The 72,089-nt window shown below is 37.9% G+C and overlaps 2 protein-coding genes and 2 pseudogenes across 2 annotated transcripts; all 4 read right to left on the bottom strand.

Moving 5' to 3' along the window:
- Positions 1–23,095: 23,095 nt before the first annotated feature.
- Positions 23,096–29,278, bottom strand: LOC142631585 (11-beta-hydroxysteroid dehydrogenase-like 6). Its single transcript, XM_075805782.1, has 6 exons — positions 29,055–29,278; positions 28,104–28,296; positions 27,701–27,777; positions 27,264–27,395; positions 27,047–27,175; positions 23,096–23,350 (listed from the first exon to the last, which is right to left on the bottom strand). Exons 3-6 carry the CDS (start codon positions 27,701–27,703, stop codon positions 23,147–23,149), a joined length of 468 nt encoding a protein of 155 aa, XP_075661897.1. The 5' UTR covers positions 27,704–27,777; positions 28,104–28,296; positions 29,055–29,278; the 3' UTR covers positions 23,096–23,146.
- Positions 29,279–31,900: 2,622 nt separating this feature from the next.
- On the bottom strand, positions 31,901–53,616 carry LOC142631581 (11-beta-hydroxysteroid dehydrogenase-like 4A; annotated as a pseudogene).
- A 996-nt stretch (positions 53,617–54,612) lies between these two features.
- Positions 54,613–57,242, bottom strand: LOC142631584 (11-beta-hydroxysteroid dehydrogenase A-like). The gene is made up of 6 exons (XM_075805781.1): positions 56,939–57,242; positions 56,493–56,685; positions 56,202–56,278; positions 55,914–56,045; positions 55,695–55,823; positions 54,613–54,967 (listed from the first exon to the last, which is right to left on the bottom strand). The coding sequence occupies exons 1-6, from the start codon at positions 57,119–57,121 to the stop codon at positions 54,758–54,760; spliced, it is 924 nt and encodes a 307-aa protein (XP_075661896.1). The 5' UTR covers positions 57,122–57,242; the 3' UTR covers positions 54,613–54,757.
- Positions 57,243–68,249: 11,007 nt separating this feature from the next.
- LOC142633073 (11-beta-hydroxysteroid dehydrogenase A-like) overlaps positions 68,250–72,089 on the bottom strand; it is a 5,298-nt pseudogene continuing 1,458 nt past the window's right edge.

The raw sequence follows: 72,089 nt of genomic DNA, 5'->3' as shown, positions 1-72,089 counted from the left end.
GTCTTTGGGCTTTTATAGTGGTGTAGAATCGATCTCCGTTTCTTGCGTACCAAGGCGTTTCCTTATAGGGAAGATCCTCCTTAATGAGCGTATATTATGGAATCTTTTCCTAGTTAGAATTCCTCTCATATTAGGATTCTTTAAAGTTAATCGTGAGATGCAAGTCAATTCCATTTAGGAATCCTTGGAGCTTAATCAAAACAGACGGATGCCACGTGGCCCTTACATCCGTCCACTGTGTGTCCATGCACCTTGGACCCGTCCACTCTTCGGCCAATCAGTCCAAGGTCGTCATGTTTGTTCAGGAGTATCCGTCATTGATCTTTTTACCCTCTTCAGCTGCCCCCTCACTTCTTGGGTCCGTCACCTACCTTGCACTGATCCATGGAGTGATGGCTTAATTCTGACTTTGAGAAGTGTGTAACGACATGACAAGCTAGCCTAGGGTTATTAATGCTGTAGGGGCACATGGCTGGCTTTGAGTGGTAGTTTGCTTGAACCAAAGCGTCTTCTCGTCTTCTGAGCCGTTCTTCTATATATATATTGCTCGCTCCTTTCATTTTTGCCTTTTGAGAATATTTTTATTGATCAAAGCGTTTCCATCCACTCTTCTCTGACAGTTGCCTAGGGAACCGTCAACCAACTCTCCTCCCAATACGGAGGATGAGGTGCAAGATGAGGACGGGTCAGGGTATGACTCAAATGATGACCTAGACGGCATAGACCTTCCCATCCAGTCCGTCATAAGTCCTGATGGGTTTAGGGAATTCATCATGCTCCCTTTGTGGATGGTGAATGACTTCGTCTCTACCATCAAGCCACCACACTTCAATACACCTAGGGAGAAGTACCAGATACCTGACAACATATCTATTCATCTACCTTTCAAGTCAGAGAAGTGCTATTGCAAGGGTCTTGAAGACGTTGGGGTGTACGAGCAGATTCTGAAAGCTGGGCTTCGCTTTCCGATGAGTGCTCTTCACCGTCGTCTTCTACAATATCTGGGACTGTCTATCTCCCAGATTTCTTCGAACGCTTGGAGGGTTTTTCTAGGTGTAGAAGTCTTGTACGGGGTGATGTCAAATGGTGCGCGACGGTTGACAGTGGAAGAATTTTTCCATTGTTACCGTCCTTCTGAGATTGCCCAGTCGAAGGGGATGCATAGTTTTCTCCCACGGAGCCCGGTACTTAGGTTAGTGTGCGAGACCTCAGACTCTAACAGGAACTGGAAGGGTCGTTATTTTTTTCTCCGTAGGGATAACTAGATGGGTCGTCCAAGTGACCTTAAGTATATGCCCGTCGATACGACATGGGGTATAATGCCCCTGTTTGGTATGTGTTCATCCTTATTAGGTTTTGTCCTTATATTTTTGATTAGTGGTTCTAACTGTCTCTTTTTCAACTCGCAACCGTCCACAGGTTACCACTGAGCAATTCGGTTTCCTGGAGAAAATTTTTAAGACCACTAGGCTGTCAAAGAGGACTCGGATAAAGCTTGTCACTTTGGATACCCTTTGTTGGTATTGTGACGGTCCAGAACCCACCATCGCTGCCCGTTGATACGACACAAGAACACGCAGACGTAAGTCCTTAGCTTGTTATGCTTGTATTATTATTTACCATCATTTTTACCCGTCCACTTTTTGCAGAAATGGAAGATGCCAGGAGAAGGGCAGTCATCAAGCAGCCATCAAGCAGTAGGCCGCTGCTAAGAAAAAGCAAGGTGGTGATCTTCCCCCCAAGACGGGTTCATCCCATCCGTCCATAAAAAGGCCCCCGTCGGAAAAACCTGACCGTCAGAGTAAGAAACAACCCCCTACCTAACCCAAGCTTGGGGGGCAACTTCAATCCGCTGGATCCTTGACCGGCAGCCAACCCCGTCACCACTTTTAAGCGTTTGATGGTTAATCCAGACCCCGTCAAGGAGAAACCTCCCGTCTTACTTTGAGAGGATTCCCATTATGCCCTCCAACAAATCACGTCCATCATCAAGGATGAAGACTATGAGGATCTGGGTAATCATGCTACTGAAGCGATGGGGAAGACGACACTATTCAACCTTACCTAGGTTTCTATATGTCATCCATCGTTCCGCCGTGCTTTCATCAGCTCATTCTTATTATTTTGTTTTTGGCGTAGGGGGTCCTGATGGCGAAGGGATTGATTGACTGTTGTCTTTCTCACGAGAAAACGCTGGAACACATCTGTGCAAAGGCTAGTGAAACGAAGGAAGAGCTGGCGGAACTGAAAGCCTGGAAGCTCCGTTATGAAGACAAATTAAAGTTATCAGAGCAGGTTCGTGGTGAATTAGAGAAGCAGGTAGAGTCGATGAAAGAAGCCTTGGTGGAAAAAGATGATAGCCTCCGTCATGCAAAAGCTGACACTGTTAGAGAGTACCGGGACTTTGACGCTCTTCTAAGTGAGTTGGGTACCTCTTTTGCTGATGTCTTTGACGACTGCATCCATCAGGTTAAGGCTTCTTTTCCTGACCTGAATCTCTCTCACACCACCATAGATCTTGAGGGTTAGAATTCAGCTCGCCCTGTTGACACCGAGGGGACAGACAAGCTTTTTGGTGAAGACCAAAGTGATAGCGAAGCCCAAAAGGTTGATGCGAAGGGATCTGTCGAAGATGATGCCCGTCGACCCTTAACTTAGGAGCCTGATGGCAAGGAGAACACCATTGTAGTCCCGGAGTAGTACATACCCTGTTTTTTTTTTTTTTTTTTTAAGTTTCAAAAATGTATGGGAGAACAACATATTTAACCGTTATCTTTTGTAGACATTTATCATATGTATATATATTTTTAAATGAATTTTGCCCTTCTTATACTGATCCGTCTATTCAAATTCATTCTTCGTACAATTATGGATGACATATAAACTTTATATATCTCTTCCTCTTAGGATGATCCGTCCAACTTGGTGAAGGAATCTCTTGCTTTTTAGGATAATCCGTCCAAATCTTGGACTTGGTGAATAAACTACCCTTCTTAGAATGACCCATTCGGTTTAAATGAATCACCCTTCTTAAGATGATCCACCCAGTATACAGACTTGTGAATTTTATCCTTCAGAGGATAATCCGTCCATTCTATGGACTTGGGAAATTTCATCCTTCCCAGGATTATCCATCCATTTTATGGACTTAGTAAATTCATCCTTCATGGGATGATCCGTCCATTTGATGGACCGAGGAATTTCATCCTTCCTAGGATTATCCGTCCATTTGATAGACTTAGTAAATTCATCCTTCATGAGATGATCCGTCCATTTGATGGACCGAGGAATTTCATCCTTCCTAGGATTATCCGTCCATTTTATGGACTTAGTAAATTCATCCTTCATGGGATGATCTGTCCATTTGATGGACCGGGGAATTTCATCCTGCCTAGGATTATCCGTCCATTTTATGGACTTAGTAAATTCATCCTTCATGGGATGATCCGTCCATTTGATGGACTTGGTGAATTTCATCCTTCATAGGATGATCTGTCCATTCTATGGACTTAGTAAATCGATCCATTTGATGGACTTGGTGAATTTCAGTGGAAAACATTCAATGCGCCCTGAATAAACTCTTATATTATGATGGATAAGTAGAATATTGTTCATGAAAAACAAGAAAATTGCCCTTTGGGCATTAGGAGTACTGTAGAAAATAAAAACTAAAACTGTTGAAAAAATAATCTGGAAATGAGTGTGATGTCATCGTCTATTGGTGATACTTCTTCAGGTGCTTTGTGTTTCATGGGTGATTCAACTTTTGCCCTTCCAGTGTCTCCAGGTAGTACGTTCCCTTCCTATGCCATGAGGTGATCCTGTATGGTCCTTCCCAATTAGGTCCTAGCTTTCCCTAGGAGGCATCTTTTGTAGCGCTGGTTACTTTTCTTAAGATAAGATCTCCAACCTGGAAGTCCCTGTGCCTGACCTTAGAGTTATAATGCTTCGCCATGAGGTTCTGGTATCGTGCTAATCTTTGTTCGGCCGTTGCTCTGACTTCGTCCACCAGATCAAGCTGTATGCACATGGCTTCATCATTCTTGCTCTCGTTGTAGTTCCCAACCCGGTAGCTCGTGAACCCTACTTCTGCTGGGATGACTGCCTCGCTACCATATGCTATATTCCAGTCAAAACGGTGTCTCCTATGTTGGTGTCCTTGCTGTTGTCTTGTATGCCCATAAAACACTTAGTAATTCATCCGACCATATGCCCTTTGCCCTCTCGAGCCGAGTCTTGATGATTTTGAGCAAGGATCGGTTCGTGACTTCAACCTGTCCGTTGGCTTGTGGGTGGGTGGGTGACGAGTAGTGGTTCTATACCCTTGGGTGTTAGATATCATGTGTCGTTGTCGAACTACTTTTCGTTGTCTAAGATGAGCACCCTTGGTATACTGTATCGGCAAACAATATTCCTCCATACGAAACTTTAGATATTCCTCTCCATGATAGTGGCCAAAGCCTCTGCTTCCATCTATTTAGTGAAATAGTCAATACCAACTACTAGGAACTTAAGTTGCCTTACCGCTGTTGGGAAGGGGCCTATGATATCTAACCCCCATTGAGCGAACGGCCATGGGGCCGTCATAGAGGTGAGCTCTTCTGTTGGTTGCCTTATAAGATTGCCAAACCGCTGGCCTTTGTCGCAGGTTCTGACGTATGCGTTGACATCCTTTTAAATTATTGGCCAGTAATATCCTGCTCGGAGTAGCTTGTGCACCAAGGACCTCGATCCAAAGTGATTTTTGCAGATTCCTTCATGGACCTCCCTTATAACATAGTCTGATTCTTCAGAGACGAGGCACCTTAGGTAGGGTCGGGAGAAACCCCTCTTGTATAGGATGTCTCTAATCAAGATGAATCGGGCCGCTTTAACCATCAACTTTCTTGCGGCCTCCTTGTTGTCTAGTAGCTCGCCATTCTTTAGGTAGGCCGTTATTAGGGTCATCCAACAACGTTCATTGCTTACCTCCTGCACGCCAGTAATGTCTGTTAGTGATGAGAGTTGAACGAAGGATAATACCTCGGCGAGGACGATCATAGGTTCTGCTGAAGCTGCTTTTGCAAGTCGGTTGGCACCTTGGTTCTCCTTCCTTGAGATTTGAACTAATTTCATTTGGAGGTTACTAGTTCGACCCTTCACTTTCTCGAGATACCTCTTCATTCTTTCATTTTTGCACTCATAACTGCCATTAACTTGACTGGTTACGATTTGAGAATCGGAGTATACGACCACACTCTTAGCTCCAGCTGCTATTGCGAGGTCCAGTCCTACTATCAAGGCTTCGTACTCTGCTTCGTTATTGGTTGTGGAAAAGTCCAGATAGATCATGCACTCGATCTTATCTCCTCCAGGGTGTGGAGTACCACGTAGGCACCACCTACATGTCTATTGAAGGATCCGTCTGTGTGGATACTCCATATGGGAACTTCTTCTGCCCCCTTGTCTTCCATGAGGGTGAACTCAAGGATGAAGTCAGCTACTACCTGTCCCTTCACAGTAGTTCGTGGTTGGTATCGTATGTCGAACTCACTTAGCTCGATCGCCCATAATGCCATCCGTCCTGCGGCTTCGAGGCTATTCATAGCTTTTCGCAGCGGCTTATCTGTCAAGACAGTTATGGTATGTGCTTGGAAGTAGGGCTTGAGCTTTCGCATCGCGATTACTAGTGCGAAAGCTAGCTTTTCCATCTGAGGGTACCTTTCTTCTGCTCCTCTGAGCGCTTAAATTATAAAATATATAGGCCTTTGCACCTTATCTTCTTCTCTAACAAGAGCCGCACTAACAGCCGTTAGCGAGACGGCCAAGTATAGAAACAACTCTTCCCCAGGCTTAGACGAGCTGAGTAATGGCGGAGAAGAGAGGTACGCCTTCAAATTTTCAAACGCCTGCTGGCATTTGTCTGTCCATTCAAAAGATCTCCTCAATGTACGGAAGAAAGGGAGGCATTTATTCGTCGCCCTTGATACGAACCTATTTAGGGCTGCTATTTTGCCATTCAAGCTTTGTACTTCTTTTACCGTCTTTGGTGGAGCCAATTCCATGATCGCCTTTACTTTCTTCGGGCTTACCTTGATCCCCCTTTGGGATACGATAAATCCCAAAAACTTACCTGCCTTTACCCTGAACACGCATTTGTTCGGATTTAATTTCATGTTGGAAGACCGAAGAGTGTCGAAGGTCTCTTAGAAGTCGCTTAAATGGTCGGACTCCTGGACGCTTTTCACCAGCATGTCGTCTACGTAAACTTGCACATTTCTTCCAATCCGGTGTGCGAACATCCTGTTCATCAATCTCTTATACGTGGCTCTTGCATTTTTGCTACCGTCTGCTGTTCTTCTATGTTCATGGTTTATAGGTGGTTGTCCATCTCCATCATAGCTATGTAGCATTCACGCGCGGCCACCTGATTTTCGCGCAACTCTCCTACTCTATACTCGGTAGGAAATTTGACCACCAAATGGTAGGTCGAGGTCACGACATTCCATGAATTGAGAGTGGCTCGTCCGAGGATGGCATTGTAAGCCGATGAGCAATCGACCACGAGGAATGCCACGTCTTTGGTGATTTGCTGTGGGTAATCACCCACCATCACAGACAATGTGACAGTACCAAGAGAGTAGGCCCTTGTCCCTCCAAAGCCGACAAGTGGGGTGTTCGTCGGAACCAGTCGCTCTCTACCAATCCCCATCTGTTGGAATGCGGGGTAGTAGAGGATATCAGCCGAGCTTCCGTTGTCAACCAAAACTTGGTGCATGTTGTAATCTCCAGCTCGTATATTGATGACAAGTGCATCATCATGCGGGTGGTGAAGACAACGTGCATCCTCCTCCAAAAACTCGACGATTGGGTTATCAATCTGTGTCATCTTTAGTATAGAACCCGTCGGCTGGACACTCAAAACCATCCTTAGATATGTTTTACGGGCCTTTTTGGACGACCCCGCAGTCGCTGTGCCCCCAACAATCATTCTTATGTCTCTTATAGGTGGTCGGGGGTGCTTGTTTTCCCGTCTGGGAATTTGGTCTTATGGTGGATCTGTCTTCTCTTTGCTGACGAACCTTTGCAGCTTTCCTTGTCTGATAAGAGCTTCAATCTATTGCTTCAAGTCGTAGCAGTCCGCTGTATCGTGGCTGTGATCATGATGGAAACGGCAATATTTGTCCCTTGACCTTTTGTTTGGGTCTCCTTTCAGCTTGTTGGGAAAGGTTAGGGCTCCTTCATCCTTAATTTGCATCAGCACTTGGTCAATCGGGGCAGTCAGCGGGATGAAGCTTGTGAACTTTCCCGTAGGTGGTTTGGAGCATCTGTCTTCCCGTCATTCTCCAGTCTTGGCCATTTTTCGTCCTTTATCTGACCGCAAATTTTCCTGTCTTTCCCTTTTTCTGGGCTTCTCTTCTTGGGCCAGTAATGCGAGTTCCGTGTTCATGTATTTGGTCGCCCTGTAAAGCACCTCTGACATGGTTTTTGGGTCATTCTTGTATAAATAAAATAGGAACTTACCCTTCTGTAACCCATTGGTGAATGCTGCCACGAGTATTTTGTCATTTTCTTTGTCGATTAAGAGAGCCTCCTTGTTAAAACAAGCTATGTAAATCTTAGGGTCTCATCTTCCTGTTGGCTAATGTTCATTAAGCACGGGGTAGACTTCTTGTATCTGTGACCCCTGATGAAGTGTGAGGCAAATTGGGCGCTTAACTCCTTGAAAGTGCCAATGGAGTTGGGCGTCAGTATGCTAAACTAGATCCTTGCAGGTCCCTTTAGCATGGTAGGGAAGGCCCTACACATAATCTTGTTCGGCACTCCTTGAAGATGCATTAAGGTTTTTAAGGATTCCAAGTGGTCTAAGGGGTCCTTAGATCCCTCGTAACTCTCTACTTGCGGCATGCGAAATTTCGGGGGAAGAGGGAATGAACTGACGGACGCCGTGAAAGGAGAATCGGTTCTCTGGACCAGGTCATCAAGATCGCTGGATACCCATCCTCTGAGGGCGTTCATCATAAAATCCATCCGCTTTTTCATCATATGCATCTCAGTGACTATGTGAAGTGGGACGGCTTCAGAGACAGATGGCCAGCTTGTGTCCTACTGTTTCGGCTTGCTTGGAGTGATGCTACCCTCAGGCCCTTCCTGGTTTCTCCTCTCAGCGCTTGTCCCTTCTTGGTCTTCCTCCTGTGTATTAAGGCTTGCATTCTTTTGCCACAATTATTCCTCCAAATCATGATTCTGCTTGGTTAGGCGTTCTACTGCCGCCGCGAGCATTTGGACTTGTCTATCCAAGGCCATGGTGTGCGGTTCGTTGCCCTGATTATTGTTGGTTGTTGCCATTGAACGAGTGAGTACCATGCTACTTTTGTTCGGGAAGCAGCACGTATGGCTTATTCCAAGTTTAACTTCCCACAGACGACGCCAACTGATGATGACAAAAACCACCAATTAGTCACATGGTCCCCGCATGCTCGAAACAACACCTACACTACATAAGAAAGAGATGGCCTAATAGAGAGCACCGGTGTGGTGCCGGCCAAAAACCCTCCGAAGATCAAATTAGAATATTACTCAACTCTAGAATGCTAGAGCTGGGATGAATTATGTGTACCTTGCTTTCTGAGGGTCTTTAGGCTTTTATAGTGGTGTAGAACCGATCTTCGTTTCTTGCGTACCAAGGCGTTTTCTTATAGGGAAGATCTTCCTTAATGAGTGTATATTACAGAATCTTTTCCTAGTTAGAATTCCTCTCATATTAGGATTCTTTAAAGTTAATCCTGAGATGCAAGTTAATTCCATTTAGGAATCCTTGGAGCTTAATCAAAACAGATGGATACCATATGGCCCTTACATCCGTCCACTGTGTGTCCGTGGACCTTGGACCCGTCCACTCTTAGGCCAATCGGTCCAAGGTCGTCATGTTTGTTTAGGAGTATCCGTCATCAATCTTTTTACCCTCTTCAAAACCAATCAATAAAAGAAAATGCTAGCTAGAGTGAGCTAGCAATGAGATTTCTTACCAATGAGATTTCTTACATTGTAGAAGCTTAGTCTTGGCATAGCTATGCTTGCTCCTGTTGAAGCCATTACAATAATCTTCCCTTTGCTTCTTCTTAAATGTGGAACTGCATAATGGGTTCCATACACTGAACCCCAGAAATTTACGTCCTAAATTACATAAAGGGGGAGTCTGTTAATGCATAATGTAAGTACAAAACTTGAAAAATTAACAACAAAAAAAGATGGGGTAAATTCTTGAAGACATCGAGTTCATAGTGGTGAACATGTTAACGCTAGGAGAAGACATTTGTAAATTTATGACAATTTTTCCTTAATGTAAAATTAGTGGTCTTAATTTTTCATTCCATTTTAATCATTAATTGGCAAATCAAACAAATTAATTTTAATAATTTCCAAATGGTAGTTCTTTAAACCTTTAGACTCCAATCAACTGTCACAGATCATTATTAACATATGGTGCTATTCAATATTCTAGCACATTCTACATCATGCTTCCATGCCCCCACAAGACAATATAATAATATTAATAATATATTGGTTCCAAATCATTCGATCACAACCCACAACTCGCACTTGACCAAAACACGTGTCTGGAGATAAACCAAACAAACAGTGAAACAAAGAAAATATATTCACAATCACATTCCCAAGGTCTTAAATAAAATCACACCACACCAAAAAATGAGAGAGATCCATGAGTCCATACCTTAGCCAAATCAACTTGTGTTAGAGAGGTGGAGATGCGCCAAGCCAAAGTAGCAGACGAACCAAACCATGTAGCTGGTTAGGATTGGTGTGTGGAAGCATTTAAGAATGAGAGCTAGAGAGTGACATGGAGGGGGAAAAGTTTTAATGGGTAAAATTGGAGATTTGTGATTTCTGTTTTGTTATTTCAAATTTGTGATTATATTGTGTATACTTTTTGGTTTAGATAGGAATTTTGTTTTATCTTAAGGTTATTTGTGTTATTGGGTTTGTTTAGACTGGAATTATGTTCTATTTTGTTTTTAATTTTGGTCTATCTAGAGGTTGTTCTTATTATTCTTGGGACAATTGGGTTTATTTTGATCAGAGGTTTTTTTTGTTATTCATGGGGCAATCGGACAAAGTAGATAGTTTTTATTTTTGGGTCTATTGGGTCAATTTGGAAATATTTTTGGAGGAGGGGGGCCAAAAGTAATATTTTGGGGTACATTTTAATTTTTTTTAGAATATGTACCTACTAAGCATAATTTTTGAAAAATCTGGGGGGCCCATCACCCCCCCCCCCCCCCCCCCCCCAGCCCTTACTTAGTTCTGCCTCTAGTAACAAGTTGTTATTGGTGGGTAAAAAAGTAATGTCAATGGTGGACCCGAATTATAACCAATAACAATATGCCACTCAAGATTTGTTATGCAAATATTGTGGGCATAGCATTACTCAATGATTTATGACAAAAAAAAAAGTTGCAAGATAAAACTAAAACTAGTGTAACAAAAAAAAAAAAAAAAACCTAAATATATGATATATGAGAAAAGTTAATGGATGCTCTAAAAGTATTGACTTAACAATATTATTAGAAACTTTTAATTTTAAAAGAAAAATGTAAAGGATTTTTTCGACGTCATTTTATATTTTCTCATAAAAATTGTATTAAATTTTTTCTAAAATATTTATTAACAAATTTCCTAAAGTCATTCATTAACTGGACCTTATATATATGTAAGTGCACAATTGCACCTGGACCCGAAGACAATCACGGGCTCAGGCCCAATGAGCCTTAAACAATAAGATTTGTAGAGTGTGGGCTTAAAACCTAGGTTAGAAGTACTGGGAGCTTGATAACAAGCTTTTATAAACAAGTACAGGTAAATAACGAACGATAATTGCAAATGGATATCCTCGGACTCGAGCCGAGGACTACTTCTTTATTATTTCTCTTTCTTCCTTAAAGATTACAATTTCTTAATTTCTTTCTTTGTTACCGACCCCCCTCCTCTCTGGCCTCCATCCCCTTTAAATACTTCCTTTTGTCACACTTTTTGGACAGTGACTAGAAGTTTCAGCCCTACTGTTCAGGGGTCACTTCCCCATTAATGCGGCCAGGGAGGTAGGTGCAGTGCCTTTAATGCGGAGGTGGCAGCCTTTGCCCTTGATATTTTCTTTAACACTGGTGCATCTAGAAGGTTCAGGGTATCCCCCTTTAACCATTAGTCTTTCCAAAGTTGTGTCTTGACCTTCATAATGAAATCTTGAGTTCTCTTGGGTCGGTCCGAGGAGGAATTCACCCTCGGTTGTATCCTCGGAACCTCGGCATATGGGCCGATTCGTAGAGTTTAATTCTGGAGCAGGTCGGCCCTTCATGCTACAGTCCAAAGGCCCATATGCCCATTTGGGTCCTTTTACTCCCCACAATATATTTTCCCTTTTCTGAGATAGTTAGAAATATAATAAAATAATATGTTACTAACTTTGTAACTTGAACCCTCCCAATTGAACCCTCTAAGTACTTGTGAATGGTGCCAATTGAACTATATACAGGTCTCTTGGCTTAATGGATAAATTAATACATCTACAATATAAAGATTAGGGGCTATCATTATTTAGTTTTATGTTACACTGCTTTTATTAATTTCAAACATAAATGCGTGTGGGCTATCATTTTTTTTTGTGCGCCCCAAACGTTTTTAGAGTTTTGGGTAGCGTCGACGCTCTAAACGAGCAAATGGGTCTGAACCTCACCTGGCATGATGTTGTCTTCATGTACGAATGCCACAAACTCACTGGAGTAGGTTACTACATCAAATCCCGCTCCAGCGTAGTTAGGTTGATCTCCTGTTTGCCCAAGTCCAATAAAGGCATGAAGGATGACTACCTCATCGTCTCTGGCAATTGGCATGACGGCCCCCACTGCCCTGTTGAGTGGGGAGATCCAAGTGCGACACCTTAGGATTTAACTTCCCCTAACTTCCTAAATCATCTAGGAATATGTATTGGCATTTACTTGAGCGTCTGACTTTGATTTATTGTATGTTCTACGTATCTGACCGTATTCTCTTATTTTGATGTTTCTCTCTGCAGATAAGCAAAACGTGCGCCCGCGCTTAAGCCACTGCAACATTGCGGACTTGAACAGAGTGCTACGCTCCGAGGTGTTTGTAAGCAGAGACCTACAACTTAGAGCGGCCCATTTGATTTTGGGGTACGATCCCGTCTCCTCGGACTTCCAGGAGATCGAGAACGCCATAATTGCGGGTGACCGAAGGCGTAGGAGAATTAACGTAGCCAGACCCCACTTTTTGGCCGACCACGACATCCCTGACGCCCCACATACAGTGTTGTACACACAGCCCATAGCGGCAGTTCCCCTCGCTGTGCACTCTTAGGCCATTGACGTCCCGGAGGAGCGAGTGTCTTCCTCGAACACATTGGACGAGGAGATAGACCAGTTTCGGGTCGAGGACTCCCCACTACCTCGCGGAAACCCTTTTTTTTTCCTCTCCGACGAGGAAGAAGAAGAAGCTGAGGCCTCTGGGATCGCGGGTCTAGTGATAGCGCGTCCAGACGACAGTTCCATTGAAGAAGAGATGGACAAGCTAAAGGATCTTATGACCGATAGAGGCGCCCGAGTGGCAAAGAAGGGGACACGGGGGTCCCAGGTTCCCCCGGTTTTACCACTACCTCCTCCTCCTCCAGCCGACCCTAAGCCTTCAGCCGAAGATCCCAAAAAGAAAAGGAAAGCGGACGTTGAGGGGGCTGGAGGTGAAAAGCAAAAGAAGATGAAGTAGCCCACGTTGGCCCAGCTGCAGAAGTTGGACAAGGGTAAAGGGCGCGCCCGCGCAGTTGAAAGCGGGGAGATCAGAGACGTGGCCGAGGTGCGCCAAGCACCAACTACCTGATCTCCTAACTTGAGACTAGACGGTGCTCCCATTCCCTGCCATTCCAGCATTAGGGCGGTCTAGCAAGGCCACACTCACCACTTAGCCGAGGTGCTGGAGCGCCCCCTTCTGCTGCCCAAGGACATGGAGACCTTGGAGAAGATGGGCCAGCCGCAGCTGTTCCTCTCGTTAAAGAGGGGTTTAGCTCTGGTAAGTTCCACCCTTCACTTGTACCTTATATTCACCTGTAAACACTCTAGCATATTTAACCTCCCAACATTTTTGCAGTCCATCCAAGAAGTTTTCGCAGCTAAGAAATTTGTGGAGGATTCTCGGAAGCGCGCTGGAATGGAGCAAGAACTAAGGCAAGAGGCAGAAAAGTCCTTAAGCCAGGCCCTAGCTGAGAATGGGAAGCTCACATCAAGGTTGGCCGATCTAAAAAGAGAGAGAGATGGTGACAAGGCCAGCCTAAAGACGATGGAGACCCAAGTGGAGGGACAGCGTAAGCTCTTTCGTCAAAAGGATGACGAGCTCGCCCAAGTCCAACAAGCTCGCTCTGACTTGGAAAAGGAGCTTACGCGGGCTAAGGAGGAGGCTCGCGCCCACAAGCACGCACTGGAGGCTGCGAAGAAGGCCAGTTATCAGGAGGGGGTGACTAGAACGCAAGAAGAGCTGACAGAGGCTTTTGCGGCCTTATGCTGAGAGTACTGTCAGCAGGTCTGGGGAGAGGCCATGAATGTAGTAGGGGTTCCTCAAGCTTCCGAGCTGAGGAAGCCCGAGAACATCTGGCTTCCCCTAGACATATAGGAAATTGAAGACCCTCCTGTTGCTGCCTCTCCTGCCCTTCCTCCTGTGGTGGAAGAGCTCGTTCCTGCTCCTACAGAACCTGAAGGTTCCCATAAAGAAAAGGACGAGTGCGGTGGTGCCGAGAAGGAGCAGATCCAAAGCGTGGAGCCCCCCATTCCTTCAACAGACAAAGGGAAACAAGCCTTGTCCACCTTTGAGCTGGAATTGAAGAGTACTGAGGCTGGTAGCAGCTCCCTTCAAGACCCCCCTTCCCTAGTTTAGGGCCTAGTATAGGAATTTTCTGTACTCCCCTTCTTTGTATATAATTAATGAAGAAGATTTTTATTCAACCTTCGTTCATGTTGTCTTTGTTTTACTTTATTCTTTTTGTGCTTGCCATGAGAATTTTCAATAACAAATAGTTAAAGGGAAAACAGAACAAATAAGTATAACTCCACCATGCAAACAATCATGACTTCAAAATAGCCACATAACTTAGCTTAGACATCAAATAATGTCACAATTAGACAACTCACATGACAGTTGAACCTTTGTAATCTGACATATTGCTTTCAGTAGGATATAAGGTCCGAAGACCATTCCTTACAAAAATTTTGCTTAACACTTAAAAATGAAGAATTTGAGATCCAAATTAATGAATGGTGAGATAATGATTTCCACAAAACGGGCGATAAGAATAAGAACAGTGACAAGATATTAAGAACTGTGGCAAGGTTTGTGGTCCGAGGACTATCCTAACCAAGTTTCTGTTTGATTCTTAGGAATAGTAACTTCAAATGTTAATTTCCCCAAAGTAGGAGGTCCGAGGACCCGGCATAACTAAGGTTCTGTTTAACAAATGATAAGATATCAATTTCTACAAGGTTTGTGGTTCGAGGACTACACTTAACCAAGTTTCTGTTTGATTCTTAAGAATAGTAACTTCAAATGTTAATTTCCCCAAAGTAGGAGGTCCGAGGACCCGGCATAACTAAGGTTCTGTTTAACAAATGATAAGATATCAATTTCCACAAGGTTTGTGGTCCGAGGACTACACTTAACCAAGTTTCTGTTTGATTCTTAAGAATAGTAACTTCAAATGTTAATTTTCCCAAAGTAGGAGGTCCGAGGACCCGGCATAACTAAGGTTCTGTTTAACAAATGATAAGATATCAATTTCCACAAGGTTTGTGGTCCGATGACTACACTTAACCAAGTTTCTGTTTGATTCTTAAGAATAGTAACTTCAAATGTTAATTTTCCCAAAGTAGGAGGTCCGAGGACCCGGCATAACTAAGGTTATGTTTAACAAATGATAAGATATCAATTTCCACAAGGTTTGTGGTCCGAGGACTACACTTAACCAAGTTTCTGTTTGATTCTTAAGAATAGTAACTTCAAATGTTAATTTCCCCAAAGTAGGAGGTCCGAGGACCCGGCATAACTAAGGTTCTGTTTAACAAATGATAAGATATCAATTTCCACAAGGCTTGTGGTCCGAGGATTACACTTAACCAAGTTTCTGTTTGATTCTTAAGAATAGTAACTTCAAATGTTAATTTCCCCAAAGTAGGAGGTCCGAGGACCCGACATAACTAAGGTTCTGTTTAACAAATGATAAGATATCAATTTCCACAAGGTTTGTGGTCCGAGGACTACACTTAACCAAGTTTCTGTTTGATTCTTAAGAACAGCAGCTGCAAGCGTTAGAGGTACTCATAACTTTGAAATGTTAACCGACAAAAGCACATTTTATTAATAATAATACCTTCTAAGATTATTTACATTCCATGGGCGTGGTACAATTCTTTCATCTAGGTCAGCTAGTCGATATGACCCTATGCCTGCTACTGAAACAATGCGATAGGGGCCTTCCCAGTTGGGTCCTAGCTTACCCCAAGCTGGGTTCTTAGAAGTGCCTACAACTTTTCTTAGTACAAGATCACCAGGTACAAGTGGCCTTAACTTCACGTGGGCATCATATCCCCGTTTTAGCTTCTGTTGATAATAAGCCATTTGGACCATAGCTGCCTCGCGTCGTTCCTCGAGTAAATCAAGACATTTCTCCAGGAGTCCATTGTTATTCTCCGGGCTAAAAGAGCTCGTCTTTAGGGTGGGAAAACCAGATTCCAGAGGTATCGCCACCTCGGCTCCATAAGTCATAGAGAATGGCGTTTCTCCCGTGGACCTGCGCGGTGTGGTCCGATACGTCCACAGAACATGAGGGAGTTCTTCTACCCATCTGCCTTTTGCATCGTCCAACCTTTTCTTAAGCCCACTGACTATGACCTTGTTAACGGCCTCGGCTTGCCCATTTCCCTGAGGATAAGCTGGGGTGGAGTATCTATTTATGATACCCATGTCACCACAATATTGCCTAAAGGCCTTGCTGTCAAATTGAACGCCATTGTCTGAGATAAGTGTGTGTGGTATAACGAATCTAGTGACAATATTTTTCCATATAAACTTCTTGGAATCAACATCTCTGATATTTGCTAAGGGCTCGGCCTCAACCCATTTAGTGAAATAGTCTGTTCCCACAAGAAGCCATCTTTTGTTTCCTGCAGCTCTCGGAAATGGCTCCACTATATCCAATCCCCATTGGGCAAAGGGCCAAGGACTGGAGAAAGGGTTAAGAACCCCACCAGGTTGATGAATATTAGGGGCGAACCTCTGGCATTGATCACATTTTCTAGCATAGTCCTGAGCCTCTCTCTGCATATTGGGCCACCAATAACCCTGAGTCAGAGCTCTATGGGCTAAGGACCTTCCCCCAGTGTGGCTTCCACAAATCCCCTCATGCAGTTCCTCCAGTAGTGCTTCCGTTGATTCAGGGTGCACACACAACAAGTACGGTCCTGAGAAGGATCGTTTGTACAGCTTCTGGTCCTCGGACAACCAGAAACGTGGCGCCTTTCGACGTATCTTTTCTGCTTCAGATTTGTCCTCAGGAAGGATATCATTCTTAAGAAAAGCTATAACCGGGTCGATCCAACTAGGCCCAGGCCTTATCAGATGAATGTGAACTATGCTGACGACGGTAAGAGTTGGCTCCAACAAATCCTCCACGAGGATAACCCTGGGCAAGTCCTGAGCCGAGGACGTCGCCAACGTAGCCAAAGAATCTGCATGGGTGTTTGCACTCCTAGAAATATGAGCTAAGACGAAGGAGTCAAATTCAGCTTGCTGACGCTTGACCTAGGCTAAATATTCCTGCATTCTGGGGTCTCTAGCCTCCATGGTTCCCATGACTTGGCCGACCACTAACTGAGAGTCCGAGAACACATGGATTTCCTTTCCACCCATCCTACGTACCATCTGCATGCCTACCAAGACTGCTTCATATTTGGCCTCATTGTTAGTAGCCGAGAATGCCAATCTCAAAGATTTTTCGAAGACAATTCCCTCTGGGGACATTAGAACAAGTCCAACACCAGACCCTCTCTGATTAGCAGCCCCATCCACATACACTTTCCAAATCGAAGGCACTGCGGCCGTGATCACTCCAACTGATTTTCCATCCATATGTGCTTCTTTTAGAGTTTCTTCTAACAGTGGTTCAGTAAACTCTGCCACCAAGTCAGCGAGGACCTGGGCCTTCACCGAGGTGCGAGGCTTGTATTTAATGTCAAAAGCCCCTAAAATGGTTCCCCACTTTGCCACCCTACCAGAGTAATCGGCGCTGCGTAGCACCGCCTTGAGAGGCAATTGGGTCAAAACCACTACAGTGTGAGACTGGAAATAATGAGGAAGCTTGCGCGTGGTATGAACTATGGCCAGAAGCGCTTTCTCTAAGAGCAGATAGCGCACCTCGGCCTCACTCAAAGACTTACTAACATAGTAGACCGGTCTTTGCACCCCGCTTTCATTCCTTATAAGGACCAGGCTGACCACGTGGACGGCCACTGCCAAATAAGCAAACAAGACCTCGTCCGCCTCGGGACGAGACAAGATGGATGGCCGAGAAAGATACTGCTTAAGCTGCTGGAAAGCTAACATGCAGTCCTCGGTCCATTGAAATCCTTTCCATTTATTCAACAATTGGAAGAAAGGACGGCATTGGTCAGCTGACCGAGAGATAAACCTATTCAATGCAGCAATCATTCCGGTCAGTTTCTGGATCTCTTTTAGGTTCTGAGGCGGCTGCAAATCCTAAATAGCCTTGACCTGTGCTGGGTTCACCTCTATGCCTCTATGAGTAATCATGTACCCCAAAAACTTCCCGGACCCCACGCCAAAAGAGCACTTTGAGGCGTTAAGGCGCAGTTTGTACTTTCTTAGCACCTAGAAGGTGTCAGTTAGATCTTTGACGTGTGAAGGTACTGTTTTACTCTTCACCACCATATCATCAACATACACCTCAATAGTCTTCCCTAGTTGCTGTTCAAACATTCTGGTCATCATTCTTTGGTAGGTAGCCCCAGCATTCTTTAACCCGAATGGCATGACCTTATAGTGGTAGTTCCCTGTTGGAGTAATGAAAGCGCCTTTCTCTTGATCCTCCAACGCCAATGGAATCTGATGGTAACCCCGGAAAGCATCCAAAAACTCATTCGAGGATGTCCAACAAGGCATCCACCGGTTGATCAATACGCGGCATTGGGAACGAGTCCTTGGGGCAGGCTTTGTTCAAATCTGTGAAGTCCACACATACTCTCCACGTTCCATTCTTCTTTTTAACAACAACCGTATGCGACAACCATTCGGGGTAGAAAACTTCCTTAATAGCCCCAGCCCTCTTGAGTTTGAGCACCTCTTCCTTTACAGCCTCGGAATGTTCTTTGGAAGAACGCCGAGGTGGCTGCCTTCTCGGAACAATGGCAGGGTTGACATTCAAACGATGGCAAATGAAGCTTGGATCTACACCTGGAGCCTCATACGGGTCCCACGCAAAAACATCAATATTGTCCTTCAGAAATTCCAACAACTCCATTTTCTCCTGGTGTGGCATACGTATGCCGACTTGGAAGAACCTCTCTGGATCATCGGCTATTAAAAACTTCTCTAATTCCTCACAATGAGCCTCCTCTCCTGTCATCATTCCAGATGCATCAGGAGCGGTTAACTGCTATAAGTCTTTGGTGATCGAAGCCGAAGACTCGGCTTCTGCCTGGTACAGCACTGCAGCCGACATGCATTGCCTGGCCACCGATTGGCTGCCGAGGATTTCTTCAACACATTCCCCCGAGGGGAACTTAACCTTAACATGCAAGGTAGAGGAGACAGCTCCAAGAGCGTGCAGCCATGGCCTGACGAGGATGGCTGTATATGGAGAGTACACGTCAACCACAATGAAATCCACCTCAACCGTTTCTGAGCCGGATTGAACGGGCAAACGGATCTGTCCCTTCGGCACAACGGCTCTCCCTTCGAAGCTTATAAGTGGCGAGTCATAAGGAGTAAGATCTTCCAGCTTCAATCTTAACCCCTTAAATAGATCAGGGTACATGATATCTGCACCACTGCCCTGATCTATCATCACCCTCCTCACATCATAGTTCCCTATCCTAAGCGTAACTACAAGAGCATCGTCATGGGGTTGGATAGTACCTACTTTATCTTCTTCGAAAAATCCCAAGACGGGCAATTTTAGCTTCAACCTCTTCGACCTGCAGCCCGACTCCTCGGGCTAAGGATGTGAAACTGCCATCACCCTGGTGGGACCCGAGCCGGTCCTGCCAGGTGCAGCAAAAATAACATTAATTGTTCCTAACGCCGGCCGAGATGAATTATTCCTCTGATTGTTTGAGCCAGATTGACTGCCCTGCCCGCTCGGTTGGCACAAGTGTTGCTTCAGTTTTCCTTCACTGACAAGCTGCTCCAAGTGGCTCCAAAGGGTCCGACAATTCTCGGTAGTGTGGCCCACATCCTGATGGTATTGGCAGAAAAGGTTCTGATTCCTCTTCGCAGGGTCTCCTGCCATCTTACCAGGCCATTTGAAGAAGGGTTCCTTACGAACTTTCTCCAGCAGCTGATGTACTGGTTCTCGGAACACAGTGTTCACAGCCTGGGGTGCTGCCGAGCCGGACTGCCCAACGTAATCTCTCCTCGACCTGTTATTGTGGTACCTGTCCGACCTGAAATCCCTTCTCTCCTGCGGGATAAACTTCTCCTTACCCTTTCCTTGCTGTTGGTCTTCCTCCACTCTCTTGTACTCGTCAATACGATCCATGAGGCGACGTACACTGCGGACGGGCTTTTTAGTCTAAGACTTTCTCAGGTCGTGATCAGTAGGAAGGCCTACCTTAAAGGTATTAAGCGCCACCTCATCAAAGTCACCATCTATTTCATTAAACATCTCCCAGTAACGGTCAGAGTATGCTTTCAACGTCTCCCCTTCCCTCATGGTCATGGATAACAGCGAGTCCAATGGCCGAGATACTCTGCTACACATACTGAACCGCGAAGCGAATGCTCTAGTAAGCTCCCCAAACGAACCTATAGACCCCGATCTAAGGCCGTTGAACCACCTCATAGCAACAGGTCCCAAGCTAGAAGGGAAAACTTTACACATCAGGGTCTCGTTGTGAGAGTGCACCGTCATCCTTTGGTTAAAATGACTCACATGCTCCACCGGATCAGTCCGGCCATTGTAGATGGTAAAGGTGGGTTGAGTAAACCTCCTGGGAAGCCTCCCCTTCTCAATCCTCCGTGAAAACGGAGATTTAGAGAGTTGGTGCAGCGCCCGACTCATAGCATCGTTCCTTAAGCCCCTGGAAGGAGCCTTCTTGCGTCTGCGAGCTGGCTGGTCATCCTCCTCACCAGAGGACATTGCACTGGGGGGTGAGCATGATCTTGAGCTGTAGCTACCTCCCCGTTCCTCCTCTGAGGAAGGATTAGATGAGGATGGTGAAGACTTGCGTCTGGCGCGTCGTAACTTTCTCTTCAAACGATTAATCTCCTTCTGCATGGCTTTAGCTCCATCCCCATGGGTGGTGCTGCCCCCACCATGAGTATGGCTAGCCCCGGGGTATTCTGTATGGCCGCTTCCCTCACGATCCCTTCGACGCTCAAGACGCTCGAAAAGATCCTCCAGCTGTGATCCCTGTGACTCTGCATGGTGAGAACCCAAGCCTGCCATAGTATCCCCACTCCTTCTAGACTAGATTTCCCACAGACGGCGCCAATTGTAAGTGCACAATTGCACTTGGACCTGAAGACAATCACGGGCTCAGGCCCAATGAGCCTTAAACAATAAGATTTGTAGAGTGTGGGCTTGAAACCTAGGTTAGAAGTACTGGGAGCTTGATAACAGGCTTTTATAAACAAGTACAGGTAAATAACGAACGATAATTGCAAATGGATATCCTCGGACTCGAGCCGAGGACTACTTCTTTATTATTTCTCTTTCTTCCTTAAAGATTACAATTTCTTAATTTCTTTCTTTGTTACCGACCCCCCTCCTCTCTGGCTTCCATCCCCCTTAAATACTTCCTTTTGTCACACTTTTTGGACAGTGACTAGAAGTTTCAGCCCTACTGTTCAGGGGTCACTTCCCCATTAATGCGGCCAGGGAGGTAGGTGCAGTGCCTTTAATGCAGAGGTGGCAGCCTTTGCCCTTGATATTTTCTTTAACACTGGTGCATCTAGAAGATTCAGGGTGTCCCCCTTTAACCATTAGTCTTTCCAGAGTTGTGCCTTGACCTTCATAATGAAATCTTGAGTTCTCTTGGGTCGGTCCGAGGAGGAATTCACCCTCGGTTGTATCCTCGGAACCTCGGCATATGGGCCGATTCGTAGAGTTTAATTCTGGAGCAGGTCAGCCCTTCATGCTACAGTCCAAAGGCCCATATGCCCATTTGGGTCCTTTTACTCCCCACAATATATTTTCCCTTTTTTGAGATAGTTAGAAATATAATAAAATAATATGTTGCTAACTTTGTAACTTGAACCCTCCCAATTAAACCCTCTAAGTATTTGTGAATGGTGCCAATTGAGCTATATACAGGTCTCTTGGCTTAATGGATAAATTACTACATCTACAATATAAAGATTAGGGGCTATCATTATTTAGTTTTATGTTACACTGCTTTTATTAATTTCAAACATAAATGTGTGTGGGCTATCTTTTTTTTTTGTATGGGCTATCAAATATTAATGACAAAAAGTTTTTGAAAGGAAAAATAAATTTCAACAAAATGATTTCTGTATTATTTTGCCCCCAAAAAGAGGTACTGTATCAGTCTAACTATGAATAAAAGTTGTTTATTCCAAACTCCTTGATTGTGAAGAGGAGCCACATATCAATAACTCATTGATTAATGATAAATTTGGTTATGTATCTCAATTTCTATTTTAAAGTAACGACTTTTATTTATCTGATTCGCATAAAAGTTTGATGAAATGTCTTAAAAAAATAATTGAAAAAAAAGACATGTTACGTACTTCAAGCTCATGCCCAGGTATTTATTTAATATATCAAAGTGATAATTTAATTCTGAACCGAAAATAATCAATAAATCTCTTTATATAGTACACATTTGTTTTCGTTTGCACCAAACAATTTACCAAACCTTTACAATAATCTAGATCATAGCGAGCTCCATTAGTTCTTATGCTTAGAATTTATTGGCTCAAAACTTTGATCTTTGAACTAGTGGTCGTTCTTTTGAGAGCGTGGCCATTTGACTAATTAATATTGCGAGCAGACTCCGCTCTAATACTTCAGGACCAAAGTGGACTGAATAAGATATAATGGACCAAATAGGATTAAAATAGACCGAGTGCATTGAATAGGACCAATATGAACCGAATAGACTGAATGAGACTGAATAAGACCGAATCGAAAAAAATGAACCGAATAAGACCAATATCGACTAAATAGGACCAAAGTGGACGGAATGGACTGAATAAGACCAAACTAAACTGGATAGAACCAAAGTGGACCAAATGAACTGAATATAACCTAAATGGACAAAATAAGACTGAATGGAATGAATAGGACGAAAATGGACTGAATGCACAGAATAGAACCAAAGTGGACAGTATGGACTGAATAAGACTGAGTGGACCTAAGTGGACCGAATAGGACGAATGTGGAGCGAAGTAACCAATATGAAAAAAATGGACCAAATAAGACCTAATGTACCAGGTAGAATCGAAGTGGACCGAATAGGACCAAAGTCCACAACATAAATATAAGAGAAACACGTTTGTAGTGGTAAATTTTGGTTTAAAAATCAAATAAATAAAATAATGACAAATGATGCTGTGAAGCCTTTAAAGTGAGGTAGAAAATATAGATATAGAAAATATATGATATTAAATATTATTTATTAATTCTTATTTATCCATGCAATTCATGCATGATAAATAAATAAATCAAAGTGATATTTTAATTTTGAACCGAAAATAATCAATAAATCTCTTTATATAGTACACTTTGGTTTTCATTTGCATCCAACAATTTACCAAACTTTTCTAATCTAAGATCATAGGGAGCTCCATTAGTTCTTCGGCGTAGAATTTATTGGCTTAATACTTAGATCTTGAACTAGCTGTCCTTTTGAGCGTGTGGCCATTTGACTAATATTGTGTGCAGACACCACTCTAATATTTCAGGACAGAAGACTCTCATCCAAAATCCCCACCCCATCCAAGATGGCACAGTCAAGTACATGTCTCCTCTACAAGTGCTGTCCACAATTGCCTTGGCACACCTTTCTGTTGATTCAATTGGCATCCAAGAAATATTACCCTAACCAGAAATATTACAATTCAGAAATGAGAATAAAAAATCATCTAAATATGTTTTAATAGAATATATGTACATAATGCTAAGTTATGAGTAGAAATTACACATAGTAGTGGCAATTACATGGGAAGGTTCTTTGTTTATAAGAGTCTACAAAGGTTAATTAGTATAGAAGTGATATTAGAGGTATTACAAATTATGATTAAATTTTGTAAGGATGTGATGTAAAACCCATGTTTTAGCTCTCCAATCCCAACATGCCACATTAACTTATCACATATTTAAGGATAAGCACAACCACACTTAATCAATTCTAATATCCATATATAAATCCAACCAAATTGAGAGCTTGTTTAGATGTTATTAGGTGTGGTAGGATGTATTGAATTTTAAGTAAAATGTTGATTATGACAATCTCTTATTGGATGGTGTAAAAGTAAAACATGGGTTTTACACTCCATTTTTATTAAATTTGGGCTCTTACAAATTTTAGTTATTTTACTACATAGAGCTTGCAAACTAATATATCATCAATCACGAAAAAACAATTCAAACATTCATTTATTAGATGGTTGATGCTTGTCAATCACATTTATTGTTACGTTAATTTATAAATTTATGTATTAAAATTTGTAGTAACTTTAGTATTTTCTTTATTAGAATTATCCTTGCTATAATAGTACTATAGTTATTCACATGTCTAGGTGCTCATATTCACATTCTGCATGTTGGAATTATCCTTTCATGGGGTTACTATGCTTGTTGGAATGATCATTTCTCTAATTTGGTGAAAGCCCATGGTTCAACCTGTAAAGTTGAATTTATTCAACTAGGTGGGAATAATGTAAGGGTTGTGTGTGAGAGAGTGTGAATATTTGATCAAGAGTGTGCAACAAGAAGGTGACTCGCGACTGACTTGCAAGTGGTGACTCACTAAAATGAAGCACACGTGTGAAGCATGCAGGAAATTGAAGATTCAAGATAGCTGGATCACTATAGGACAAAAAGTACAGTTTGGCCTAGTTTGGTAACTGGCACCTGGAACTTGTGACTTATTCTAGTCGCGAAGTGACTCGCCAGTGCACCTTGTTTGCTGAAAAATGACCTTTTACATTCCATCTCATACCCTACTATAAATACCTTTATACCCATAAAATGTAAGAAGAGAGAGAGAGTCTCTTGAGAGAATTTTGAGAGAGAAACCCTAGAGAAAAACAAGATTGAGTCATCCACAATCTTCTACACTTGATTCTCCTCTCACCCTCTCCATTGTCATACCTATGAGAGGATTATAAACCAAATCCATACCTCACCAAATTCAGAGTAGTGAGAAGGTTCTTGGTGTTTGGGAAGCTGTTCAAAAAAGAACCAATTTATATTAGTTGATGCAATGGGCTAATTACGGGGTCTGGAAAGCTAGAGAAGACATGGTTTAGCGTAACCTTGTTGGAGTAAGAAGATTGAAGGGTTTAGGTGCATTGGGTAAATCAGGTTTGGAGGGTCTATTTCTATTCATGTATCCCAACTGATTTTCTAGTGGATCACTTACTGCTTGGAGGGCGGTGGAGAGGTTTTTCGCCGAGTTCTTCGGTTTCTCTTTGATAACACGTGCCGGTGTTATCTTGTGTTTGTATCTCTCTTTCCCTTACTCTTAGCTCTTAATTTCTATTGGTTGTGATTAATTAATGGCTTATAGTAGTTTGCTAATTTGGGTATTGCTTATATTTCACATTCCGCACATATATTGTTTGAATATAAGCTTAATTGCTTTGAAAATTTGTGTTTAGAGGTCTAAACATTCACAAGTGTTTCATACACTAGGTGAGTTTTCACGGCCATTATAAAATGAATGATTTAAATTTATGTCATCAAGATTTAAACAAATAGTGAAAGTCTAGAGACAACTATTACCACAATCTCTTCTCAACCAAAATGTGTGTGTATATATATATTACCACAACTTGCTAAAATGGTTGAGCATAAGTTGTGGGGAAAAAATGATAGGTCAATACGAAAGTAATTGTCTACTACTCATACTCGACCATTTCAAATAATTGTGACAAAAAATTGTGTCTATAAAAAAATTGAAACAAATATAAATCATAATTTTATTTGATATATAGAAGGATTTGGTCTATATGAAAATGATGTTTGAGTGGATCAAAATCAATTAAACAACATTTTTTTTTCTTCCTAGATGATTTGACAATTATGGCAATGAGGAAGGAGGCACTTGAACTAGATAATTGCATTGAAAACATAAGGAGGTGTTGGTGGAACTATAATACTTTTAACCAGTCAAACATTGAGTTGAGAATCAAAACTTATTCACATTCCCATGTTTGATTGATTTTGACCCATTTTTTAATTACTAAAATGTTTTACTTATCCCAAAACATTATAAGACAGGCCCATACAAAAACTAGTCTAACATAAAAACTAAATAGTGTTAATGCTAAACCCACACAAAAGCCCGCATTGAATTAAAGAATGTTAAACACACTAAAAAAACTAGCCCATACGCATTTATGTTTGAAATTCTTGAAGGAGTGGAAATTTTAGAGGATGAAATATAGTGTCTTCTTTCATATTTCTAATGTGAAACTTAAAAATATTTCACACACAAAACAAGTTCTACATTGAAAAAAAAAATGATATTAAGAATGTATTTACTTATAAATGAGCCTTTTTTTTTTTTCCTTCTTGTCTTCCATTTTTAGGAGAAAATGTCTATAAAAAATTACACAATAACTAATACGAAATAGGATTTTAAAAAATCACTTTTCTAGTTTCAAACATAAATGTGGCATTTGGTATAGGGTAATATTTTAGGATTTTCAAGAATGATTAAAGATTCGCATGTTTAATTGCAAATCACACTAGAGAATCATATGCTAGGGAATTTGGATTTCTCCTTTAACCCCCCTTCAATAGGAATGTGAAATCTCTTTAAAACAAGTGAGTATCCAGATTCCCAAGTTTAAAAAAAAAAATTGTATTTTTTATAAATTGATAATTTCAACAATTTTTCCTTATCATTTAAGCAATTGATATAAAATATAAAACAAATTATCAATATCTTTTCTTTTGTCTTTATCTCTTCCTGCCAAAACAACATAAACAGGATAGACAACTTTGTTGATATATTCATCTTTTCTTTTTTTAGCCTATAGTTTTAATGAATTTGTCATAATTTATTGTTTATATTTGTTTTTCATTATTTATTTAGAGGAAGATTATAATAATTTTAAAAAAATATACTTATATTGAATTTACAAATCTAAGGATAGAGTAGGAAAAATAAATAATTTAGTTATGATTCCTAGGAATAAACCAAACATTATAATCTCACATTCCTAATAACTTTATTAGATTTCCAATTAAACCAAACATAAGAATAGTTACATTCCTAGACATCCAAATTGCAAGGCATCACATTCTCAAGAATTTGGATGCCAGGAGTAATGTGGATTCTTTCGAACTAAACGCCGTCAAAATGTATTATTTTCAAGAGAATCTTAAGAGAATATAGTCATATAGACCATACAAACTAATTTATATTTAATTATATTATTAAACAATTATTACTTATTTGTTTGGTCCGGATTTAATTAATGGAACATAAACTGGATTGGTGAATGATTTTCAAGCTTCATTTCAATTAATCAATTCTCAAAATACCTTCTCTAAAAGCCTAACCTGTTGTAATAATGGGCGTTGCGTCATTTCTGAGCCAATTAGTCCAGGAGTCACAATAGTTATTCCAATATTTGGACCAATCTCAGTTCTCAATGTCTCAAAAAAGGATATTAGGGCTGCCTTACTTGCCTGAAGACATCACAGATATAAAACCATTCGGTAAAATAAAAATGGTAGAGTGAGCTAGGTAGTAAGGCATACCAAGGAGGTTTCTTACATTGTAGAAGCTATTTCTTGGCATAGCTATACTTGCTGCAGTTGAAGCCATTACAACAATCTTCCCTTTACTTTTTCTTAAGTGTGGAACTGCATAATGGGTGCCATACACTGAACCCCAGAAATTTACGTCCTAAAATACGTAACTTAATTTAGTAAGCTTGATAATATAAGTACAAAAATTAAAAATTAACAACAAAAAAAGGGGTAAATTTTGGAAGACATCGATTTCATAGTGATGAACATCTTAATAGTTAATACTAGGAGAAGACATTTGTGACTAAAAATGTAAATTTAGTAAGGTTGATAATGTAATCCCAAAGGCTTTATAATTTAGATGATTTCTTGTCACTATAGGTTTCATTTTCCATTTCCATGTTACAATTAATGTCACAAAATTGTTACAGAAAGTGGGACAAGACATGTTGGTTTTGTTACCATAATAGAAGCAATGTCTGTTGAATCTTCAAAAAAGTCTACTCTTGATACTCCAGCGTTGTTCACCAAATGATCCACTGCTGGATAAACCGGTCACAAATTGAAATTATACATTCCAAAATATTTTCACGAAGAGTAGTAGGAACATCCTTTTTTTTTTTTCACAACTTATACATTCCAAAATATTTATTGTTTTGGTTCAAAAAATACTTATTGTTCTAGAAAAACTTAGTAAAACAAACAAGTAGTTTTTTTTTTTTTTTCCTAATCTTCAAACAAGTAGTTATAGTGACTTCAAGTCACGATTTCAAATATGCTTAATTTTGGGGGTATGTGTAAAATTGTGTACAACAGTTTATGTGCAACAAATTTAACCTAAGAAAAAAACATATGATATACTCACATCGCCAAAAGTGGTTCACTGTCTCATCAACAAATTGCTTACATTCTTCATCCTTGGAAATATCTGCACATATCACAATAACCTCTGGAGATCCTAGTTCTCATGCTTTATTTGCGACTTTTCGAAGATGGTCCTCTCGTCTTGCAACAAGGGCTAAAATAGCACCTCTCCTAGCATACTCATAAGCAACATGCTACAAACTCACAAAATAATATAGTAAAATTAACTATTGTTTAAGATTATGGTATCCGCTATGATTACAACTACGTTTTTTTTTTTTTTAAATTACAACTACGTTTTTTCAAATGTGCTAATTTTCACATTTTCACAATTCTCTTGTGAATATAAATAAAATGTTGAAATTAAAACATTTAGAAATGAGCAATTCTGACAACCCAAATTATATAAAATCAAAATACAGTATAAGAAGTAGTTAGATATCTACAAAGATTAAGTGTTGTGAGATTTTGATAATTTGCTACAAACCTCGTCAATTCCAGAAGATGCTCTAATGATAAGTACAACTTTTGCAGCCATGTTCTTACTACATATATTTATTTTTAAGGAAAAAAGATAGCCTTAGAGTTTTGTTTGTGTGTGTGGGTTTTTTTTATATTTAATTTGATAGTTAGAAGAGGCAGAAATTTGGACCCAATACGTTTTTGTTGGAAATATTTGGATATGCTAATTGAGCTATTAGACTCTACGTCAATCATGCCAAACCACACCAATTTTTTAGTTTTCTCTTTCTTCTCTCTCGCTCACTCTATCAACAACAATTCTGACAAACATAAATAAAATACTAATTAAAACATTCGAAATAAAACATTATAATCATAATGGGTACCATATCCGAAGATATTGTAGAAGAACCCAAATTATATAATATAAATAGTCCTTGTAAAATACAGTTAGATATCAAAGATTCGATGCTATGGAGTTGATACAAACCTCGCCAATTCCAGAAGATGCTCCAGTGATGAGTACAACATTTTCATACACATTTTCACTATTTATGGATCTTTTCAAAAAAGAAATAAACTGGAGTAAAAGATACGGTGGCATAAAGAAAGTGAAGGCAATGATCATTAAGCGCGGCAGTGCAGTGTTCAAGAACTCGTGTAGCAAATCCATAGCTTTGCTGCAATGAACAGAGAGGGCAATAGAGACAGAGCAAGATAAAAATTGAAGATATGAGGATTTTCTCAACTTTGTTAAGTTAGCTCATGCATTAATTTTTGAGCCAATTAATATTCCCTGACGCCCTAAAAAATTGAGGTACCAAAGGGTAGTGCATGGGGAAGTCCTACGAGATAGAGTAGCCAAAACTTCCTTCATTAAACTCCATAATAATAGGCATCACCGGGTTAGGTTTAATTCTCTTGGTACAGTACGTCATCACTAGATTCATCATCCTCAAGGACCTCAATTCTCTTCCTCTTACTCCAAAGTCCAAATTCCAAAGTCATTTATGGTGGGGAAAGTTGATGAGGCATTTTTTTTTTTTTTACTGTATATATGTTTGCCAAAAGGAGATTGGGTGAATTAGAGCTAGAGAGGATGAATAGAAGTCCGAAACTTTTTTTCGATTATTTGACAGTTGGGAAAGGGTTTGAATATGGACTATTCTGTAAGAAATATTAGAAGTGCCAATTGAACTATAGGCACTTGATATTATCTAATCTTTTTTTATATCATAAATTCTTTGAGAGTATTGCTAACCCTCTTGAACCCCCAAATACTTTATAAATGAGGAGGTGTCAATTGAACCACAGGAAGTCAATGATATAATATTACATCTACGGACTATCATTATAATTATTTAGTTTTATATTATACTAGTTTTATTAATTTCAAACATAAATGTGAGTGGGCTATCATTGTGTGTACGGGGCTCTCAGATACTAATGACTTTTATTTTTTTATGAATTTTAGGAAGGAAAAATAAATTTTAACAGAAGATTTAAGTATTATTTTGCACGAAAAATAAATCTCAATATCTCTATTTTGAATTGATGACTTTTAATTATCTAATTGGCATTGATTTTGATAAAATGTATTTAGGGAATAATTGAAAAGAAAAAGACATGCTTCACTTCATGCAAAAAAATGATTTAATATATCAAAGTGATTGATATTTTAATTCTAAAACAAAAATAACCAATAAATCTCTTTAAATATTACACTTTAGTTTTCATTTGCACCAAAGAATTTACCAAACCTTTCCAATCTAGATCATAGCAAGCTCCATTAGTTCTTATACTTAGAATTTATTGGCTCAAAACTTTGATATTTGAAGTTTGAACTAGTGGTCGTTGTTTTGAGAGCATGGCCAAAGTAGACTGAATAAGACAAAATAGGACTAAAAAGGACCAATCTGGACCTAATAGGACAAATGTGGATAGAATGGACGGAATAGGACCAAATTGGGCAATATGAACCAAATAAGGCAGAATAGGACCAATATGGATCGAATAGGACCGAAGTGAACAGAATGGACCAAATAGGACCATTATAGACTGAATAGGACCAAAGTGAACCAAATAGAACCAAAGTGAACTGAGTGGACCGAATAGGATGAAAGTGGACCGAATAAGACCGAATAAACTAAATAAGACCGAATTAGACCGAATAGAACAAAAGTGGACCGAATAGGACCAAAATAGACTGAATGGATAGAATAAGACCAAAGTGGGAAGAATAAGACCAAATTAACCGAATAGGACAAAAAAAAATTGAATGGACAGAATAGAACCAAAGTGGACCAAGTAGGACCAAATTGGATTGACCCGGACCGTAACTGACCGAATAAGACCGATATATCAAAATGTCCATCTCACCCGCTGACCCACCCGACCCGCTACAGCCCGATCCGATAGCTCCGGTGGTCAGACGCTGGTCCTGAGCTCTAAAACTCAACGCTGGCGGTTCGGTTTCAGTTCCATTCCTTCAAAACCCATTCAACCCGACCCACCCGAAGAGAGAAAGGACCCCCTACGATTTCAAGCTTTCCGATAAGTTTTCCAACACGATTTCACAGATTCCGGAGACCAAAACACCAGATCTAGTAATTCTAGGCACAATTTGGGGGAAAAAGCGTCAGATTTGGCAAAATCTCTACCAGATCCGGCTAGATCGCACTGGATCTTGGACCAAACGGGAGAGATCTCACCAATTTCTAGTTTTTTCAGTACTCTCCTGCGGGTTTCGGCCTCACCTGAAACAGCCACTCACCCCATGGGAAACTGACGAGTAAAACCCGACCCTAATACGGGTCGGTTGCGGGTTCGGCGCCTCCCTACCCGATCTCCGAAGGGTCGGCAGTAGGTTGGGCACAAACCCGACCTACCCGACCCGTGGATAGCCCTACCAATATAGACGGAATAAGACTAAATAAACTGAAGTGGACTGAATAGAACCAATGTTGACAGAATGGACTAAGTAAGACCTAATGGACCGAATAGATCAAAATGGACCGAAGTGAACTGAATAAGCTTGAAGTACACAATCTAAATATAAGAGAAACAAGTTTGTAGTAGTAAATTTTGGATTAAAAATAAAATAAATTAATTAATGATAAATGATGTTGTGAAGCCTTTAAAGTGAGGTAGTAATTATAGATATAGAAAATATATGATATTAAATTTTATATATTAATTCTTATGTAACCATGCAATTCATGCATGATAAATAAATATATCAAATAGTGATATTTTAATTATGAACCGAAAATAATCAATAAATCTCTTTATATAGTACACTTTAGTTCTCAAACCATTCCAATCTAAGATCATATATAGGGAGTTCCATTTGTTGTTCTGCTTATTTATTGGCTCAAAACTTTAATCTTTGAACTACATGTCCTTCTTTTGAGAGTGTGGCCATTTGACTAATATTGCGTGCAGACCCCACTCTAATACTTCAGGGCATAAGACCCTCGTCCAAAATCCCCACCCCATCCAAGATGGCACAGTCAAGTACATGTCTCCTCTGCAAGTGCTGTCCACAATTGCCTTGGCACACCTTTCTGTTGATTCAACTGGCACCCAAGAAATATTACCCTAACCAGAAATCAACAATCAGAAAGGGGAAGGAAAATCCTCTTTGTTTAGAGAGAATAGAAGTATACATAATGGATAAGTTATGAGTAGAAATTACACATACTAGTGGTAATTCCAGGGTACTGTTCTCTTTTTATAAGAGTATGCAAAGGTTAATTAGTGTAGAAGTGACATTAAAACTACTACAAATTTTACTACATTTCAGACTATTTTGTCATCAATTAACAAAAAAAAAAAAAAAAAATCAAATATTGAACAAATATTCATTTATTACAAATTGTTATGCCATCAAATCTAAAAAGCATTGTGGTGGTCACTCCACAAGTATAGATGCTTGTGGGGCGTAGGAGGTAAAAGCCAAGGTTCAAGTCTCTAGGAGGGAGTTTTACACACATATACACTTAGATTAGGCTAGAGTAAAATTTTTATCTTGTATAAAAAAAAATCTAAAAAGCATTATTTTCAAGGGCATCCCAAGAGAACATAAATCATATAAATTTATTTATTTATATTATTAAATTATTATTTCTCATTTGTTTGGGCCTCATTAAATGCAACAAAATTTTTGAGAAACAATATAAACAAGATTGGTAAAGGATTTTCAAGTTTTATTTCAATTATATCTCAATATGCCTCCTCTTAACAACCTACCTCTTGTAGTAATGGGCCTCGCGTCATTTCTGAGCCAATTAGTCCAGGAGTCACAATAGTTATTCCAATATTTGAACCAATCTCAGTTCTCAATGTCTCAAAAAAGGATATTAGGGCTGCCTTGCTTGCCTGAAGACAACACATATTTAAAACCAATCAGTAAAAAAAAAAATGCAGTGAGCTAGCTATATAGTAATAAGGAGGTTTCTTACATTGTAGAAGCTTATTCTTGGCATAGTTATGCTTGCTCCCGTTGAAGCCATTACAACGATCTTCCCTTTGCTTTTTCTTAAGTGCGGAATTGCATAATGGGTTCCATACACTGAACCCCAGAAATTTACGTCCTAAATTACATAAAGTGGGAGTTTGTTAATGTAAGTTTTAACTCTTAACATAAAAAAAGGAGGGTCAATTCTTGAAATAATCGATTTCATGGTGATGAACATCTTAACACAAGGCCAAGAAATTTGCGACTAAATGTAAATTTAGCAAGGTTGATAATGTAAATCCCAAAGGCATGATCACATAGTGAATAATGCAGAAGATGCAACATATATGGTACGGAACACACACACACACACACACACACACACACATATATATATATATATATATATATATATATTTCTTCCAACTTAATATTTTAAAAACATATAAAAGATTAGCATAAAAAACGGAGATGAAAATAACGTAAATAGAAGTACATCTCAACATTTGGGTTACACTTTCAAGCAAAATAATAAATAAAAATACATATTATTTGTAAGTGCACAATTGTGCCTGGACCAAAAAACAAACGTGGGCTCAGACCCAATGAGCCTTAAACAATAAAATTTGTAGAGTATAGATTCGAAATCTAGTTTAGTGGTGTTGGAAGCTTGATAAACAGACTAGAATGTTATAGTATTTGTAAACAATAAACAAATATAACAAAGGAACCTCCTCGGATGTAAGCCGAGGACGATTTATGTATTATCTCTCTTTCTTTTTCAAAGATTACAGTTCTTAGTCCTTGTCTAGCTAACTGACCGACCCCGTATTCTTTACTCTCTTTTCTTCTTAAATACTTCTTTTTCTTCCCTCTTTGTCCACGTGTTACACAAATCTTATCCTTAGATCCTCTCCTCCCCTTTCCACCACCTTCCTAAAGTCTTTAAATAATAGCAAGAAGGTGAATTCTACTGTTCAGGGGTCACTTCCCCATTAATGCGGCCAGGGAGGTAGGTAAAGGGTCTTAAATGTGGAGGTAACAGCCTTTTTCTGAGATATTTCTCTCACACCGTTGCGTCTAGAGGGTACTTGGATCCTCCTCTTAACCAACAGTTTTTCCAGAACTCTGCCTCTAATCTTCCTGGCAAATCCCAAGGTCATCGCGGGTCTGTCGGAGGAGAGATTCGTCCGAGGACGAATCCTTGGACCTTCGCCCTGTGGGCTGACTTGTAGTCTTAAAGGCCTTTAGTCAAAAACGGACCGGCACCTGTCAATAAAGCCCAAGACCCAAATACTTGCTCAGGTCCTTTTACTCCCCACATTATTTATTTCTCATATGATTATAATTTAAATATCTTGATTTTCATTTAATTTAATATATGTGAAATAAAATGTAATCATCCAAATCATAGATTAAGCTTAATAGGTGATGTGAGGACAGGCAAACCGAGTACGTTTATCTAGTTATGGGCCATGCCCAAGGATGAGTAGACACCTAAGGATGGTTAAAGGGTTTGTATAAACCTAAGTCAATAGGCCGAGGAGGAAAGAGGACAGTGACGAAGCGACTGAGGTTCCCGAGGACCTGAGCCACCTCGGGAGAGCCTTAGGGAGTCAACCATTTTTGGAAAGATAAGCTTTAGGGAAAGTAACAGAGCTAAACCAATAACAAAAGAAGTAATATCTGGAAAGAAGACTGTTACCACCACATTTAATGCACTACATCAAATGAACTAACCGCATTTATGAAGAAATGACACCTGATCAGTGCCATTCCAGCTCACAGCTCCTCACAAAGCTTCCAGGAGGTCCTGATGGAACAAGCATCCAAGGGATTTCCTAGAAAATCAACAGGTGGAGGGCTGAGATGTAGATGTGAGGGATTATAAAAGGAAATGGCCACCATAAAAGTGGGGCATGTAATCAGAGAAGGAGGAGAATACTTGTATTCTAGGAAAAACTTGATTAATGTAAGAACATCCCATCTTCAGACTTGACCGAGGAGCAAAATTTCCATCAATTTGTACGTTTAATCATGTTGACTTGGATCCTATTCATTGAGGCCTGCATTTAATTTGCTAAGTAATTTTCTTGTGAGACCTATTCTCTAACAAATTTATTATTTTGAGCTTATTGGGCTGGCACCCACTGTTCTTGATGGGTTGAGGTTCTATTCATAGTCCTTACAGGTGAAAAAAAATAAAGAAGTTAAAAGAAATTGTGAAAACATTACTGTTTCATAAAATATTAAAATAAAGAATTTAAAAGATATATTAGAATTTCAATCTATGACGTTAGCTTTATGATAATTTCTCTTTATTATTAGGCTAAGACACTAATTGATTTTTGATGTAGGCGGAATATAAACCCCAGATTTCTTATTTCATAACAAGCGATTTTATCAGTTGAGCTAATTGAAACCCAACAATTAAATTGAGGTGTTTGTGTTTATGGTAAAATAGAAAAAAAAAATTAACCTATGAATACTTTTAAATATAAAAACTTGTTATAATATTCTGCGTTATGTAATAATTTGTATTAGATTGCATTATATGCGTGTGTATTACACTCAAGGATGTCAAAATATGGATTCTATGTAGGATCGTAGGAGGTAGGTGGAATTGTTGATCTTAAAATCCTACCTATTTTCTAATTTAAAGCAAAAAAACACACTGGCAGTGATTTTATATATTGAATAATCATATAAATTATGAATCCATCTATAAAAAGTAAAGATGTACATCAAATGATGTAATTGTATACCATTCATCACTACGTCTATATTAAAAAAAATAAATATACTTAAGTTTTAACACAATTTATCCAAAATTTCATCAAATGTTTAATTAGCAACCAAGTACCAAAATAACTATCAGCACATATGAAAAATGATTCCCAAATTTTAAGTTCTAGGTTCAAAATCCAAAATAAGTTAGCAATTGGAAACTAGCTAATTACAAATTAGTACTACCACAAAAAACTAAACACATAAATATCGCATAATGACATAACCCAAACAAATAATCAAAACACTAAGCCTAAAAAAAACTCAGTTAATTTCCCATTTTTTCCTCTAACATATAAACAACAAAAACTAATACCTAACACAAGCAACTTTGTAACAATTAGATTTTCTAAATATGGCCAAGTGATACATGAAATAGAACCTTTAAGATGATCAAAGTTCAAATCTCTTCTGCTGGGCCTGCTATGCCAAAAGCGAGGGAAAGTCCATCCCTCTTTTTCCTTTTTTACGTTCCCATGTCCCTCCCCTGTGGCAACATGGGGGCGACAAAAAGGGGATCCTATCAACTTGTTTCCCACAATATATATTCAGTCCTACTGTAATCAAAATTCAAATAGAGCACTCAAAATGATGATAAAATAAAACAAAATTTAGTTTTTAGTGGGATCAATAGGATTCTATACGATCATACGATTCTGGACGATTGTACTTAGGAACCTACCAAATATGTGATCTTGTTATGATTCAAATCGTTTTGGTTAGGTAAGATCATATGATCCTATTGTTTGGATCGCAATTTTGACGACCTTATTTATGTGGTGTGTTGATGTCAAAGTCAAATGTGTATTAGGTCATCCCATATTCAACATACACTGAATCAATTAGGACTGCATAAGATAATACATGAAGCTCTATAGTATATCGTCAAGAGCTTTATAGCTCACCTGACACTTCCTGGTATTTCTAATAATGTAGCTCTCCAAGGTTCAAATCCTCCACCCCTACTATAACTATCTAATTATTGTTGGAAAAAAAACTATTGTTAGAGATGAATTTCTATCACTATAGTTTTCATTTTTCAAATTCCAATTAAGGTCACAACATTGTTACTAAAAATGGATTAAAACATGTTGGCTTTATTACCATAATCGAAGAAACATCAGTAATCTGGTGTAATCTTTGAAAAAGCTACCACTTATTACTCCAGCATTATTCACCAAATGATCCACTGTTGCATAAAGACCACAAAACAGAAATCACAACATATTATTCCAAAATATTTCCACAAAAACTATAGAAAAACAAAAACACATTAAACACTTACATCGCCCAAAGTGGTTCACTGTTTCATCAACAAACTGCTTACATTCTTCAACCTTGGAAACATCTGCACATACCAGAATAACCTCTGGGGATCCTAGTTCTCGGGCTTTATTTGCCACCGTTGGAAGACGATCATCTCTTATGTCAACAAGGGCTAAATGAGCACCTCTCCTAGCATACTCGTAAGCAATATGCTACAAATTCACAAAATAAATTATATATGAAAATGTTGTGGTACTTATATGTTTTTTTTAGCTTATGGTATGCTTTGTGATTACAACCATGTATTTGTTTTTTGAGATAAGAAACTGTTGCATTCCAGGGGCTCTAAATGAGTCGAGCCAAATTGAGTTCTAAAAGTTCAAGCATGTTCATTTAATTTTATTTTGAACACGTTATTATCAAATGAGATTACATGTATAAACTCGATTAATTTTTTTGTCATACAAGCTTGACTTTGTTCATGAGCTATTTGATTAACTTATTATGTTCTCATATATAGAAAATCATAACAAATTTTTTTTAATCCTCTAAAAATCTATGAATTATAACTACTAATGGAAGGTTTATATTATCAATAAACTATAAATTATAAATTATAATTTGATATCATATAAACTTATTTACAAATGTATACAATCCAATCTCAATTCTATATAAGTATTTTTTTTTTAAAAGTTTACATATAAAAATTATAATATTATATATAGTTATATAGTGTCTCATGTACATGATCTTGTTCATAATCACCTTATTATAATTTTGCTTTGTTTGTTTAATACTCAAGTCTAAACTTAGGTTTGAGCTTGAATTGCTTGTTAAACAAATGAACATAAATAAACATTCTGCTGAGTTGAGCTCTTGTTGTTCTTAAATTGTTTGGTTTATTTACTGCCCTAGGTGCCTTAGCCTTTGGTAGAACTATTCCACTCCTTGCCCATTAGACAAACCTGGAAACCTTGAGAATTTATAATGTGGTGGATTAAACTTGGAACATTTGGGTTTATGTCACACCCCTAACCAATGAACCAACAACCTAGATATCCTTGTGAAGGTATAAGTAGGGAGTTAATTTCATAATAGACAATGTCTTGATTTGCCTTAAGGAATAAAATATTTCAGTACCTGTTGAAACTAATATAGCGTTTTGGGGTTACCATTAATATTATGAATATTTAAGTTTTAATAAAAAAAATTGTTTATATGTATAAGTAAATTATACTACTGTATAAATTTAAACCCATATCATAGCCCAGCCCATTACCCCAAGACCGAACAATTTTTCCTTTTAAAATTTTTTTTTTTAAAATTTTTACTTTTATTTTTATTTATTTATAGAACAATTTTCCCTATTTGTTTTCTCCTCTTGTTTTGTCGGCCACACGTTAGTTTATCTGTACCTCTTTTTTTTTTTTCTTTTTTGATTGGAATCTGTACCTCTTTTTTGTTTTCCCTTTTTATCTTTTTTCTTCATTCACATCCCTTCCAGAATATTCTTCTTTCTTCTTTATTTCTTCACACCTACTGATGTGTTTTTTATTGTTAGGGATAAAATAAAAAGAAGTGTTTTAACACAAAACATGCGCAATATACCTCTAAGTTTTAATTAATATAAACAATAACTTATTTGTTTTTATCAATTTTTTAAAATAAAATAATAATAAGTATTTTAACAAAACATGCAATATGCATCAAGTTTTAGTTAATAGAGATAACTACTTATTCTTATCAATTTTTTTAGATAAAATAATAATAAATATTTTAACAAAACATGTAATATGCATAAAAGTTTTAGTTGATAAAAATAACAACTTATTTGTTCTTATCAGTTTCTTTAAATAATGTAACAATAAATGTTTTAGCAAAATATGCAACATGCATTTTAGATAAAATAGCAATAAGTGTTTTTAATAAAACATGCAACATGCGTCTAAGTTTCAGTTGATAGAGACAATAATTTTTTTTTTCTTATCAATTTCTTTAAAGAAAGTAATGATAAGTGTTTTAATAAAACATACAACATTCATTTAAGTTTCAGTTGATAAAGACTCCAACTTATTTGTTCTTGTCAATTTATTCAAATAAAGTAACAATATGTAGCGTTTGGTACGAGGTAATATTTTAAGACTCTCAGAAATGTTTAAAGATTATCATATTTGGTTGCAAATCACGCTAGGAAATCAGATGCCAGGAGAATCTGGATTCCCCTTTAAACCCCTCTCAATAGGAATATGGATTCCCTTTAAAACATATGAGAATCCTAAACTTAAAGGAAATTGTATTTTTTATATATTAACAATTTTAACCATTTTTCCTTATCATTTAAGAAATTATGATAAAATATTAAATAAATCATCAATATCTTTTCTCTTGTCTTTAACTTTTCCTGCCAAAATAATATAAATAGGATAGACAACTATGTTGATATATTCTTTAACAAAGTTATATTTAGGTTTCACGTGTGGAAAAAAAAAAAAAAGTTGTCAAGTTGTTTTGTTATGAATTAAACTCTTTTAAAAATTATTATTAAGAATAAAAACATTTAAGAATTTAAATAGTTATTTTTATATTGTATTTGTCATTTTGAAATGTCAGACTATAATTGTAAGTGCACAATTGCACCTGGCCCCAAGAACAGTTACGGGCTCAGGCCCAACGAGCCTTAAACAATGTAATTTGTAGAGTGTGGGCTTGAAACCCAGGTTAGAAGTGTTTGAGGATTAAATAGCAAGCTAAATATGATAAACACTTAAAAACAACAAAGAATGCTATGAATCAATCTGTTCGGACGTAAGCCGAGAACTGTTCTTATATAATTTCTCTCTCCTTCTTTTTCTCTTTCTTTTAGGTTACAAAAAGGGAGATCCCCTCTTTCTGTTTTAGATTCCCCCTTAAATACTACTCTCTTGAATACCTTTTACACGTGTTGCTTTACCTCCCCTTTAACCTAGATATTTCTTTTCCCAGTGCCTTTGAATAGTAACCAGAAGTTTCTCTTCCACTGTTCAGGTGTCACTTCCCCATCAATGCGGCCAGGGTGGTAGGTGCAGGGTCTTTAATGTGGAGGTAGCAGCCTTTATCTTTGACATTTCTTCAACACCAGTGCTTCTGGGGCATTCTAGGGTTCACCCCTTTTAACCATTGGTCTTAACCGTGTCATTCCCTAATCTTTATTGCGAAACCCCGAGTTCTTCGGTGTCCGTCCGAGGATAAGTTCACCCTCGGCTGGATCCTCGGACCCTCGGCGTATGGGCCGACCCATAGTACCAACAAATTCTAAACCCAGTAGCAGGTCGGCCTTCCTTAACACGGCCCAAAAGGCCCACATTCTCATCAGGATCTTTTCGCCCCCCACAATAGCCCCTCAAAACTCTAATTTTCATCGTCTGAGGAGAAAAATAGGGTTTTGATCCGACGAGAACCTGCTCCACTCACTTTGTTAGTAATGGTACGTGTGGAAATCGTTTCGCATCCCAGAAGATGCCATTTGGCGGTTTTATTTTGAACAACGCGCGTATTTAATACTGCCAGTTACACTTTGTCCCTCACGTTCAACGGTGAGATGGGCATCCAACGGCCCTCGTTACTCCACGAAATTTTAGGCGGGACAAATATAATTTCGAGGCCGCCTTTTCGCACGTCGTGACGCTTCGGGAACCTGCGCCTTCATTTAATTCATCAGGGATCAATCCCATCAAAACACCTACAATCATTCTTTACCAGCAGAAAACCGTGGAAACCCGTACCTCCAACTTTGTAAGTTCTTGCTCTCTCTGTTCTTAACCTTTTCTCCTCGGATATAGTCCTCGGCTGTCTTCGTAAACATTTTTTCCTTTAAAGTTTAGCCTTTCGTTCTCTTATAATGGGTAGGTTTAAGTGTCTAGTTGATTCCGTCGCTGGGATTGAGGGTTTTAGGGCTAAATACCGTATTCCCAGCGATGTAGGACTAAAATATTGCTCGGCAGAAGCCGTGGCCGGTTCTAGGAAAGAGGGAGAGGTTATCATTCCTATGATAGCCTTTATAGAGGGTGGAATGACCCTTCTAATGAAACCCGTAATAAGGGAATACCTTCGCAACCACCGGTTGTGTCCCGATCAATGCCTCCCAAACGTTTTTAGAGTTCTAGGTAGTGTAGATGCTCTCAACGAGCAGATGGGTTTAAACCTCACATGGCACGATGTCGTGTTCCTATATGAGTCCCATAAACTTTCTAAGGTAGGTTATTATATTAAATCTCGGTCCAGCACCGTTAGGCTAATCTCCTGTCTGCCCAAATCAAACAAAGGCATGAAGGACGACTACTTGATCGTGTCTGGGAACTGGCACGACGGCCTCCACTGCCCAGTTGAGTGGGGGGATCCAGGTGCGACGCCGTAGGATTAATCTCCCCACAACACAACTTCTCCTAACACACACAGAAATGCGTATTCATATTTACTTAAATTTGTTAAATATTTGTGTGAATCTGACCAGATTTGTTCGTTTTGACGTCTTTTTTGCAGATAAGCAGCACGTGCGTCCTCGTCTGAGTCATTGTAACATTGCCGATCTAAACCGAGTACTTCGCTCCGAAGTGTTCGTTAGTGAAGACTTACAACTCCGGGCTGCTCACCTCATTCTAGGGTACAATCCCCTTTCCTCGGACTTCCAGGAGATAGAGAGCGCCATAATTGCGGGCGACCGAAGACGAAGGAGGATAAACGTAGCTCGGCCCCACTTTCTGGACGACCGCGAACTCCCGGACGCTCCCAACACCGTTTTGTACAACCGGCCTATAGCAGCAATCCCCCTTGCTGTGCATTCACAAACAACTGTCATCCCAGAAGAGCATGTGTCTTCTTCACACACTCTTGACGACGAGATAGATCAATTCCATCTCGAAGACACCGAGAGATCTCGCGGGAACCAGTTTGTGGTACTTTCCGACGAGGAGGAAGAAGCCACCGAGGCCTCTAGAATTGCAGGGTTTGTAGTTGCCCTTCCTGAGGACGAATTTGAAGAAGACATGGGAAGAATGGAGGGTCTCCTCACGAATAGGGCCGCTAAGGTTGCAGAAAAAAAGAAAACGGGGACGTCCCAAGTTCCCCCAGCTTTACCTCCTCCTCCTCCTCCAGCTGAGCCAAAACTGCCAGCCGAGGATCCCAAGAAGAAGAGGAAGGGGGATAATGAGGGGACGATTAATAAAGACCCCAAGAAACCACGCCAACAACTCCCATCGGCCCAGCAGCAGAAGCTGGACAAGGGCAAGGGTAGAGCCCGTTCGGTTGAAATCGGGGAATTCAGGGACGAGGCTGAAGTGCGCCGAGCACCGACCACTTGGTCCCCTGATCTAAAGCTGGACGGTGCACCTATCTCCTGCCAGTCCAGTATAAGGGCGGTTCAACAAGGCCACGCCCACCACCTGGCCGAGGTCTTGGAACGCCCTCTTCTGCTGCCCAAGGACATGGAGACCTTGGAAAAGATGGGTCAGCCGCAACTATTCCTCTCACTAAAAAGAGACTTAGCGCTGGTAAGTTTTTCTCCTTTTTTAGGAAGGTTCCACTTTTAATAATATTTATAGGTAAGTTTGTTTTTATTTTTTATTTTTTATTATTCCTAACTCCATCATACTTTGTTGCAGGCTATTCAGGAGGTCTTTGTAGCTGAAAAGCTTATTGAAGACACTCAGAAAGTAGCCAGAACTGAGCTCGAAATCAGGATGGAGACTGAGAAGTCTTTGGGCACAGCCCTTGCTGAGAACGAGAAGCTGACCTCGGAGGTGTCAGATCTGAGGAGAGAGAAAAATGGGGTCGAGTCAAACTTGAAGACCATGAAGACCCAGATAGAAGGACAGCGCAAGCTCCTTCATGCAAGAGATGAAGAGCTCTCCCAAGCTCAAAGGGAGTGCTCGGATCTGAAGAAGCAGCTGGCGCTGATGAAGGAAGAAGCCAGCTCCTTCCAATTCTCTCTTCAAGCTGCCAAGCAGGCAAGTTTTGATGAAGGGGTAGCAATCACCGAGGAGCAGCTGACAGAGGAGTTTGCGGCTCTATGCCGCGAATACTGTCAGAAAGTATGGGGGGAAGCTTTAAACGCAGCAGGAGTTCCCCAATCTTCGGATTTGAGGAAGTCCGAGAATGTTTGGCTTCCCCTAGAAATACAGGAGATTGACGAGGCTCCTGCTGCTACTCCTACCCCTGAGACAATTCTTCCTGCCCTACCTCCGGTGGTCCCACAGCAAATTCCTGATCCTACAGAACCTTCTGGTTCCAACAAAGAGAAGGAAGGAGGAGGGGATGCAGAGAAGGACTTAAGCCAAACAGTTGAACCCAGCGTCCCTCCAATGAAGACAGCAGATAAGGGAAAGCAGATCTTGACTCCCTTTGAGCTGGAGTTGAGAAAGACCGAGGGTACTAGTACCTCTCAGCAAGAGCCTCCTCCAAAAGCTTAGGACTTAGCTTAGGGCTTCTCTTTTTCCATTCTTGAATTATCTATGTAATGCATATTTAACTGATTAATGAAGAACAATTTCATTTGCTTTTCACTTGGGTTGTATCTGTTATGCTTTACTTTACTTTTTTTTGTATTTGTTATAAATATTGCCATTAGCACATAACCAAAATTTCTCAGAATAAACAAATCTAACTCCAAGGATTGCACAATCATAACTTTCACATAATCTTATGTACATCATTAAAGATTTAACAAAAAGTGACATGGTTAATATATTTAAACAATGCCTTGATTAAAAAGAAAAGAGGACTTCATATAATGATTAAGCCCTTATAATGCACAACACTGTTTCTAGTAGGATGTAAGATCCGAGGACCATTCCTTACACAAAATTGCTTAACACTTAAAGACATGAAACTTAAGGTCCGAGTTTAATAAACAGTAACGCATTAACATCCAGACATAATAAGGAGATAACCTTGATCAAAATTGTGGTCCGACGATAAGACTTCACCAATTTTACGTTTGATTCTTAAAAATTATAACTTCAAATGTTAATTTTCCCAAAGCAGGAGGTCCGAAGACTCAACATAACTAAGGTTCTGTTTAACAAATGACAAGACATCAATTTCCATAAGGTTTGTGGTCCGAGGACTGCACTTAACCAAGTTTCTGTTTGATTCTTAAAAATTGATAACTTCAAATGTTAATTTTCCCAAAGTAGGAGGTCCGAAGACCCGGCATAACTAAGGTTCTGTTTAACAAATGACAAGACATCAATTTCCACAAGGTTTGTGGTCCGAGGACTGCACTTAACCAAGTTTCTGTTTGATTCTTAAAAATTGATAACTTCAAATGTTAATTTTCCCAAAGTAGGAGGTCCGAAGATCCGGCATAACTAAGGTTATGTTTAACAAATGACAAGACATCAATTTCCACAAGGTTTGTGGTCCGAGGACTGCACTTAACCAAGTTTCTGTTTGATTCTTAAAAATTGATAACTTCAAATGTTAATTTTCCCAAAGTAGGAGGTCCGAAGACCCGGCATAACTAAGGTTCTGTTTAACAAATGACAAGACATCAATTTTCACAAGGTTTGTGGTCCGAGGACTGCACTTAACCAAGTTTCTGTTTGATTCTTAAAAATTGATAACTTCAAATGTTAATTTTCCCAAAGTAGGAGGTCCGAAGACCCGGCATAACTAAGGTTCTGTTTAACAAATGACAAGACATCAATTTCCACAAGGTTTGTGGTCCGAGGACTGCACTTAACCAAGTTTCTGTTTGATTCTTAAGAGTGATAACTTCAAGCGTCAGAGCTACTCATAATTTTGAAATACACACTGACAAAAGCTCATTTCATTAATAATAATACCTTCTAAGATTATTTACATTCCATGGACGTGGTACTATTCGTTCGTCTAGATCAGCTAGCCTATATGACCCTATGCCTGCTACTGAAACAATGCGATAGGGGCCTTCCCAGTTTGGTCCCAACTTGCCCCAAGCTGGGTTCTTAGAAGTGCCTACAACCTTCCTTAATACAAGATCACCAGGTGCAAGTGGTCTTAGCTTCACATGGGCATCATATCCTCGTTTTAGCTTCTGTTGGTAATAAGCCATCTGGACCATCGCTGCCTCGCGCCGTTCCTCAAGCAAATCTAGGCCCTTTTCCAAGAGTCCATTGTTATTCTCAGGACTAAAGGAGCTGGTCTTTAAGGTGGGAAAACCAGATTCCAGAGGTATTACCGCCTCGGCTCCGTAAGTCATAGAAAATGGAGTTTCTCCAGTGGACCTGCGCGGTGTGGTCCGATACGTCCACAAAACATGAGGGAGCTCTTCTACCCATCTACCTTTCGCGTCATCCAACCTTTTCTTTAGCCCACTGACAATGACTTTGTTAACGGCCTCGGCCTGCCCGTTTCCTCGAGGATAAGCTGGGGTGGAATACATATTTATAATACCCATGTCACCACAATACTTCCTAAAAGCCTTACTGTCAAACTGAACACCATTGTCCGAGATGAGCGTGTGTGGTATACCGAATCTGGTAACGATGTTTTTCCAGACAAACTTCTTGGAGTCAATATCTCTTATATTTGCCAAGGGCTCAGCCTCAACCCATTTAGTGAAATAGTCTGTTCCCACAAGAAGCCATCTTTTATAGCCAGCAGCTCTCGGAAATGGCCCTACAATGTCCAAGCCCCATTGTGCAAAAGGCCAAGGGCTGGAGAGAGGGTTAAGAACCTCCCCAGGTTGGTGAATATTAGGAGCAAATCTCTGACACTGATCACATTTCCTAGCATAGTCTTGGGCCTCCCTTTGCATATTGGGCCACCAATAACCCTGAGTCAGAGCTCTGTGAGCCAAGGACCTTCCCCCAGTGTGGCTGCCACAAATCCCTTCATGCAATTCTTCTAGAAGCCCCTCCGTCAAATCAGGGTGTACACACAACAAGTACGGTCCTGAAAAGGATCGTTTGTACAATTTTTGATCCTCGGACAGCCAGAATCGTGGCGCCTTTCGGCGTATCTTATCTGCCTCGGATTTGTCCTCAGGAAGGACATCATCCCTAAGAAAAGATACGACCAGGTCGATCCAACTAGGTCCAGGTCTTATTAGATGGATACGAGGCGCGTTGGTAATGACTAGAGAGGGCTCTAGCAAATCTTCAACGAGGATAACCCTAGGTAAACCTTGAGCCGAGGACGTTGCCAGCGTGGCTAAGGAGTCTGCATGGGTGTTTCCGCTCCGAGAGATATGAGTTAAGGCGAAGGAGCCAAATTGAGTTTGCTGACGCTTAATCTGGGCCAAATACTCCTGCATCCTGGGATCCCTAGCCTCCATGGTCCCCGTGACCTGTCCGACCACCAGTTGAGAATCCGAGAAGATGTGGATTTCCCTTCCACCCATCCTATGCACCATTTTCATGCCTACCAAGACCGCTTCGTATTCGGCCTCATTGTTAGTAGCTGAGAACGCCAATCTCAAAGATTTTTCGAAGAAAATTCCCTCTGGGGACATAAGAACAAGTCCAACACCAGATCCTCTCTGATTAGCCGCCCCATCCACATACAATTTCCAAATCGGAGGCACGGCAGTTGTAATCACACCAACTGATTTTTCTTCCAGTAATGGCTCGGCAAATTCCGCCACCAAGTCAGCGAGGATCTGGCCCTTCACCGAGGTGCGAGGCTTATACTTTACATCAAAAGCCCCCAGGATGGTCCCCCACTTTGCTATCCTTCCTGAGTAGTCGGCGCTACGCAGAACTGCCTTGAGGGGCAATTGGGTCAGAACAACCACTGTGTGGGACTGAAAATAATGGGGAAGCTTTCGCGTGGCATGAACCACGGCCAGGAGCGCTTTCTCTAAAGGTTGATAACGTACCTCGGCATCACCCAAAGACTTACTAACATAATATACCGGTCTTTGCACCCCGCTATCATCTCTTATCAGGACAAGGCTGACCGCGTGGACGGCCACCGCCGTAAGCAAACAAAATCTCATGTGCTTCGGACGAGAAAGGATGGGTGGCCGAGATAGATATTGCTTAAGCCGTTGAAAGGCTAACTCGCAGTCCTCGGTCCACCGAAACCCTTTCCACTTATTCGGCAGTTGGAAGAAAGGACGACACCGGTCACCGACCGAGATATGAACCCGTTCAAAGCGGCAATCATTCCCGTCAACTTTTGAATTTCTTTCGGGTTCCGAGGAGGCTGCAAGTCCCGAATAGCCTTAACTGCACCGGGTTTACCTCTATGCCTCTATGTGTAATCATGTATCCCAAGAACTTCCCAGAACCCACGCCGAAAGAACATTTTGAGGCGTTGAGGCGCAACTTGTACCTTCTCAGTATCTGAAAAGTGTCGGCCAAATCTTTCACATGTGAGGGGATTGTTTTGCTTTTCACCACCATATCGTCAACGTATACCTCAATGGTTTTCCCCATCTGCTGTTCGAACATTCTGGTCATCATCCTTTGATAAGTAGCCCCAGCATTCTTCAGACCGAACAGCATGACCTTATAATGGTAATTCCCCGTCGGCGTAATGAATGCGGTCTTCTCCTGATCCTCCAGTACCAAGGGAATCTGGTGATAACCCTGGAAGGCGTCTAAGAAACTCATCCGAGGATGACCGAAAGTGGCATCCACCAGTTGATCAATACGTGGCATTGGGAACGAATCTTTGGGACAGACCTTGTTCAGATCAGTAAAGTCCACACATACCCTCCACGTTCCATTTTTCTTTTTAACGACAACTATATGGGCTAACCACTCAGGGTAGAAAACTTCTTTGATAGCCCCGGCCCTTTTGAGTTTGAGCACCTCTTCCTTCACAGCCTCGGAATGTTCCCTGGAGGATCGCCGAGGTGGCTGCCTTCTCGGAATGATAGCCGGGTTGACATTTAGGTGATGACAAATGAAGCCCGGATCCAGACCTGGAGCTTCATAAGGATCCCACGCAAAAACATCAACATTATCCTTCAAGAACTCTAACAACTCCATTTTCTCTTGGTGTGGTAAAAGTACACCGACTTGGAAGAATCTCTTCGGGTCATCGGCCACTGGAAACTTCTCTAATCCCTCGCACTGTGTCTCATCTCCTGTCACCACTCCAGATGAATCAGGAGCCGTTAACTGCTATAAGCCCTTGTTGATCAAAGCCGAAGACTCGGCTTCCGTTTGATGCAGTACCGCAGCCGATATGCACTGCCTGGCTACTGATTGGCTGCCGAGGATTTCCTCAATACATTCCCCCGAGGGGAATTTAACTTTAACATGTAAGGTAGAAGAGACGGCTCCAAGCGTATGCAACCAAGGCCTGGCAAGGATGACCGTGTATGGAGAGTACGCATCAACAACGATGAAGTCCACCTCCACCGTTTCTGAGCCGGACTGAACGGGCAAACGGATCTGTCCCTTCGGCACAACGGCTCTCCCTTCGAAGCTTATAAGTGGCGAGTCATAAGGAGTAAAGTCTTCCAACTTCAATCTTAACCCCTTAAACAGATCAGGGTACATGATAGCTGCACCGCTGCCCTGATCTATCATCACCCTTCTCACGTCATAGTTCCCAATTCTGAGGGTAACCACGAGAGCATCGTCATGGGGCTGGATAGGCCCTACCTTATCCTCCTCCGAGAAATCTAAGATGGGCAAAATGCCCTTCAAACTCTTCGGCCTGTAACCCATGTCCTCGGTCTGTTGATGGGAAACCGCCATCACCCTAGTGGGACCTGAGCCGGTCCTGCCAGGGGCAGCGAAGATAACATTAATTGTTCCCAAAGCTGGCCGAGATGTATTGTTCCTCTGGTTGTTTGAACCAACTTGGACCGACCCTGCCCGGGGCTGACACAAGTGCTGCTTCAGCTTTCCCTCACTGACGAGCTGCTCTAGATGGTTCCACAGAGTCCGACAGTTCTCGGTAGTGTGGCCTACATCCTGATGGTACTGGCAAAAGAGATTTTGGTTTCTTCTCGCGGGGTCCCCTGCCATCTTGCCTGGCCACCTGAAGAAAGGCTCTTTACGAACTTTCTCTAGTAACTGATGCACCGGCTCTCGGAACACAGTATTTACAGCCTGAGGTGCTGCCGAGCCGAATTGCCCGAAGTAATCCCTCCTCGGCTTGTTGTTATGGTATCTATCCGACCTGAAATCCCCTCTCTCCTGCGGGATAACCTTTTCCTTTCCCTTCCCTTACTGCTGGTCTTCTTCTACCCTCTTGTACTCATCAATACGATCCATAAGGCGGCGTACACTGCGGACGGGCTTTTTTGTCAAAGACTTTCTTAGGTCGTGGTCAGTAGGGAGACCTACCTTGAAGGTATTAAGCGCCACCTCATTAAAGTCACCATCTATCTCGTTAAACATCTCCCAATATCGGTCGGAGTATGCTTTCAGTGTCTCCCCTTCCTTCATGGCCATGGATAGCAGCGAATCCAATGGCCGAGGGACTCTGCTACACGTAATGAACCGCGAAGCAAATGCCCTAGTAAGCTCCCCAAACGAGCCTACGGACCCAGATTTGAGACCGTTAAACCATCTCATAGCCACAGGTCCCAAGCTGGAGGGGAAAACTTTACACATCAGAGTCTCATTGTGAGAGTGCACCGCCATCCTCTGGTTGAAGTAACTCACGTGCTCCACCGGATCAGTCCGGCCATTATAAATGGTGAAGGTGGGCTGGGTGAACCTCCTGGGGAGCCTCCCCCTCTCAATCCTCCGCGAAAACGGAGATTTAGAGAGTTGGTGCAACGCCCTACTCATGGTATCGTTACCTAAGCCCCTAGAACGAGGCTTCTTACGTCTGCGAGTTGGTTGGTTGCCCTCCTCACTGGAGGATGTTGCACTGGTGGGAGTGCGCGACCTTGAGCTGTGGCCAGCCCTCCTATCCTCCTCTGAGGAAGAATTAGATGAGGATGATGAAAACCTACGCTTAGCGCGGCGTAGCTTTCTCTTTAGACGGTTGATTTCCTTCTGCATGGACTTAGAACCCTCATCATGGGTGGTGCTACCCCCTTCATGAATATGGCCATCACCTGGATACTCTGTATGGACGTTTCCCTCACGATCCCTACGATGTTCAAGACGTTGGAAATGATCTTCTGGTTGTGATCCTTGTGACTCTGCATGGTGAGAGCCTAAGCCTACCATAATATCCCTACCTCTTCTAGACTAGATTTCCCACAGACGGCGCCAATTGTAAGTGCACAATTGCACCTGGCCCCAAGAACAGTTACGGGCTTAGGCCCAACGAGCCTTAAACAATGTAATTTGTAGAGTGTGGGCTTGAAACCCAGGTTAGAAGTGTTTGAGGATTAAATAGCAAGCTAAATATGATAGACACTTAAAAACAACAAAGAATGCTATGAATCAATCTGCTCGGACGTAAGCCGAGAACTGTTCTTATATAATTTCTCTCTCCTTCTTTTTCTCTTTCTTTTAGGTTACAAAAAGGGAGATCCCCTCTTTCTGTCTTAGATTCCCCCTTAAATACTACTCTCTTGAATACCTTTTACACGTGTTGCTTTACCTCCCCTTTAACCTAGATATTTCTTTTCCCAGTGCCTTTGAATAGTAACCAGAAGTTTCTCTTCCACTGTTCAGGTGTCACTTCCCCATCAATGCGGCCAGGGTGGTAGGTGCAGGGTCTTTAATGTGGAGGTAGCAACCTTTATCTTTGACATTTCTTCAACACCAGTGCTTCTGGGGCATTCTAGGGTTCACCCCTTTTAACCATTGGTCTTAACCGTGTCATTCCCTAATCTTTATTGCGAAACCCCGAGTTCTTCGGTGTCCGTCCGAGGATAAGTTCACCCTCGGCTGGATCCTCGGACCCTCGGCGTATGGGCCGACCCATAGTACCAACAAATTCTAAACCCAGTAGCAGGTCGGCATTCCTTAACACGGCCCAAAAGGCCCACATTCTCATCAGGATCTTTTCGCCCCCCACAATAATTTTAATGAATTTGTCATAATTAATAGTTTATATTTGGTTTTTCATTATTTATTTAGAGGAAGTTTTTTTTTTTTTTAAAGAACTTGGTAGTTTACATTCAAATCTAAGGATAGAATGGGAAAAACAAATAATTCATTTAAGATTCTTAGGAATAAACCAAACATTATTATCTTACATTCCCAATGAAACCAAACATAAGAATAGCTATATTCTTAGGAATCTGGATGCTAGGAGTAAATATTATTTTTGTTCCTACATTTTTACCCTATTTTCACTTTGGTTCTTACTTTTTTATTTTACTGCTTTTAGTTCTTAAAATTAAAAACTGTTTTATTTTAGTCCCTACCATTAGCTCACTAACGAAAAATAGTTTACATTGGCTGCTTTTGTGTGGTAGAAAGCTGACGTAGCTATTAAAAAAAAAAATTTGACAGTTAAAATTACCACGTTAGCATAAATTTTTTTTAATAATTTAATAATTTTAACTAAAAAAAAAACAGAAATAAACACAAAAAATCATATGAATCGAGATCTGAGTTTATGTTTAACAAGAACACAAACCCAAAAGTATTTTTTCATTATATTTCTGATTTTTTTTAATTATATTTTTGAAAAAAATTGAACTTTTCTTCCATGAACCTAAAGCTTTTTGAGAAACCAAACACAAAAACAATACTCAAACCCGGAGACCCAAAAGCTCTCTCAGTATGTTATCTCATTTCAAACTCTCTCTTCTTTCATTCTGAAATTTCAATCATGGAGACCCAATCCCTCTCTCTCTCCTCTCATCTCAAACCCGAGCTCTCTCTCTTCTCTCATGGCCGATCCATCTCATGAGTGAAAACCCATGGCCTATCATCTTCTCTAAATTCATGGCTGAAGACCCATGGCCGAATCCCATGGTTGAAGACCCAAAGACCCAGGTCGGTAGTGGCTGACCCAGATCGCCTATCATCTCATCTTCTCTCTCTCTTTCTCAAATCGGTAGTGGCTGACCAGATCTGAAATTGATGAGAATTGGCTTGTGTTTTGGTGTACTTTATTGATGAATCGGCTTTGAGTTTTGTGTGTGTGTTTGGTTTCAAAACATAAGAAAATATTGTTGAATGTCTTAGTGAAATTGTTAAATGTCTCTATGTTTTTTAAATTTTTATGGGCATGTACTTTTATTTTGTAAATCTGAGTGATTTATGGGTTTGGTTGCTAAGAAAATGCAAGAAAAGAAAAGAAAATATAGAATTTGGCTATTTTCTGGGGAAGAAAATGAAGAACACACGTTCTGAGTTCTTCGTGTTCTTCCAAAAAAAAAAAATTTAATTTAACTATTTTCTTTTCTTTTCTTTTTTTTTAAATAAGAGGGTTATAATTTTTTTTTATCTGACGTGGTTTTAAAAAAAATTAAATTTCTGACTTGGCATTTTTAAAAAGACAAATAAATTTTTTAATACTATTTTAATGGACAAGTCAGCATTTATTGTGCCAACAATGTACTCCGTTTGTCACGTAGACTATTTTCTGTTAGTGAGCTAACGGTAAGAACTAAAATAGGGTAGCTTTTGATTTTGGGGACTAAAAAAGGTAAAATAAAAAAATAGAGACCAAAGTGAAAATGAGGTGAAAATATAGGCACGAAAATAGTATTTACGCTTATCAAAATTTCAAAACTTAATTAGTTTTTTAAGTTCAGAAATTTAGATTATTTTTCATTAATGAATTGAGATTTTGGCTTAATTATTTTCAATGTTCTAATTGTTAAATTTATTATTTTTTAATGTGTGATATAAATATATGTGTTTTGATAAAGCACAATATAATTAGAGACATTAATACAATTGATTTTTTAATCTTAAGTTTGGAAATAATTATTTTAGGATAACCTTACTTATGCAAGTATTAGAGAAGATTAACTGTTTGAGTTCAAATCACCCACTTCATTAATAAATGAGGAATTATAAAAAAAATAATTAAAAAAGTTTTTATTGATCATTTTAATTAGAAATATTATATATAAGGACAAATATACAAAATTATACATTTTATATAATGATAATCATTCATTTAGTTAGAAATGAGTTCTAAAATTATGTAATAATAACTCATTTAGTTATTATTTTTCCATATATATATATATTAATTATTGTCAATTGTAAGTAGTCAAATCACATTGTTGTTGTTGTTGTTGTTGTTGTTGTTATTATTATTATTTTTTTCAATTCTCACTCACAATATCAACAACAATTCTAACATATATAAATAAAATAATAATAATAATAATTAAACACTTGAAATAAACAATTATAATCATAACAAATGCCATTTTAAAAGATACTATCGAAGAACCCAAATTATATAATATAAATAGGCCACGTAAAAAGTCTACAAAAATTAGATGGTGTCGCATTGATACAAACCTTGCCAATTCCTGAAGATGCTCCAGTGACGAGTACTACCTTGCCAGATACTTTCTCACTATATATGGATTTTTTTAAGAAAGAAAGAAACTTGAGTAAGAGAAATGGTGGCATAAAGAAAGGGAATGCAATGAGCATTAAGAGAGGCACTGCAATGTTCAAGAACTTGTGTAGCAAATCCATAGCTTTGCTGTGATGAACAGAACAGAGAGTGGCAAGAGAGAAATTGAAGATATGAGGATGGTCTTCCATATTTGAGCCTTAAATTCCCTGCTCCCTAATAAATTTTTGGGGGGGTTGGTGTACCAGTAGATAGAGCTTTCAAAAATGTATTAAACTACATAATAGGCCTTACCTATATTTACCAAAAGGAGTGGGGGATAGGGTTAAAAAGGATCAATGAAATTAACATATCTTTGGTTAGCAAAGGATGAAAGACAAAATAAAAATTGACATCTTCCAAAATTTTCAAAGACAAGATTACTAATTTTTAAATTTTAGGAAGGAAAAATACATTTCAACAAACGATTTATGTAATTATTTTGCAGGAAAAAAAAAGTGTTTTATACTTTTTGTCCAAACCCCAAATAGAACAATTGAGCATCCACATTGGTAGAGCCATAAATTTAGCAATATAGTTTTACAAAAAACTACTTTATCTATCGTACCTTCTCACTTTTCAAAACACCCAATATCAGCCGTTTTATTTTAACTTTCAACATAATAAAATAATATATTCACTATAATAAAATAATATATTCACTACAAAATAGTGTGAACATATGAATAAAATAATATATTTAATATAAAGTAGTATGAATACGCAATTTAATAATATCTTTTTTTTTTTACCTATGAGCTACCGTGCACAACCACTTTTGGTTGTGCAACTTGTGCATAGTAGCTGTGGAGCCAAATTATTTGGCTTGAGCTCCACCATGTAACCATAAATTTGTATATGTATTTGGTGCTGCTAAAAATAAAAATATAACTTTTTAGCATTACCAGTACAAATGCTGACATTTATAGTGAAATGACGTAGTGGTTATTGGTTGCTGTAGTATAACTGTTAACAACCACCAACTCATCTATTTTGCTGTGATGACTTCTAACAACGTTGCGTACTTCATGCCCAGGTATTTATTTAATATATCAAAATGATATTTTAATTTTGAGCTGAAAATTTATCCTAAGAAAAGAAAAACACATTCTGCTCCGAACATAATAATAAATCTCTTTATATAGTACAATATAGTTTTTATTTGCACAAACAATAATAAAGCCTTCAAAATCTAAATCATGGCGAGCTCTCTATTAATTCTGCTTAGAATTTATTGGCTTAAAACACTAATGTTTCAGCTAGCGGTCCTTGTTTTGATAAGTGCGTGGGCGAATGACTAACATTGAGTGCAAACACCACTCAAAAACTTCAGGACATAAGACCCTCATCCAAAATCCCACCCTCATCCAAGATGGCTTAGTCAAGTACATGTCTCCTTTGCAAGTGCTGTCCACAATAGCTTTGGCACACCTTTCTGTTGGCTCAGTTGGCATCCAAGGCATTTCAACCTAAGCAAATATCACCATTCAGAAAATGAAAAAAAAAAAAAAAATCAATTAGAAATATTATACATAAGTCTTATAAGAAAAAAGTTATTAAGATATTTATTAAGATATTATTTAAATGGTGTCGATCATATTCATCGTCATGTTCGTTTATCAGTATTTTAAAGAAAATTTGTAATTTTTAGCATTTTCCATTATATGTAGTCAGGATTTTTACAAGGTAAATTTATCGGTCAATATATAGGACTACGTAAAGTTTTGTATCCAAGCCATAGGGTCCTCATATTTACATTCAATATATATATATATATATATATATATATATATATATATATATATATATATATATATATATATTGAATGTCGAGCTTTAGTGTGATGGCAAGTGTCTTACACTCAAAACAACAGTCGGTGAGTTTGAGAACCAGTCCCTTCAACTTATGATGACCTCTTTTAAACTTTACAAAAAAGTAAGAATTTTGTAAACTGAATATTACATTTTTTACATTGTTGAAGTTACGTTTGACCCGTGATAAACTGCACAAGATTTAAAGTCAATGTACTCTGCTGATTGGACAAGACACGTTGCTGACAAATGGTGTCTTGCCAAAATTGGGTGAAAATAGATGGTTTGGATTTTTTAAAATGTAGAAGAATGCAACTTAAAGTTTTAAACTGGATTGGTAAAGGATTAATTTTCAAGTTTCATTTCTTTTAATTCTCAATATACCTTTGGTAAAAATTGGCCTTGAGTCATTTCTGACTCAGTTACTCCAGGAGTTACAATGGTTATTCCAATCTCTGGACCAAACTCAGCTCTCAGTGACTCAAAAAAGCATATTTGGGCTGCCTTGCTTGCCTGAAGACATCATTGATTCATAAGTAAAAGAAAATCACGAAGTGAGCAACTAGTAAGGCATTCCACGGAAGTTTTGTACGTAGTTCTTACACTGTAGAAGCTTAATCTCGGAGTACAGAGACATGCTGCAACTGAAGAAATTACAACAATCTTTCCTTTGCTTTTTCTGAGGTGTGGAACTGCATATTGGGTGCTATACACTGAACCCCAGAAATTTATGTCCTAAATTGCATAAAACTGGAGTCTGTTAATGCAAGTATGAAACTCAAAAATTAACAAAAATAAGCACTGAAGAACGATTAAATATGCTAGATTTTTTTCTTCACTACAATCCAATATAGTTACAGAAAGTGGGACAAGACATGTTGGTATTATTACCATAATGGAAGCAATGTCAGTTGAATCTTCAAAAAGGTCCACTCTTATTACTCCAGCATTGTTCACCAAATGATCCACTGTTGCATAAACCAGTTAGGAATATCAGTTTTCACAACTTATACATTCCAAACTATTTATTATACTAGAAAAGCATAGTAAAACAAATTAGTAGTTGAAAATTGCGACATGACTTCAAGTCACGATTTTAGTTGCTTTTGGGATGTATAAAGTTATGTAAAACAGTTTGTTTGCAACAAATTAATCCAAGGCAAAAACACATGATACACTTACCTCGCCCAAAGTGATTCACTGTCTCATCAATAAAATGCTTACATTCCTCATCCTTTGAAACATCTACACGTATCACTATAACCTCTGGAGATCTTAATTCTCGTGCTGTATTTGCGACTATTTGAAGAGGGTCCTCTCGTCTTGCAACAAGGGGTAAAACAGCACCTCTCCTAGCGTACTTATAAGAAATATGCTACAAACTCACAAAATAATATAGTAAAATTAACTATTGCTTGAGATTATTGTATCCACTACAATTATAACTACTTATTTTCAAATGTGCTAATATCCACAATTCTCTTGTGAGTATAAATAAAATGTTAAAATTAAAACATCTGAAAATGAGCATTTCTAAGAGCCCGAATTATATAATATCAATATAATATTAAAAAGCAGTTAATATCTACAAAGATTAAGTTGTGTGATGTTGATAATTTGCTACAAACCTTGCCAATTTCTGAAGATGCTCCAGTGATGAGTACAACTTTGTCAGCTACATTTTTACTGCATATATTTCTTTTTAATGAAAAAAGATACTTGAGAAAAAGAAATGGTGCCAATAAGAAAAGAATTGCAGTTAAAGATAAGGGAAGGAGTACAATGTTCAATAACTTTTGAAGCAAATCCATAACTTTGAGAGAGAGAGAGAGAGAGAGAGAGAGAGAGAGAGAGAGAGAGAGAGAGAGAGAGAGGAATTGAAGATCTGATATGTTTTTTCATAAGCAGGATATGATATATGATATAGCCTATAGTATGAGGGTTTTTTTTTTTGGGGTGATATATACATGTAGTGTGATTATTTTTAGGCGAAACTACAATGTTGGTCTTTAAAATTTTACTTACTGAGCTCTTTTAGTTTTTGAAGTTTCAAATGAGCACCGTTGGTCCTTGAAGTTTTAAATGTGCATTAGTGGTCCTTCTATTAACTTCTGTTAGTTTCTTTGTCTATGTGTTTAATAAAATAACGATGTGGCAAATTTTTAAAGATGTGACAATTTTTTATCATTAAAAAAATCACACATCAGCTTGAGTCTCCCAAATCAAACCCAGTTCTATTTGGATTTTCCATTGATTTTCTTACTAACCAAACAAAACTACTACTAATATTTTGCAATCGTTGAAACTTGGCTTGCTGAATTCACCGTCGCCTACCTTCTTACTAGCTATTAGATTCACCACTGCCTGGAAAATTGTAGTACATGTCGAAAATCAAATAAAAATTGAAAACATTCTCAAGGGTTGGAGATATAACATTATAGCCATAATAATTGTTAGGTTAATGAAAGAAAAACCGCATCTCATATATTTTTCCAAAGTACATGGGTATTTTCGAGATCGGTTAGTCTGACACCCACATTTGGAAGGCATCTCCCTACCCTATATAATATATTTTCTAGTGGATGATCAAAGGGGTATCTCCATCTTTTTCTTTCATCGCATATAGTCCTATTCTTGTTATTTTTTCTTTTTAATTCAAATTGGGGTTTTGATTTTAAATCCTTTGGTTTTAGAGAGAGTGGGGGGTAGTGCTACAGCTTGGAGATGCCAGGCGGTCATTATAAGATGCAAATTGCTAAGAAAATCAATGTAAAATCTGAAAACATTTAGTAGTAGTTTTGTTTGGTTAGTAAGAAAATCAATGTATGATTCGAAATAGAACTGGGTTTGATTTGGGAGACCCAAGCTGATGTGTATTTTGATGTGTAATTCTTTAATAAAAAATTGCCACATCATTATTCTATTAGACACATAGATAAGGAAATTAACAGATGTTAATAGAAGGACCACTAACGCTCATTGTTGTAACTTTAGATACCAATAGTGCTTACTTGAAACTTTAGGGACTAAAAGTTCTCTGTAGGTAAACTTTAGAGGCCAACAATTTAGTTTCACCATATCTTTATGGATTTTGCTAATGTGTGCCCTAAGAGCACACAATAATTATTTATTTTTGGAAAAAAAATTTCTTGGAAATTGAAAAAGTAGTGACAACTTTTTCAATTCCCAAATTTTTTTTACCATAAATGGATAGCTTAATGAGTGCCCTAAGGGCACACATTAATTGGACCCTATCTTAATATATAAGGTTTGAAACTTTGAGTCAATGACGTCCCTTCTTTGGCTTTTAGTTATTTTGGAGCATTGTCCATAGTACGGCAATCTCATTTTGAGAAGATTTGCAAATTGCAACCACAAAAATAGATACTCCAAATCCCATGGAATGAATCAACTCCTATATAAGATTTGAAACTTTGAGTCAATGATGTCCCTTCTTTGGCTTTTAGTTATTTTGGAGCATTGTCCATAGTTCGGCAATCTCATCTTGAGAAGATTTGCAAAATTGCAACCACAAAAATAGATTTCGGGTGGAATGAAGGGTGATAGTTGGCTGTGAATCAACATCCATTAGGCAAGAGACTCAAGTCAAACTCTTATACTCATGCACAAATACAAAAATTATTTTTGATGAGAATCATTCATAGAATAAAATTTCAATGTAAAATCCTTAAAATGTTCATTTTAAATATAAATTTCTAAATTAATTATCAATCAAAGTGAGTAAAAAATTTCAATTGAATAAATAAAATATTCAAAGATGTGAATGATCCAAAATTTCAGCAGGCACAAGAACACATATCATAATAAAAAATGAATTTAATAAAATTAAAATACCTTCCCTATAACTACTAGTTAGACAAATCGTTTTTTAAGAGTACCATTAAATTAATTAACTCATATATTAGTGGCGGCTAGTTCTTATTTTGTAGGCTAAATGATTAAAAATATTAAATATTTATATATTGCATAGGGAAATTTTCAAAAATTTTAGAGGGCCATGCATGCAATTCCGCCCATTAGTCGATATTTGAAGGCGGTGCGGATTGGCGAGAAGAAGACGTAAGAGACATGGACAGGTAAGTGTGGGAGAGGACAAGCCATGAGTGTGTGGGCTAGCTGAATAATTAAAAAAAAACAATTTAAGTATAGTTCTTTAGGTGGCTGATTGGGGAGAAAGAGACAAGGGCTGGTAAGTGTGTGCGAGGACAAGATATGTGTGTAAGGAGATTAACAAGTGTAAAAAAAACAAAACTTATCTAGTTCTTTAAGTGCTGCTGTAAATTTTTTAATTGAGTTTAATTACATGATAGTAATTATTTACTATAAACAAATATAACATGTGCACCTATTCATAGAAAATTCTTAGGTACTCCCTATTCATATTATCTTGTTTCTACACACTCTTTGCATAGTCAATAACCCTTTGCAAACTAATTTCTTTCTTTTACATATTTATAGAGATCATTTGTATAGTTATGAGACACACAAGGCTAGCTCAACAACTTAGGAGGCCTTAAGCGAAAATTTTAAGCGGACCTTTTTTTATATTTAAATTTTCACTTTGCTTAAAATTATGATCACTTTAAAATAAAAGTTACAATTTAAGAGGAAAAAAATACTAATATCAATAATGATAAGTCCAAATCCAATATAATTTGATTTTCTTTTCTATCACTAATAATTTGTTATACCTAAAATTTATGCTAAAGATGACATTAATAATTATTCTCAATACCTAAAAATCATATGTAATAGGAACAATATATATAAAAAATAAAGAAATTGTTAACAAACTTAGAGTAGTAGTAATTAAATTTGTAGTTGTTTATCTAAAAATAAGAGCAGGACCTACAAAATAAGTATTTTTAAGTTATTAATATATAAAGGAAATAATGTAGACAATCCAATATGAGTCAACCTATTTTATCATTTTAAAAATCCTGAACAATTGAAGAGACGTGAAGGTGGGAAAGTAGTTGGTAAAAAAAAGTTTTAAATTCCTTGTGCATTTCAACTTGTGAACCTATTTTCACTTTCCTCTCTTTTTTTCTTCTATTTTTTTTTCCTTCTCCACGGTTTTTAAATTTGCTCATCTCTATTTTTTTTACTCCCATTTGGAATTGTTCTTATACACACTTTTTTTTTCTTTAATTTACCAGTGCCTTATCTTTTATTTTTCCAATCATACATGGCTACATCAATATAGCTTCTCCCTTCTCTCTCTTCCTCACTCTCTCTTCTTAGTGTATGTTTGGATGGGGCTGAAACGCCCAGCGTCTGCGTTTCAGCCCCAAATTTTTTTTTTTTGGATGCGCTGTTCTCACTGTTCATTGACCATAAACAGTGATTTTAAGCCAATGAACAGTGATTTGTACATATTACAAAATTATTTTGCTTCAATATTTTTCAGTTTTCAGCTGTATCTAAACGGTAATGTTAAGTTTCACTCACAAAAACAATAAAAATGTTGTGTTTTTCAGTTTTCAACTGTATCCAAACGGTGATGTTAAGTTTCACTCACAAAAACAATAAAAATGTTATGTTTTTTACAAAAAAAAAAATCTTGCACTCCTTTCTTCTTCTTCTTCTCTCTCTCTCTCTCTCTTTTTTTTCCTGTCAAAAGATTTTGCAAAAAGTATTCATCTTATTGTTATTTTCAAACCTGGACCGCTCAATAAACTGTAAAAAAGAATGATCAAGATTTTTGAAATTAAACTGAAATTAAATTAAAGTTGAACTGTGATAACATTATAATTAATTGAAAATATAAATAAATATATTAAATTAGTACAAATAAAAAAATTAATTAAAATAGTTTAATTAAATATAGAGAGATATATTTCTTTATATAATATTGGTCAAAATCTATATAATTTTTAAGATTTTTTTCTTTGAAAAAAATAAATTTTAAGATATGTCAATATCAAACCCAAATCTATACCTAATAATAATAATAATAAAAATTTTAGAATATTATAATTATAACGTGAACCTAAAAATAATGAAAAAGAAAAGAAAAAGAAGAAGAACTCGTTGACCAAAAAAGAACATGACAGATGATATATGCATATATCATTATCACGTGGGGGAGGGACCGAGAATTGAAATGAATTATAGTCTGACACTTTCAACTCCCACCGTTCAATTTTCCACTCTCCTTTATCATTGCTAAGGCTAGTCACATGCTTGGGCTCATAAAACTAAAACTCAGTACAAAAGCAAGCAAAAACAAAAACAAAAACAAACAAACACACTAAGCAAAAAAACAAACAAACAAACAAAGCAAAAGACAAGCTAGTCATGTAGAGGTAAGGACGAAACAAAAAAGGGTAAGGATTGAAGAAGAACGCTACCTGCTGTAAGGATTGAATTCTTCGTTTATTCAAATTTGATTTATGCTTTCTTCTTCTTCTTCTTCTTCATTGTTTTCTTCTTCCTCAACTTTGAAACAAAACCATCAACATTTGACAGATTTCACGGTGTTTGATGCTTCAACAATGGTGATAAGGTGTTATGAGCCTGTAAAATAACTTTTTTTATATAAAATAAAAATCGTCCCTTTTTTTTTTCGTAGAATAGATCCTTTGTCATCCTTCTCTAACAGAACTACTCTTTTCTAAAATGATCTAAGTATGAACATATTGGGCATTTCAAGGGCAGAAATAATCTTTCACGTCTTTTTTTAAAAAAATTCAATGCATTTAGAAAATAGTTTGGGTTTAAGATGGGTGTAATTTGGCAATTTCTTTTCGTGGAGTTTTTCCCATACTTTAGAAAATAGAATCAATTAATTTTTTTTAAAAAGTAATTTTCACTTACTCCTTTGAGTTTATAATACAAATACTGTTGTACTACGTTAATCTGTACCCAATTTTTATTTACCATACATTTGAGGAAAGGTATCTGACCTTTAAACTTGTTTTGGCTTCGTTGGCTGGTGTTACAAAAAAGATAAGTCTGCTGCAAATGATAAATTTCGGAGAGGAGAGAATGAGGGAAAAAGAGCGTACAAAGAGAAGGATATAAAAAAGAAGTGATGTTTTATTTATAATTACTGCTCCAAGAAGAGACTGAATGTTGTGTCTCTTTGTAGCAATAGGCATTTATTTATTTATTTATGGTGAACGTTTCAGTTTTACGGTGCAACTAAACAACAGCGGTTGTAAAAAATAATACTGAAACAGTTTGTTTGAGTGTCAAACGGAAAGGTTTTTTGTTTTTTTTTTTGTTTTTTTTGAGTTTTTAATTGTAAACATGACATAAATTTATGTAACCACATCATCGCAAGTTAAATGATCCGGCTATTAGTTATTATATAAATTAAATAAAATTTATTGAATTTTTTATTTTTTTATTTAAAATTTATTTTTCTTACTTTTTGAGATGCAAAATTACTGATTAAGTTTTTGTATTTAAGTTCTTCTAACATTTTTTTTTTTCAATTGATAATATGGCAAATTCACTTAATTTTTCTTGTAACATAATAAACCTTAAATAAGATTTTATTAATTTTAGTTTTGAAAAGCTTCTTTCTGCATATGCAACCGTAACATGTACTGTTAGTAATATTCTATAAGTAATATATTCATTTAGAAAAGAATCTAACCTTTTTAATTAAATACTTCCTCCGTTCCATTTAGGTTGTTCTGTTTGAAAAGTCAAATTTTTTAAGGGAACATCATTTATTGTCTTGTTTAATTTTTAAAAATGTATTAGTTTTCAAAACTACCCTTAAATAAATTTATCAAAAAATTGAATTTCTTTTCAAATGGAGTAGTTTTGAAAATTAAATAGGGGTATAATAGGAACATTAGTAAATTAATGACTTATTATTAGAAACATGACAATATTTTAAGACATCTCAAAATGAAATAGAGGACAAACTAAATAGTACGGAGGGAGTAATTAAGTACATTAATTGGAGTGTTTTCATATATTTGAATAATTAAGTACAATAAATATTATTACTATAATACAAATGAAGTGATATAATATATATCAAATTATTAATAGATATGATAATTTATAATAATTAATAAAGAGAAAAGTACCGGTCTAAAAGATACTCTGTACAGTGCAGTGGGTGTGTGCCTATGCTATGAGTATACAGTGAGATTGAGTGTAGGCTATGGGTTAGTGTGTGCGAGCTAGTTGGCCAGCTGTGAGCTGCGGTGTGGCCATGACTTCTGTGTAGTGCTAGTGTGCTGTCTAGTCATCGCTATCAACTGTGTGTGTAGTGGCAATTTGAATATTAAAAAAAAAATTTTAAAATAGTGATACAATGGGACCTTTTTGATGCATTCTATTGACCAATAAAAAGATTAACAAAAAATAGTGTGTGCAAATTTTTTTTTAACAAGTGAGGACATTCTTTTATTTGGGAGCTTGAGGTAATTGCATCAGTTGTATTTATAGTTAGTCCACCCTAGAGACACAGATAATATACATAATATAAAGTTCTTACAAAGAGTGTCTTTGTTTTTTCCCTCCCTTAATTTGAAGACACAAAAAAAAAAAAAAAAGAGGGGTACTACACACAAGTTACAACCTATTAGCACACAGATGATAAAACACACATAAGTAAAGAGATTGATATCACATAACTAGCTTTAAGCGTTTAACCTCAAAGAACATAAAACAACCTTCATTTTAGTCAGTCTTAATCTCAGGGTTGTCAATTGTAGATGGATAAATGACGTTCTTGACACCCGAGAGATCCAATATCATGCTGGGCACTTCCTTGTGTGAAGTCCCTAGCCTATTGATGTGCATCAATCGATTACTCCACTCGATCACCTCGGGAAAAACACCTTCCAGAAAATAGGTGACCCGTGACCCTGAACCAAGCTGGCTCTGTCAAGTGCCTCTTTCCTTTTATTTGGGGGCCTTTGCACACCCTCGTATTGTCCCAACTGGAATCGTGCTTACTTGTACCTACTCATAAAGCATTGCCAATTATTCAGATGGCATGGTATTGATAAAGCATTGAGCACATGTAGAAACCTGCACTGATATTGGGGTTAGGTTCAATATATTCGTAATGTAATTTTTGTCAATATTACATCATTTTGGATGATGTTTTTTTGACAAGTACAATATTGGATGAATTACATTGCCTTTTATGCTCTCAAAGTAAGAAAATATTAAGATGATCAAGTTTCAATTACTCTTTCCTCCATAAAATGTTTAAACTAATTTTTCTTTTATAAATTTAAAATTATACACAACATAGTAAACATATAAGCTTATTGACTGAATAGGAAATAACTTCTGATTAATATGAAATTTGGGCAAACGGGTTAAGAACAATAAAAAGTATATAATGCTGAGATTTTGAAAATACAACTCTAAGCTATCAAGTAGTGTAATATTAACCGAAAAAACAAAACTACATGTACAGATAGAACTTTATCCTATCACCTAAGAAGGGTATGCTAATTATGTGACATGGTGAGAGAGGAATAAGTAATAAAGCCAATAACTTAGATCTCTCAAGTCTTTTATCAACTTCCATTTTGCCTTCCTTCAATAAGACACTACAAAAAAATCGTCCTGTTCCAACGTTGGGTCATTCCAGACTCTACAAAACCAGGTGTTGCAATTGTTATTTTGATCTCAGGCCCAACCTCAACCCGCAATGTCTCGAAGAAGCTTATTATTGCTTCACTGCTTGCCTGAGGTGACAAAGTATAAGAATCCATCTCTAATAGAAAATTATTGGGAACCGTATATCATATTACTTACATTGTAGAAACTCGAGCCAAGTTAAACTTTAAAATTTCAGGCACGTTTATTTAACTTTATTTTGAATATGAGATCATCAAATGAGATTAAATATTTAAACTTGATTAAATTATTATGATCCCATATAGAAAACCATAACATTTTTTTTAATCCTCTAAAAAGCTATGAATTTTTACTACTAATGGATAGTTTATATTATCAATAAACTATAAATTAGTCCTATAAAAAATTATAAATTATAATTTGATATTATATCCCATTTAAAAATTTATACAATTCAATCTCAATTCTATATAAGTATTTTTTTAGACAAGTACACATAAAAAAAAAAAATTATATATAGTTATATAGTGTCTCATTTTTACGAGCTTGATCACAAACACATTATTATGTTTCAGCTTGATTTGTTTAATAGTCGCGTTTTAACTGGGTTTGAGTTTGACTTGTTTATTAAACAAACAAACATAAACAAGCATTCTCTTGAGTTGAGTTTGAGCTGTTTATAAATTGTTTGGTTCATTTATAGTCCTAGGTGCAAGGAAGTTAATTTCATACCGTCCTGCTGGTACCGTTGGTATTTGCCATACCGATGCTTAGGCCGGTACAGAAATGCTCTTGTTTCGTTTCGGTTTAAATACCGGCTGTACTGGAACCATTTCGGACATACTGGGATAAATATCGGGTTTCGGTTGGAAAATAGATACCAGTCAAAACAAAAAAACTAAGAAAACCCCCTAATTTCAAGATCCACCTCCTCACTCTTACCTTAGTTTTTCCTCCTCTTCTTTGTATTTGTCTTTGCTTTGCATTTCTTCTTCTTTTTCTTCGTTTTGCCGTACTCTGTTTCTACAGCCCCTTCATCTTCTTCATTTATTTCTCAATGTGTGTCTATCTCTCTTTTTTGTTTTGGTACACTCACTTGAAAGTAGAAACTAAGTAGTCAATTAAGAAGCAAGTGACAAGACTTCAAAGCAAAACGTGTGGAGGTGAAAAAAAGAACGAAAAAAAACTTATAATCAAAGACTAATGGGCTACAACTGTAAGCAAAATGTGTGGAGGTGAAAAAAAGGATGAAAAAGAATGAAATCCTAATGAGTTATGACTTACAATAGTTGATTGGGTGGGTTTAAGACTTGGAAACTCTACGTATTTCAAAAAAAAAATTATCGGTTAACGTAAATCATTTCAATTTTTTTATAGGTTCAATTTTTTTTTTTTTGCTAAAAAGTATTCCAATCTATCAATTCTATCCGTTAGTCTTTAAATATTTATGAGCTTTTAATATATCAATTATTAAGGGAGAGAGAGTAGTGAGTTAAGGAGAATAAAAGAGGGCTAAAAAAAAGATATTGACAAGTTAGAAGAGATATGAGTAAAAAAAATATTAATATTTGTTTTAGTAACTTATTATAATTTTTAAAATATATATGTAGCGGTAAGTCCGAAACGGTATATTGGTATTGACCGGTACCGAAATATTTCGTTTCTCTGGGCTAACTGGTACAACCTTCAGTACGAGATTGACTCCCTTGCCTAGGTGTCCTAGCCTTTGGTTGAACCATTCTACTCCTTACCCATTAGACAACTTCGAAACCTTGAGAATCTATAGTGTGGTCTACGGTGTATTAAACTTGGGACATTTAGGTTTGTGTCACACCCAAATGAGCCAACCACCTAGATATCCTCGTGGAGGTATACGTAAGGAGTCAATTTCGTATCAAAGACCATACCGGCTTAATTATAGAAATAATCTTTTAATACCGGTTGATATTGGTATATCATTTTGAGGTTACCGTCAATATTACGAGCATTTAAGTTTTAATAAAAAAACAAAATAATATTTATATGGCCAATCAACCAAATACTATTGTATAAATTTAATCCCATATCATAGCCCAGCCCATTACCCAAGATCAAAAAATTTTCCCTATTTGTTTTGTCCTCTTGTTTGGCCCGCTCCACATTAGCTTAGACTTAACAAAGGATTATATATATACACACCGTTGTCAACGTAAACAGTCAAGCCAAATCACGTTTTTTTTCCTAGTTTTCTTTCTCTTCTCTTTCACTGACAATATCAACAATATCAACAACAATTTTTACAGATATAAATAAAATACTACTAGTAATTAAACACTTAAAATAAAAAAATTATGATCATAACTGATACTATATCAAAAGATACTGTCGAAGAACCCAAATTATATAATATAAATAGCCCATATAAAATGTCTACAAAGATTAGATGGTGTGACATTGATACAAATCTTGCCAATTCCTGAAAAGCTCCAGTGATGAGTACTATACTTTGCCAGACACTACTTTCTCACTATATATGGACCTTTTGAAGAAAGAAAGAAACTTGAGTAAAAGAAATGGTGGCATAAAAAAAGGGAATGCAATGAGCATCAAGAGAGGCACTGCAATGTTCAAGAACTTTGTGTAGCAAATCCATAGCTTTGCTGTGATGAACAGAGAGTGGCAAGAGAGAAATTCGAAGATATGAGGATGGTCTTATCTTTGTCATGGTGTTCCATATTTGAGCCTTAAATTTTCTGCCCCTTAATAAATTGAGGTGCACAAGGGAGGAGGGGACTAGTAGTACTAGCTAGAAGTAGATAGAGCTGCCAAAACTTCTTTAAACTCCATAAAGGCTTACCTATATTACCAACGGAGTGGGGTATTAGGGTTAAAGAGGATCAATGATATTGACATATCTTTGGATAGCAAAGGATGAAAGACAAGATAAAAATTGACATCCTTCAAAATTTTCAGAGACAAAATTACTAATTTTTAAATTTTAGGAAGGAAAAAAAAAAATTTCAACAAAAGATTTATGTAATTATTTTGCAGGGAAAAAAAACAGCATGAAGCCTATCTATGGGAATAAAAAGTTGTTTATAAACTTTATTCAAACTCCAAATAGAACAATTAGGTTTAAGGAATTTATAGTGAAATGATATGGTTGGTATAGTCTAACTGTCAACAACCAACAACTCATCTAATTTGGTGTGATGACTTCCAACAACGTTATGTACTTCATGCTCAGGTATTTATTTAATATATCAAAATGATATTTTAATTTTGAGCTGAAAATTTATACCAAAAAAAGAAAGAAAGAAAAAGAAATTCTGATCAGAACATAATCCTAAATCACTTTATATAGTACAATATAGTTTTTATTTGCACAAATAATAATAAAGCCTTCCAGTCTAAATCATAGCGAGATCTCCATTAATTCCACTTAGAATTTATTGGCTTAAAACACTAATGTTTCAGCTAGCGGTCCTTGTTTTGATGAGTGCATGGGCGTTTGACTAACATTGAGTGCAAACACCACTCAAAAACTTCAGGACATAAGACCCTCATCCAAAATCCCACCCTCATCCAAGATGGCTTAGTCAAGTACATGTCTCCTTTGCAAGTGCTGTCCACAATTGCTTTGGCACACCATTCTGTTGACTCGACTGGCATCCAAGGCATTTAAATCTAAAGCAAATATCACCATTCCTTCATTTTTTGTTTTGAGAGAATTGAAATGTACATGATGGTTAAGTTATAAGTGGAAATTACATATAATATAAGTTCTTCCCTCTTTAGTCTTTACATAACAAAAAAAATATTTGAATGATGTTAAAAATATTATAGATTTTGTGGGCACCAAAAACCCCTCTGGTAATCGTATTTGGGCCCCAATTTATTTATATGTGAGCTATCTCACGATTCTATAGGTTAGGTATCAAACTCTTCCTGGTTTAGGCTTGCTCAAAGTATGTTTTATTGTATAGTTGGAATCAAGTGATTGCAAAAATTAGTAGGAAAATTCTGCAAGGCTCGATCAATCGAAAATTAGATTCAATCTATTGAGAATCGTGTAGATTGTTTTTTTTCTGCAGAATTTCCAACTCAGCCCAAGCCCATTTGTCGTGTAGGGTTTTATGTTTTACTTCTCATATAAAAAGAAAAACCCTAGCTATGTTTTAGAGGCTTTTGATATGCTATGTGTTTGAATCTCTTGTGAGATCTAGACGTGTTTACCTTCATACACACTTAAGGTTATGAAGATCAAGATTGAGGTCAAGAGCTTGGTGATCGTTTCAGTTGCTGTACAAATAACATTCAAGAAGATCAAGATTCACAAGTAGGAGAAATTGTGGTTGCAATGGATCAAAGAAAGAAGTAGTTCGTGGACTCAGAGCTATCAGGTGGTCGTGGTAGTAAGTTTTCTACTCGAGGTAGCAAAAGGATGTTAGTGGTCTAAGTTCTATTGTATAAATTTTAATTCTTTCATAGTGGATCTATTTTACCTTGAGGATAGCTAGGTTAAATCCTCCCTACGTTTTTTACCTGTTTCGTTTTCCTGCGTCATCACATTTTTGTGTTTTTTATATTTTCCGCTTTATATTTGTTTTACACATATTGGTTTACCTTGTGTTAATTAACAAACTTGTTAATCAACTTGGCTTAATAATTAGGTATTGGGAGCATTCTCTATTTGGGGCCTTAGGCAATTTCATCAATTGCATCTATAATGGAGCCTGCCCTAGACACACAGATAATATACATAATATAAAGTTCTTACAAAGAGTGTCTTTGTTTTTTCCCTCCCTTAATTTGAAGACACAAAAAGAAATAGGTGACTCGTGACCCTGAACCAAGCTGGCTTTGTCAAGTACCTCTCTCCCTTGCAAGCACCATTCACTTTTGCCTCTGCACACCCTCGTACTTTCCCAACTGGAATCGTGGTTACTTGTACCTACTCATAAAGCATTGCCAATTATATAGATGGCGTGGTTAGATAAAGCATTGAGCACATGTAGATGTAGAGCAGCGGGAGCATACTGATGCATCTACTACTGATGGCAGCAACAGTAGCAACACGATGATGTAGCTAGCACTGACGCCTGATGCAGCTAGCATTGATGTCACTGGTGCCTGATGAAGTGAGCTTGTGTAACAATGTCATTTGACTCCAGTTATTCAGTGTTAAGTCATTAAGCCATGAAACACATCGTATCACTTAAAGGGAAGTGTAAAACGTAGCGTTGAAGGATGAGGCAGTTAGTTAGGATTCTATTTACTATTAAGCACGTGTGATTAAGCTATTAAGTTTGTTATAACATAATTTAGATTGTTAAGCTCTCTCTCTCTCTCTCTCTCTCTCTCTCTCTCTCTCTCTCTCTCTCTATGTATATAATCAAAACCAATTCTCATAATGTAATTCATTCAGTTAGTTCTATGCAAAATATCAAAGTATTCTTTACAATATTCTCTCAATTCTTTAGATCAGTTTCTCACTTGTTCAGTAGAAACCTACACCAATATTTGTGCTTACTTGTACCTGCTCATAAAGCATTGCCAATTATTCAAATGGCATGGTATAGATAAAGCATTGAGCACATATAGAAACTTGCACCAATATTTGGGTTAGGTTCAATATATTCCTAATGTAATTTTTGTCAATATTACATCATTTTGGATGATGTTTTTTGACAAGTACAACATTGGATAAATTACATCACCTTTTATACTCTTAAAGTAAGAAATATTAAGATGATCAAGTTTCAATTAAGCTTTCCTCCATAAAATGTTTAAATTAAAAAAAAAAATTTAAATTCTACACAACATATTGAACATACAAGTTTATTGATTGAATAGTAATAAATAACTTTCGATTAATATGAAATTTGGGCAAATAGGTTAAGAACAATAAAAAGTATATAATGCTGAGATTTTGAAAATACTAGTCCAAGTTAAGTTATCAAATAGTGTAATATTAACCAAAAAAAAAAAACTACATGTATAGATAGAACTTTTTCCTGTCACTAAGAAGGGTATGCTAATTGTGTGACATGGTGAGAAGGGAATAAGTAATAAAGCCAATAACTTATATCTATCAAGTCTTTTATCAACTTCCATTTTTCCTTCCTTCAAGAAGAACTTGCCTTGGGTCATTTCAGACTCTATGAAACTAGGTGTCACAACTGTGATTTTGATCTCAGGCCCAACCTCAACCCCCAATGTCTCGAAGAAGCTTACTATTAATGCTGCACTCCCTGTAAGAATCCATCTCTAATAGAAAATTATTGGGAACCGTATATCATATTACTTACATTGTAGAAACTCATCCTAGGTGCAGGCAACCATGAAAAAGCTACCACTTATTACTCGACCATTGTTCAACAAATGATCCACTGTTGGATAAAGATTAAAGACCACAAATTGGACTTCATAACATATTAATTCCAAATTAATAATTCCACAAAAGCCAAAGAAAAAAGAAAACACATCATAAACTTACATCGCCCAAAATGTTTAATTGTTTCATAAACAAGCCGCTTACATTCTTCAACCTTGGAAACATCTGCACGTACCTTGGGGATCCTAGTTCTTGGGCTTTATCTTCCATAGTTGGAAGATGATCATCTCTTATGTCAACAAGGGCTAAATGAGCACCTCTCCTATCATACTTGTAAGCAACATGCTACAAACTTACAAAATAAATTTCATGTGAAAATGTTGTGGTATTTATATGTTCCTTTTTTTTTGGAAGCTTATGGTATGCTTTGATTACAACCATCCATTTATTTTTTGGGATAAGGAAGTGTTGCATCCCTGAATGTTAAAAGTTTAGGTATGTTTGTTTAATTTTATTTTGAATACAAGATCATCAAACAAGATTACATATCTAAACTTGATTAATTTTTTTGTCAAACAAGCTCGAGTTTGTTCATGAGTTACTTGATTAAATTATTATGTTCCCATATCTAGAAAACCATAACAAAGTTTTTAATCCTCTAAAATACTATGAATTTTTAATACTAATGGATAATTAATATCATCAGTAAACTATAAATTATTCCTATAAAAAATTATAAATTATAAATTGATATTATATCCAATTTACAAATTTACACAATTCAATCTCAATTCTATACAAGTATTTTTTTAGACAAGTGCACATATAAATAATATTATATATAGTTATAAAGTGTCTTAGTTTTACGAGCTTAA

Source organism: Castanea sativa, chromosome 4, assembly GCF_040712315.1.
Source record: "Castanea sativa cultivar Marrone di Chiusa Pesio chromosome 4, ASM4071231v1".
Classification (NCBI taxonomy): Eukaryota; Viridiplantae; Streptophyta; class Magnoliopsida; order Fagales; family Fagaceae; genus Castanea; species Castanea sativa.
The sequence above is the reverse complement of the archived record's forward strand: the minus strand, read 5'-3'. Positions and strand labels throughout refer to the sequence as shown.

Excerpts from the sequence above, each read along its gene's own strand:
- LOC142631585 (XM_075805782.1), bottom strand. Across the intron at positions 27,176-27,263 it reads CAAGAAATAGCTTCTACAAT|GCAAGTAAGGCAGCCCTAAT; the intron begins GTAAGAAACCTC and ends TGATGTCTTCAG. Across the intron at positions 23,351-27,046 it reads AACGCCCATTATTACAACAG|GGTAATATTTCTTGGATGCC; the intron begins GTTAGGCTTTTA and ends ATTTCTGGTTAG.
- LOC142631584 (XM_075805781.1), bottom strand. The coding sequence starts at position 57,121 with ATGGATTTGCTTCAAAAGTTATTGAACATTGTACTCCTTCCCTTATCT. Across the intron at positions 56,046-56,201 it reads CTGACATTGCTTCCATTATG|GACATAAATTTCTGGGGTTC; the intron begins GTAATAATACCA and ends TATGCAATTTAG. Across the intron at positions 54,968-55,694 it reads AAGGCCAATTTTTACCAAAG|GTTGAAATGCCTTGGATGCC; the intron begins GTATATTGAGAA and ends ATATTTGCTTAG.